This window comes from Schistosoma haematobium, chromosome 2 (genome assembly GCF_000699445.3).
Source record: "Schistosoma haematobium chromosome 2, whole genome shotgun sequence".
Taxonomy (NCBI): domain Eukaryota; kingdom Metazoa; phylum Platyhelminthes; class Trematoda; order Strigeidida; family Schistosomatidae; genus Schistosoma; species Schistosoma haematobium.
This window is the reverse complement of record NC_067197.1, coordinates 23,721,297-23,778,637: the sequence shown is the minus strand read 5'-3', so window position 1 is coordinate 23,778,637 and position 57,341 is coordinate 23,721,297. Positions and strand designations below refer to the sequence as shown.

Below are 57,341 nucleotides of genomic sequence, written 5' to 3'. Positions count from 1 at the left end.
AGGAGATCGGAAGAGTGTATTTGGTGATAACCAATATATCGGAATTCTCTGATCTAATCTAGCTAGCGATTGCGGTTGATGTTGAGCACGGCGTTACCACACGTGATCTGGTGCGGATGCATGACCGAGCGCCTTCAGCTAGATGAGTCCACTAAAACATATGGTCAGCATCCAATGTCGGAAATTTAGAGCTATTTATTTTGGGGATTTATTTACCGCTACAGATCACTCCCCCTAGTGGGGCAGTGACGACCCTAAGACGTGGCCAGCCAGAAGTTTAAACCCAACGAGTCTGTCGTTGGTAAACACTCTTCTGATAGCTTACTAAGTTTAGCAGCGTCCGGTCGTCTTTCCTTACTATATGGGACCGAGGTACAACATAGTAAAAAGAGAAAAAGTTACAACGAAAATTTCGACTCCTCGTAAACTGCATCGTTCTTTTCCAGCCGTCCTGGAAAAGAAAAAAGAAAATGTAAGTTCATACACTCGTATGTGCGTAAGAAACAATGTCGGCGAAAAAAAAAGAAAATAAACTCAAGCACACGTAATAGCGTAAAAAAAAATAATTTTTTTGTTTTTTTAAGTGAAAATATAAATATATAAGCATAATAAAATTGTTTTTTTAGATATTATATATCGTAAAAAGAAAGATCGAGATAATATAAAATGTCGAGTAGTGCCTTACGTGCAGTAGTCGTTTAAATGTTCTGGAAATCTTACTCTTCTTCCAGAACGCGTCGTTTTAGGTTTATTATCAGACACATTCGGTGTATCATCGCTAGTGTTGGTTGTCGGTTGAGGAATTATGAGTGTAGGAGTCGTGTTGTGCGATTGTACCGAAGGAAAGTCGACGTGAATAGGATTTCCTTCTAAATACGCTGCTTTGAGGCGATCGATGCTAATGCTATCGTTGGTTCCGTTCTTATCGACTATATAGTACTTAGATTCACGTTGAAGAACTTTGAAAAGTCCTTCGTATGCTGATTCGAATGGTCGTCGATGCGAGTCTCGACGAACGAAAAGGTGTGTATTATATCGTAAGTCAGTTTGAACGAAAACATCGGTTGATTGAGGTCGAGTGGGAGCAGGTTTAGCTGAACGCATTGCGTTTGTAAGCCTGTTCGTGTAGGAGGTTAGATCCATGTTCATTGAAGAGGATGAAGGATCCACGAATTCTCCTGGAAGTCGAATTGTCGTTCCATAAACGAGTTGAGCCGCAGTGTATCCAATGTCAGCTTTCACTGCATTGTGGATACCTAGTAAGACGAGTGGAAGAGCGTCGGTCCACTGTGAAACGTTTGCAGCTGATAGTGAAGCTTTTAGTTGTCGGTGAAAGCGTTTTACCAACCCGTTTGCTTGTGGGTGGTAGGCGGTCGTTCGGAAGCGAGTGATTCCTAAAAGTGTGGTCAGACGACGGAAAAGTTCAGATTCAAACTGACGTCCGCGGTCTGTGGTGATGGTTGAAGGGCAACCGAAGTTTGCTATCCATCGTTCGACGAAGGTGCGGGCCACTGTTTCAACAGTGATGTCCTTGATAGGTACTGCTTCTGGCCATCGAGTGAAACGGTCAACGCAGGTTAAGAGATAAGAGTATCCATTTGAATCTGGTAAAGGTCCTACCAAATCCAGATGAACATGGTCGAAACGAGCATCGGGAGTTTTAAACGAGCCTAAGGGACATTTATTGTGTCTGATAACCTTAGATTTTGGCAGCTTACACAGGAGCGCGCCCACTCCCTCACGTCTTTATTCATTCCAGGCCAGCAAAACCTTTCTGCTATAAGCTTGATGGTTGCACGAACACCTGGATGCGAAAGTTTGTGCAATGTGTTGAAGACATTGCGTCGATAATGTTTCGGCACGATTGGGCGATCCCTACCTGTAGATGTGTCACAAAGTAAGGTTTCCTTACCTGTTCCCATCTGTTTGATGCGTAGTTTAAGGGTTGTGGACGATAACTCGTGCTGAAGATCACTGTCTTCTTTTTGAAGCTGGGCGAGTTTAAGAAGGTCGATTCCTTGGAAACTGTTCAAGAAGTTATGCGAGATAAGGCGTCTGCAACTACATTGTTTGCTCCAGAGATGTGTTGAATGTCTGAAGTAAACTGCGAAATGTAGTCCAGTTGTCGAGACTCACGGGGAGAGTACTTGTCAGAAGGAGAGCTTAACGAGAAAGTGAGCGGTTTATGGTCAGTGAAAAGAGTGAATTCACGGCCTTCGATATAGTGTTGGAAATGCCGTACAGCACAATACATAGCTAGGAGTTCCCCACCGAATGTGCTGTACCTTGATTCGGTGTCTAGCAACCTTCTAGAGAAAAATGCCAAGGGTTGCCAGTAGTTGTTAACCCATTGTTGTAAGACTCCTCCGATTGCCGAGTCGGATGCGTCTACTGCGATACTAATGGGTGCTTCGGTGTCCTGATGTGCGAGCATTGTTGCTTTAGCAATCAGTTCCTTAATTGTGGAGAATGCTTTTCGTGCGGTGTCGTCCAAATTAATGGATTTCGCATTTCCACGAAGTTGGTCGGTCAGAGGTTTCATAAGTAAAGCGCATTTCGGTATGAAGCGTCTATAGAAACTTACAAGGCCGTTAAACGTGCGTAATTGCTTGACGGTGGTCGGTTCTGGGTAATCCAGAATTGCCGCCACTTTGGTCCTAAGGGGTCGAATGCCTTGAGCATCTATAGTGTGTCCCAGAAAGTCTAATGAGTCGGTTCCGAATTGGCATTTCTGAACGTTTACAGTAATGCCATGTTTTTGTAGTCGTTCGAAAACAAGATCCAGATGCTTGAGATGTGATTCTCTGTCCGGAATTGCGATTAGACAGTCGTCAACATACGCATGTACGAAGTTGAGACCTCGAAAGACATCGTCTATGAATCTTTGGAATGTTTGAGCAGCATTTCTTAGACCGAAAGGCATTCGCAAAAATTCATAGAGTCCAAAGGAAGTAATGATAGCTGTTTTCGGTATGTCGTCAGTAGCCATAGGGATTTGGTTATACGCTTTAACCAAGTCGATTTTCGAAAAGACAGTTGTACCTTTCAAGGTAGCTGTCAAATCGTGAATGTGAGGCAACGGGTAACGATCGGAAATGGTTTTTGCATTCAATCGCCGATAGTCACCAGTTGGACGCCAATCGTTGCTGTCCTTTTATAGGGACCATGTGCAACGGAGATGCATATGGGCTATTTGACGGTCGTATGATTCCTAAGTCCATCATGTGATCGAATTCGTTTTTCGCTAACCTTAGCTTTTCAGGAGCTAGTCGTCGTGCTTTAGAGAATACAGGTGGTCCTGTAGTCGTGATGTGATGTGTAACATTGCTGGTTACACATGGTAGTTTCGGTTGAGTTTGTTGTATCCCAGAGTACTTATCGAGTAGTGGTTGATAGAGTGGGTCTATCATATGCTTAATTGTGACTGGGGATAATCTGCAACCAGTAAAAGAAGTTACGCAAACGGACAAATTAGTGTTTCCGTCTACTAGCCTCCGTTTGCGCGTGTCGATGATCAGATTATGGTGTTGTAGAAGATCCATACCAATGATTGGCATAGAAACATCTGCAACAACGAAGATCCAGTGAATGGGTTTGCGTAAACCCACGTTAAGGTAAACGTACCTTTTGCCATACGTAGCGATCGGTTTTCCGTTTGCCGCCTGTAAGTTTAGAGCCGATTCTTGAAGCCGGCGTTGGGATTCTCTGGGAGAACGCTAACTTCTGCGCCAGTGTCGACGAGGTAACGAACTCTCGTTGTCACATCTGTGACGTATAACAGACGGCTATGTTCGCCGGCTACGGTTGCCGTTAACGCGTGCCGGCTTGGAAGTTTCCCGAGTTGTTTTTCGAGTCACTCGGTTTCGTGTTGGGAAAATTGCAGGGTTTTCTGCAATTTCTGGAAAACTTTCCATACTGGTTATGATACCAGCACCAGTCGGGGTTATCTGTCTCTCGTGGTCTAGGGACAGATCGCTTACGTGAAATGCTTCTACGTGGAGTGTGCGATCTCTTACGGTCGGCACGAAGACTAAGATAACGCGTGAGTGTATGACATAAATCGGTTATATCATTCTGAGTCGTTTGAGGCTTTTCTTTGACTGAAAATACCTCGGTGGTAGGTTTCGTAATTTCTAAAATGCGGTCGGCAGATGCAGCTAGTTCGTCTAAGGCGTTGTTCTGGAACGAGACCAGAACTGCTTGCACCTGTTGGGGAAGTTTGGACAAGAAGAGTTGTTTGAATAGACCTTCGTCGAAAGTTCTTGGGCCTATTACCTCTCTCATCCGTTGCAACATGTCTGTCGCAGAACCGTGTTACAGGTCGATATTATTGAAGAGTTGATCTAACCTTTGTCGATCGGTTAGGTCTCCTCGTTTGAGAATCGAACGTTTCAAGATTTCGTAAAGTTCGGAAACATCACTAGTAAACGTACTAGGTGTTACGTACCTGTTGAATTCCCGCGGTGGTGCCTTGACTACTGTGAGGAATTGTGCACGTGTGTCGATCACGCCGTGCTCGGAGAAGTCGGCTTCTGCGTAGCAGAACCAGGCTTCGATGTTGTCGGGCCAGAAAGGCATGAGTTGAAACGAAGGCGGGGACAAAGTCTCAAGCTTGAGTACTTTGGGTGTCTGTTCAGTCATGATGAAATATGAAGTATGCTAATGAACGAGGGGAAATATATATATATCCAAGAAAAAACACGAAAAAAAATCACAATGTTTAAAAAATAAGAAATAAGGCAATGATATATAAAAATCCCAAAAAGGAACAGACTCACAGTTGCAATTAGGTGTACCAGATCACGTCGGGCTCACCAATGTTGATGTCACAGGTATTCAGTGTTTGACAACGCTTTTACCAGTAACACCTAATATAATTCGTTCCCACCCAGAGAAATCAAAAGACAGAGTCGAGGAGATCGGAAGAGTGTATTTGGTGATATCCAATATATCGGAATTCTCTGATCTAATCTGGCTAGCGATTGCGGTTGATGTTGAGCACGGCGTTACCACACGTGATCTGGTGCGGATGCATGACCGAGCGCCTTCAGCTAGATGAGTCCACTAAAACATATGGTCAGCATCCAATGTCGGAAATTTAGAGCTATTTATTTTGGGGATTTATTTACCGCTACAGATCACTCCCCCCTAGTGGGGCAGTGACGACCCTAAGACGTGGCCAGCCAGAAGTTTAAACCCAACGAGTCTGTCGTTGGTAAACACTCTTCTGATAGCTTACTAAGTTTAGCAGCGTCCGGTCGTCTTTCCTTACTATATGGGACCGAGGTACAACATAGTAAAAAGAGAAAAAGTTACAACGAAAATTTCGACTCCTCGTAAACTGCATCGTTCTTTTCCAGCCGTCCTGGAAAAGAAAAAAGAAAATGTAAGTTCATACACTCGTATGTGCGTAAGAAACAATGTCGGCGAAAAAAAAAGAAAATAAACTCAAGCACACGTAATAGCGTAAAAAAAAATAATTTTTTTGTTTTTTTAAGTGAAAATATAAATATATAAGCATAATAAAATTGTTTTTTTAGATATTATATATCGTAAAAAGAAAGATCGAGATAATATAAAATGTCGAGTAGTGCCTTACGTGCAGTAGTCGTTTAAATGTTCTGGAAATCTTACTCTTCTTCCAGAACGCGTCGTTTTAGGTTTATTTTCAGATACATTCGGAGTATCATCGCTAGTGTTGGTTGTCGGTTGAGGAATTATGAGTGTAGGAGCCGTGTTGTGCGATTGTACCGAAGGAAAGTCGACGTGAATAGGATTTCCTTCTAAATACGCTGCTTTGAGGCGATCGATGCTAATGCTATCGTTGGTTCCGTTCTTATCGACTATATAGTACTTAGATTCACGTTGAAGAACCTTGAAAAGTCCTTCGTACGCTGATTCGAATGGTCGTCGATGCGAGTCTCGACGAACGAAAAGGTGTGTATTATATCGTAAGTCAGTTTGAACGAAAACATCGGTTGATTGAGGTCGAGTGGGAGCAGGTTTAGCCGAACGCATTGCGTTTGTAAGCCTGTTCGTGTAGGAGGTTAGATCCATGTTCATTGAAGAGGATGAAGGATCCACGAATTGTCCTGGAAGTCGAATTGTCGTTCCATAAACGAGTTGAGCCGCAGTGTATCCAATGTCAGCTTTCACTGCGTTGTGGATACCTAGTAAGACGAGTGGAAGAGCATCGGTCCACTGTGAAACGTTTGCAGCTGATAGTGAAGCTTTTAGTCGTCGGTGAAAGCGTTTTACCAACCCGTTTGCTTGTGGGTGGTAGGCGGTCGTTCGGGAGCGAGTGATTCCTAAAAGTGTGGTCAGACGACGGAAAAGTTCAGATTCAAACTGACGTCCGCGGTCTGTGGTGATGGTTGAAGGGCAACCGAAGTTTGCTATCCATCGTTCGACGAAGGTGCGGGCCACTGTTTCAGCAGTGATGTCCTTGATAGGTACTGCTTCTGGCCATCGAGTGAAACGGTCAACGCAGGTTAAGAGATAAGAGTATCCATTTGAATCTGGTAAAGGTCCTACCAAATCCAGATGAACATGGTCGAAACGGGTATCGGGAGTTTTAAACGAGCCTAAGGGACATTTATTGTGTCTGATAACCTTAGATTTTTGGCAGCTTACACAGGAGCGCGCCCACTCCCTCACGTCTTTATTCATTCCAGGCCAGCAAAACCTTTCTGCTATAAGCTTGATGGTTGCACGAACACCTGGATGCGAAAGTTTGTGCAATGTGTTGAAGACATTGCGTCGATAATGTTTCGGCACGATTGGGCGATCCCTACCTGTAGATGTGTCACAAAGTAAGGTTTCCTTACCTGTTCCCATCTGTTTGATGCATAGTTTAAGGGTTGTGGACGATAACTCGTGCTGAAGATCACTGACTTCTTTTTGAAGCTGGGCGAGTTTGAGAAGGTCGATTCCTTGGAAACTGTTCTAAGAAGTTATGCGAGATAAGGCGTCTGCGGCTACATTGTTTGCTCCAGAGATGTGTTGAATGTCTGAAGTAAACTGCGAAATGTAGTCCAGTTGTCGAGACTCACGGGGAGAGTACTTGTCAGAAGGAGAGCTTAACGAGAAAGTGAGCGGTTTATGGTCAGTGAAAAGAGTGAATTCACGGCCTTCGATATAGTGTTGGAAATGCCGTACAGCACAATACATAGCTAGGAGTTCCCCACCGAATGTGCTGTACCTTGATTCGGTGTCTAGCAACCTTCTAGAGAAAAATGCCAAGGGTTGCCAGTAGTTGTTAACCCATTGTTGTAAGACTCCTCCGATTGCCGAGTCTGATGCGTCTACTGCGATACTAACGGGTGCTTCGGTGTCCTGATGTGCGAGCATTGTTGCTTTAGCAATCAGTTCCTTAATTGTGGAGAATGCTTTTCGTGTGGTGTCGTCCAAATTAATGGATTTCGCATTTCCACGAAGTTGGTCGGTCAGAGGCTTCATAAGTAAAGCGCATTTCGGTATGAAGCGTCTATAGAAACTTACAAGGCCGTTAAACGTGCGTAATTGCTTGACGGTGGTCGGTTCTGGGAAATCCAGAATTGCCGCCACTTTGGTCCTAAGGGGTCGAATGCCTTGAGCATCTATAGTGTGTCCCAGAAAGTCTAATGAGTCGGTTCCGAATTGGCATTTCTGAACGTTTACAGTAATGCCATGTTTTTGTAGTCGTTCGAAAACAAGATCCAGATGCTTGAGATGTGATTCTCTGTCCGGAATTGCGATTAGACAGTCGTCAACATACGCATGTACGAAGTTGAGACCTCGAAAGACATCGTCTATGAATCTTTGGAATGTTTGAGCAGCATTTCTTAGACCGAAAGGCATTCGCAAAAATTCATAGAGTCCAAAGGAAGTAATGATAGCTGTTTTCGGTACGTCGTCAGTAGCCATAGGGATTTGGTTATACGCTTTAACCAAGTCGATTTTCGAAAAGACAGTTGTACCTTTCAAGGTAGCTGTCAAATCGTGAACGTGAGGCAACGGGTAACGATCGGAAATGGTTTTTGCATTCAATCGCCGATAGTCGCCAGTTGGACGCCAATCGTTGCTGTCCTTTTATGGGACCATGTGCAACGGAGATGCATATGGGCTATTTGATGGTCGTATGATCCCCAAGTTTATCATGTGATCGAATTCGTTTTTCGCTAACCTTAGTTTTTCAGGAGCTAGTCGTCGTGCTTTAGAGAATACAGGTGGTCCTGTAGTCGTGATGTGATGTGTAACATTGCTGGTTACACATGGTAGTTTCGGTTGAGTTTGTTGTATCCCAGAGTACTTATCGAGTAGTGGTTGATAGAGTGGGTCTATCATATGCTTAATTGTGACTGGGGATAATCTGCAACCAGTAAAAGAAGTTACGCAAACGGACAAATTAGTGTTTCCGTCTACTAGCCTCCGTTTGCGCGTGTCGATGATCAGATTATGGTGTTGTAGAAGATCCATACCAATGATTGGCATAGAAACATCTGCAACAACGAAGATCCAGTGAATGGGTTTGCGTAGACCCACGTTCAGGTAAACGTACCTTTTGCCATACGTAGCCATCGGTTTTCCGTTTGCCGCCTGTAAGTTTAGAGCCGATTCTGAAGCCGAGCGTTGGGATTCTCTGGGAGAACGCTAACTTCTGCGCCAGTGTCGACGAGGTAGCGAACTCTCGTTGTCACATCTGTGACGTATAACAGACGGCTATGTTCGCCGGCTACGGTTGCCGTTAACCCGTGCCGGCTTGGAAGTTTCCCGAGTTGTTTTTCGAGTCACTCGGTTTCGTGTTGGGAAAATTGCAGGGTTTTCTGCAATTTCTGGAAAACTTTCCATACTGGTTATGATACCAGCACCAGTCGGGGTTATCTGTCTCTCGTGGTCTAGGGACAGATCGCTTACGTGAAATGCTTCTACGTGGAGTGTGCGATCTCTTACGGTCGGCACGAAGACTAAGATAACGCGTGAGTGTATGACATAAATCGGTTATATCATTCTGAGTCGTTTGAGGCTTTTCTTTGACTGAAAATACCTCGGTGGTAGGTTTCGTAATTTCTAAAATGCGGTCGGCAGATGCAGCTAGTTCGTCTAAGGCGTTGTTCTGGAACGAGACCAGAACTGCTTGCACCTGTTGGGGAAGTTTGGACAAGAAGAGTTGTTTGAATAGACCTTCGTCGAAAGTTCTTGGGCCTATTACCTCTCTCATCCGTTGCAACATGTCTGTCGCAGAACCGTGTTACAGGTCGATATTATTGAAGAGTTGATCTAACCTTTGTCGATCGGTTAGGTCTCCTCGTTTGAGAATCGAACGTTTCAAGATTTCGTAAAGTTCGGAAACATCACTAGTAAACGTACTAGGTGTTACGTACCTGTTGAATTCCCGCGGTGGTGCCTTGACTACTGTGAGGAATTGTGCACGTGTGTCGATCACGCCGTGCTCGGAGAAGTCGGCTTCTGCGTAGCAGAACCAGGCTTCGATGTTGTCGGGCCAGAAAGGCATGAGTTGAAACGAAGGCGGGGACAAAGTCTCAAGCTTGAGTACTTTGGGTGTCTGTTCAGTCATGATGAAATATGAAGTATGCTAATGAACGAGGGGAAATATATATATATCCAAGAAAAAACACGAAAAAAAATCACAATGTTTAAAAAATAAGAAATAAGGCAATGATATATAAAAATCCCAAAAAGGAACAGACTCACAGTTGCAATTAGGTGTACCAGATCACGTCGGGCTCACCAATGTTGATGTCACAGGTATTCAGTGTTTGACAACGCTTTTACCAGTAACACCTAATATAATTCGTTCCCACCCAGAGAAATCAAAAGACAGAGTCGAGGAGATCGGAAGAGTGTATTTGGTGATATCCAATATATCGGAATTCTCTGATCTAATCTGGCTAGCGATTGCGGTTGATGTTGAGCACGGCGTTACCACACGTGATCTGGTGCGGATGCATGACCGAGCGCCTTCAGCTAGATGAGTCCACTAAAACATATGGTCAGCATCCAATGTCGGAAATTTAGAGCTATTTATTTTGGGGATTTATTTACCGCTACAAGCTGAAAAAACATCGGTTCCTCGAAGCATATGATATTACGTTCCATGCTGAAATTACTTTTTACTGACATTCAAAATAAATACGGCAAATAAATGAAGGTCAGTCTGAGAATGCACTTTCAAGTGCCACGACTGTGAGGATACGGTGACGACACTGTGGTATCACGACACATCTTGCGATACTTTTTTATTTCCGCTTTGTGCACAGCTAAATGCCTAAATTAACCATAAATAAATTCGCAAACTTTATTTTCTGATTTCAAAACTTAGTGAAAAAGGGTCTTTCCATTTTGTGGTATAATCTACTGCAAAGTCCTTGGAAGTTCATCATTCACTTACTGCTACAATAGTCCTTCCAAGAAAACAGAAATCATAAACTACGAGTTGGCGTATTACTCAATAGAAACAGTCATAAATATAACCGTTTACTTGACGTCAGCCGTCGTATTCAAGGATCTATAGGGACATATCCTTCTGTGCACAGATGGTTGCGCACGGTTTTAATAGAGGTGACTTTTAGCTCACCATATACTGAACGAACCGCAAATCCAGATTGAACATGGCAATATTTCGACCTGAAAGATGGATTCATTTGAAATATAGCGTATATGCGGATACGTATACGTAGGTGACCGACGTCGTTTTCCTTGTTTAGGTTATGGTGATGAGCTAGAAGTTGTATGTTCTCCGGAAGAGTACTGATCACTATTATCATCTTCATCCTGAAGACAAGCACCTGACTCTGACAAACTGTGTTTACATCCACAATTACAGACGTATCTGACGAAAAAAGGCTTTGGAGTTGGGTCATCATTGTTCTTTTTACATTCTGACATTACACGACTATTGCGTGTATAATGTAAAAATAGTTATCAACCACAAAATTCCTATTACCTTATATACTTCTTACAAACAGGTCTCAAAATTGTCCAAACTTGTAACTCCTCGTGACGACATAGTACTACTGAGGATTCGTCTTATCATACATCATTAATTTCGTTAATTGAAAGATGGACGTTATAGGATAGTGTGGCTGGAGTCAATTCAATCCTGTTGAAAGCGGCATGCAGTGCGACGAGTGCAAAGGCTGGTACCATGAAGTTTGCAAGGACTTAACGCCTGCTGCTTTCAAACGGTTCAGTAAGAAGGGTTGTGTATGGCTTTGTCAACAGTGCTGCTCTGGTGCAAACAGCTTGTTAACCGAGGCCATCTCACTGGTTGATGCTGCAAAGAAGTGTTTTAGCAAGCATAGTCGGAACGCGTCAAACAGCACTCGATCTATCGACACGCAAATCAACGTGAAGGAAACTAAGGTTAGTCCGATGATAGATGACTCACGCCCGTCAAAGAAGGTAAAACAGTCTCCAAAGGGGCCTGCCTTAAACAAAAGTTCAAGAAAAGTAGGGTCTTCTGTTCCCCGTCTTCCAGATGCGATCCAACAGGAAACACCTAGAAGCCGCAATCACAAGGCTCGATCGGTTTCAAGCGGTAAACATAACCCGACCTCTCGGGTCGTCGACAACCCCCCAAAATCCAACACTAGGTTTGACGCAACTGTTATTGCTTCTACCAGCACCGTTGACGAATGGGTACAGGTTGTAGGGAAGAAAAGTAGGGATATAAAAGGGAACCCTGCCCCCGTAAAAGTAGTTGAAAAATCGAAAGCTGATCATGGCGACAGATCAGCTATCTTTCATAGAATCAAGGAGAGCGAGAGCTCTGAACCTAAAGCTCGTTTTGAGCATGACATTGTATTGATTAGGCAGCTGCTTAATCAACTCATGCCTCAAAATATGACCGGGGTCACCTTGCTAAAGGTGTACCGACTAGGGAGTCTAGCGGACTCGAAACCAAATCATTCCAGAATGCTTAAAGTAGTATTCGGCTATTTGAACGAACGTGACCTAATTTTACAAAATGGACACAAATTAAAGGGTTCAAGAGTCTTTATCCGAAAGGACCTACCGTTGGCAAACCGTGTTAAAAGACGGGAAGCCGAGAAAGAACTACAACTTAGGTTAGACGCTGGCGAAAAGGACCTGAAAAGTGTAAATTTTTGGGTTGTAAGACTTCGACAGAGAATGATGCCGAAGCCACTCTGGGTGAAGCACAAAGGCACTTAAAGAGGCTTCGGATCTGTTACACCAATGCACGAAGCTTACTTAATAAGCGATCGGAACTAGGTGTACAGATTGACTCTTCAAAGCCAGACATAATCGCAGTAACAGAAACCTGGCTGACACAGGCTATAGATAGTATGGAACTTGATTTTGAGGGTTTTACGTTAGTAAGGGCCGACAGAACACAAAAGCGCAAAGGAGGGGGAGTAGCTCTATTCATTAGGAATGCTATCCCATTTGCCATTATCGATAGTGTATCCCATGAGAGTGGGACGTGTGAATTAGTTAGTCTTCGCTTAAAATGCAAGGGACAAGAGCTGCTGATTGGTTTGGTCTATCGCAGTCCAAGCTGTGAGGCAAATGAGATCCTGTTAAGCAGTCTCAATACTTGGTCCCAAAGTGGTCGATGTCTAATCCTAGGGGACTTCAATGCACCTATGGTAGACTGGGAAAATCTGCGAACTACATCGTCGGAGAATTCTTTCGAGCAGGAACTAGTTGATGGGGTTATCACATGTGCTCTAGTGCAACATGTGAAAGAAGCGACAAGGTACGATCCGGACACTGAATCATCCTTATTTGATCTTATACTGACTCACTATGAGGATGATGTTGCGAACCCCCATCATATGCCACCCCTAGGTAAAAGTGACCACGCAGTTTTAACTTTCGACTTCCATATAACTGCCAGTCACGAGGACGCGTCAGTCCAGTCCAGACCCAACGTCTGGAAAGCAAACATACCAGATATCATGCACTCAGCATCGTTAATAGATTGGACAGTAGACCCAGAGTCCTGCATTGAAACGGCCTGAGACGCATTTCGAAATTCATACTTAAAAGTTACCACACCTCACATCCCTTGGACTATACCAAAGGGGCCGGAAAACTCACCACCATGGTTCAGTAGGGAGGTCCGTTTCGTTCTCCGTAAGAAAAGGAAAATGTGGGATAGATTTAGTTTACTGGGGACTGACGAGTCAAAGTCTCAGTATCTGTTGTAACGGGTGACTGCAGGTTTTTGATAAGCAGCGTATTTATCGATCGATTACAGTGGACACGTAAACACGTAGTGAGCGACCTAGTGCCCTGATTGGCCCTGCTTCGCTGTCTAGCCCAGCCAGTTGAGTCAAGAACACAAGTCACAGCCTCCGAGTTATGAATCATTGTATTTCAGACATACTCTATTTATATACTAACCAAACAAACCACATCGTACCATAAAGTAGAGAACAACATTTACACAATATTTAACAAGTGAAATAAACATCGACCAATAGGAAATGTACATTTAAGGTCCAAGGCCACCATAGACTTAACACGATAATTATTGGTATATTTTTCCTCAGCATCCATAACAGTATCGAAAGGCTCGGAATACTTGTGCCTCGACCCTCCGTAAGTCTAGAAAATTGTACGAAGGAAAACTTGTTAAGGAATCCATAGAATGTCCTAAACGCTTGTATTCCTATATAAACCAAAGGACAAGGAGAAAAGGAAATATTCCTGCTCTATGGGGAGACAGTACTGCTTCATCATTAGTGGAGGACGACTTTGGTAAGGCTCAATTGTTCTCGAACTACTTTAGCAACGTATATACCATAGAAGCGCTCTTCCCGTCAGCGTATACAGATCCCCCCATACATACAATGGATAGCGTGACCATTAAAGAACTCGATGTCTTTGGTCTGCTAAATAAGCTTGACATAGGTAAATCCACGGGGCCCGATGAATTACATCCTAGGCTACTGAAGGAATTATCTAACTTCGTTGCAAGCCCTTTAAGTACATGCTTTAACCTATCCGTTACGCAGGGTCGTTTACCGAAAGACTGGAAAGACGCCATAGTAAGTCCTGTCTTCAAAACAGGTACGAAACACAAACCTGAGAACTACCGCCCCGTTAGCCTAACTAGTGTGGTTGTTAAAATCTTAGAAAAGATTATTCGGAAGGAGCTGTTTAAGTATCTCAATAAAAACCGGATCCTCTCGGAGATGCAGCACGGCTTCAGAATAGGTTATTCTTGTCTCACTAACTTATTAGTGGCTCGTAAAAGCTGGTGCGCTCTTAAGGACCAAAAGCTACCTGTAGACGTCGCCTTCATTGATTTCAGTAAAGCTTTTGACAAAGTTCCGCACAACCGGCTGTTATATAAGTTAAGAAAAGTCGGGATTGGAGGCAATTTATTGATGTGGACAAAAGACTTCTTAGTTGGGCGTCAACAAAGAGTAAGGGTGAACTCTAAGTTATCTAGCTGAGAAACTGTGCTTAGTGGAGTGCCCCAGGGTACAGTTTTGGGGCCAGTGCTATTCCTCTTGTATGTAAATGACCTTCCTTGTCTCCTATCATCATCGGTCTTGCTATATGCTGACGATGTCGAGATATGGAAAACGATACGATGTAAGAGTGATAGCTTAGAACTTCAAAATGACCTGAAGAAGTTATCTGAATGGTCTCAAACATGGAAGTTGCCGATAAATACTTCCAAGTGTGTTGTGATGCATATCGGTCATCAAGGCGCAGATACATACACGATGAATAACACTGAGCTACCTGTCGTCTAGACATATAGTGACTTAGGAGTTATCGTTAGTCAAGACTTAAAGACTACTGCACACCGCCGTGCAATGGCCGCCAAAGGTTTTAGAACCTTATGGTCAATACGTAGAGCTTTTAGTCATGTCGACGCTAAAACGTTTTTGACTTTGTATACAGTGTTCGTTCGTCCTAAACTTGAGTACTGCATACAAGCGGCTAGCCCCTGCTTAAAAAAAGACAGTGAGCTTCTGGAAAAGGTTCAGAGAACGGCGACTAAGCTGATTTCCGGAATAGCGAAGCTTCCGTATGAATCTCGACTGGCCAAGCTGAACCTTTTCCCGTTGTCATATCGCAGAACTAGAGGCGACTTGATTACAGTCTACAAATTGCTTAGTGATAAATTTGCACCTGATATGCCCTCATTTTTCTTGTCTTCCAAAACAGAGAATTTACGAGGATACTCCAAAAAAGTTCATAAGCCGAGAACAAATTACTTGTTAGCTGACTATCGACTTTCCCATCGAATCATCAACGAGTGGAATTCACTACCTCAGCACGTGGTTGAGGCTCCATCCGTCGACTCTTTCAAAAGAAAGTTGGATCAACTGAGAGACAACCATTGCCAGGACTAACATAGACCATCGAGCCTCCTGTCCTTCCCAAACTGAAACTGAAAAATGTCTTCATTTGGCCGCTTCCGCAAATTGTCTAGGTGACGCAGTAATCGTTTTGTGACGGTTCGACATTCAAGTGCTAAACAGCCTCCACCAGTGAACGATACCCCTAAAGCATTGCCTGGGGACACATCATGCAGGCATCGAGCGATTCAAACGCATGATGTTTGTCTTAGTTTTTTGCAATGAATATGGTTTACAAATCATTGGGATCATTATTACCTACTCAAAATGTTCCTCGCGATAATAAACTTCTATCAACAGAATATGTTCTTATACTCCATACTTTTCGAATTGAAATAGCTAGGCTAATGAAAGAATAATCAACTTAACTGTACACCAAAAATTACACGAGGTAACCAATGTTTATTCCCAGCAAACATCAAGTATTTGTCACATATATAACGCAACAACGCTGAGGGCTTTATTGTTCACATATAATACAACGAATCCGTCCTACTGGACGGATAGCTGCAGATAGCGGTCATACATTCCCAAACTTTAAAGTCAAATGGATTTAGCAGAAGATTTGTGAATGCTTGTCAGCTCCAGAAATTGGTTTTCCTGATATTCTAAAATTTCCTTATTACATTCCTATGTGAACTATTCCAACTTCTGGACAGACGAAGATTAGTACACATTCATGTATTCACTCGCAGCTTGAACGGTTATCATGTGCGTGCTTCAGAAACCTTTTAATATTTGGCAAATCATTTAGTGTTAACACTGATGAAATCAGTTAAGAAAAATCATTGAGGTTCTGTATTCCGTCCATCGTCGTCATGTCTCAACTGAAGTTAGCAATAGGCCACAAAAATGCATTGATTATAAGAGAATTAAACATCTTTTAACAAACCAAATTGTTAGCCTACAGTTCACAGCCTCATTCAACGGTATACAGCTGAAGTATTTTAAAATAACAAATGTTTTGTAAATCGCTCGTCCTTATAACCGTTATTAGATAAGTCTTTAGGATGTATAAACGTAAGAAGACAATATGAAGCGGCAACTAGTTTATTACTATACAGAGCAGGTCACAGAGCCGCAAGCACGCGAAGCCTATACGAACAGATATACAAATGAGAAGAAACACCAACGTGGGAATGAAGTAACAGGATTTGGGAAGTACAATTACATGGGAAAGAGAATGAGTCGTCAAACAGTTTAAGCAACCGAGATTCAAAACTGTATGGGAAATACGTGACCACGCGCCCATAGTTATAGAATCATAGAGATAATAAGGGATTTTTAGCGACAAAAATGAAACTGTTAAATAAAATACTTAAAGGGTTTGCTGAATTTTAACCTGTATAAACAGAAATGCGAGTGTGTATGTGGATCAATGAATTGATTTAAGAAGCACGTATATAAGGAAACGAATGAGTCATCCAGAGATTTCGGCTTTTACTATGGTCAGGCATATATGCTCATAAAAACATGATTATGGTTATACAAATATATAAACTAATTGTTACAGACTAAATGACACTGACGGTTAAATAAATTGGTCGAAATGCTTAATAAAAATATACCTATATAGATCAGGTTAGATGTTTAGGTGTCCGACCGTTGTTGCTACCTTGACGTGGTGGTCGGGCTTGCCTATCGTGATGAAGCAACCGAGCTATACTGGCTGGAACAACCGTTCCTCAAGGTCCTACCATGTCAGACAGGTCGGTTGAAGAGCGGTAAGACTAAAATCAACAAACCCAAGGTCCGAAGGCGAGGTCGTACTGCTGACTGTACAGAGGTGTGACAGCAGTAAGGTGTTTCCTTCAGACAACCAGCATGACAGCGATGCTGCCTTCCCACAAGGAGGGGTGGGGTTAGAAAAGGTCGACCCTAAAAATGCACACCTCACCTTACCTCACGGATTTCCGTCTCCGGCGGTAAGGCCCTTTGAAGAACGGAGCTAACACGTCAAAAACCTCCCACGAAAAGGCCGTGCGCGACCGGCCTCAAGCAGTTGTCCCTTGGGCACTGCGGTCACGCTCCCAGGTCGTCAAGACCAACATTAATCCAATTTCCTTTTCAGGTACCTCCAGAAGAACCCTTCCACGGTGTGGGCAACCGGGAAGTGATAACCGCCCTCATACCTCTAACAGCACCCAAGACCACTGTATTCATAATCAACCTTCCTCTTCAATTCCTATTATTCCTCCTACATCGACTTTCAACCCTAAACTTCCTCCTCAAGTGTCACCGTAGCCAACGATTCTAGTGCTTAAAACTCTGTCCCGGGTCTACTGAAACCTCGCTCCAAACTACACATTGGAGCTTTCAACGTACGCACTCTATGTCAAATCGGTCAGCAGGCTTCCTTAGCTAAAACCCTAGAGTCTCTTTCCATTGATGTATGCTGTGTCTCCGAAACACGCATACAGGATTCCAGTGTGGTCATTCACTTGACCTCACCTCGGCAAAACGGAGAGCCAACGTGTATCTGGTGACCCGATGGCCAGTTCTCGTGGACTGGCAGGTGTAGGCATAGCACTAAGCATGAGAGCGGAACAAGCACTGCTAGAGTGGATCCCCGTCAACAGTCGTCTATGTGCTGTTCGGCTAAACGGCTCCGTAAGAACTCGGAAGGATAGGGACACACGTCGTTGCCTTTTCATCGTTTCTGCCTACGCTCCCACTGACTGCAGCTCAGATGATGTGAAAGATGAATTTTACAGAAAGCTGTCCGAACTTCTTCAGAAAGCTAAACGCTCAGATATAGTACACGTAGCAGGTGACTTTAATGCTCAGATAGGTAGCTTAAGCCAAACAGAAAGGCATTTAGGTGGATATTTTAGCATTCCGGCTCAGCGAACAGATAATGGTGATCGTCTGCTGCAACTGTGCTCAGACAATCGCTTATTTTTAGCAAACACAAATTTTAAGCATAAGGAGAGACATCGTCTAACATGGCGACCGCCTGCACCAAGCCAACGATGGACTCAAATAGACCATATTGCCATCAGTCATCGTTGGAGAGGGTCGGTAGAAGATTGTCGCTCATTCTGGAGTACCTGCTTGGACTCCGACCACGCCCTCATACGGGCACGCATCTGCTTGCACCTCACTGGACGCAAAAAAGCCACAGTAAAAAGACCCATTCGAACTGAACTGAGTAGCGAGGAAACCAAAAGTAGGTTCCAGAAACAACTGAGGTCACACTTAGGTAGTTCTGAAAACGAGGCTGACCCAGATGTTGCTTGGAAAGATATACAAGCAGCTGTGGAAGCAGCAGTGACATCTATTAGAATACGCAGATGACATAGTCCTGTTTGGTGAAGACGCTGACAAAATGCAGAGTCTTTTGGTAGCACTGAGCAACAATCCCAGAATGTTTGGAATGCGCTTCTCTCCCTCTAAATGCAAGTTGTTGCTTCAGGACTGGTCTGCGTTAACACCTGAACTAAGGATTGGGAGTGAAGTAGTCGAACGCGTTGACAACTTCACTTATCTTGGAAGTCTGATCAGCCCTAATGGGTTGGTATCGGACGAAATCTCAGCACGGATTCGGAAAGCTCGATTGGCTTTTGCCAACTTGCGTCACCTATGGCGAAGGCGAGATATCCGTCTATCAATAAAAGGACGAGTATACTGCGCGGCAGTCCGTTCTGTTTTAATTTACGGCAGCGAAACATGGCCATTAAGAGTAGAAGACACTCGTAAGCTACTAGTATTTGACCACAGATGCCTTAGAAATATTGCTGGCATCTGCTGGGATCACCGGGTAAGTAATAGTGAGGTTAGACGCAGGGTATTAGGGAATGATGGTAAATCAGTTGATGAGGTTATGAATCTTCATCGACTGAGATGGTTGGGCCACGTGTTATGTATGCCTGAACACCGATTACCACGACGTGCAAGGCTAACCGGTGTTGGAGATGGTTGGAAGAAAGTTAGGGGCGGCCAAACCAAAACGTGGCATCAGTGCTTGAAGACACTGACTTCTAGTCTGAGCCATGTTGGTAGATGCAGACTACTTGGTTGGGATCCGCGTGACTATCGTAACCAATGGTTGGAGACTCTTGGTGACATGGCTCAGAATCGATCACAATGGCGTCGGTGTATAAACTCCCTGTCTTCCCTTAAACTAAGAGATTAAAATCGCTTCATATCTTTCTTTCTACGAACCAATTCTTTCTTCTTGTACTATATCTCTATATGCAATCTTTCTCTTATATATTACTACCTTTGACCTAACCACTGCTATGAATCCGGTGTTCATCTTGTTGTGCTGATGCGGTATGGCAACCTGGACCGATGCACATATGTGCCTGGTCCTACGTTGTAGCTGACTGACTGACTTAGGTGTCCGACTGGATAACATAAGTAAAACAGGTGGGTGTGCCACTCTGGAACCAATATATCAAAGTTAAAATCTCATGAATAATTATTTACGAGCATAAAGCACTTAGACTGAAGCTCGTATCAGTTGAGCCTATAGAGTTATGTTGACTTTCTATTGAGTAATAGAAGACCATCTTACTGTCGAGGTTTTGAGTATTGCGAACTTTTGGTTAATTAAAGAATATCTCTGACAAGTCAACGGTCTGTGAAATGGTAATCGATTGCTATCACGGAAATATGAAGTGTTTTCCAAATCTATGCCTAGCACGATAAAAATATCCATGCTACAGCCGAATATCAACCCTTTGCTTCAATTGACAGTAACAGAGACGAATAAATAAAGACATTGACCCAAGAAAACACATCACTATGCACATATATTTGATGAACCATTGTAGGTGAAAAATGCATGCTATTTCAGACCAATGTAATAAGTCTATTTAAGAAAACCTAGTATACGATAGATGTCACAAAAACTAAGAATAGGCATCCAGCACTACAGGAAACAGATACGAAATTTAAGGAAAAGTGTGACGAAACATATTTTTATTAAGGACAAATGTATTTGAGTGCTTAACTTTTAAATGGCTAGTTAACGGAAGAGCTGCACTATAGAGCCTGTTGGTACTTGATCCATTTTGCATGTTCGCCCATTCTCTTTCAGTTAGTAATGTGTCCAGTAAAACTAATGAGGTTAAAATGTAAAAAGTTTTTAAAAATTACCCCTACCAATACATTATTGCAACGTAGACTACGAAATCAAGAATGGAAGAGTATGCAGTCATCGTTAATATGCGTCTTACAGGATAATAAAAAGACACGGCAAGATATATTGTAACAGTTCAATGTTATAATAAAAGTCTAGAAAATATTTTCGGAGCAACCAGAGAAGCAGTTAAAATAACATGAATACAAAATACATATCGAAGGAGAATAGGATATTATCTGAACATCTGTGGAAACAGTAGTGATAACTACTGCTCAGCTCGCCTAGCTCTAAATACCATAAGGGTTGGAGGTAATCTGAACGTAGGCTAATAAAGTCTTTCAAATGATCATCAGTAGTGGTGGGTAGAATAGTCAAAAATGATAGAAAAGGCAACGGCGACAACTATTCAAACTTATCAAGGAAACAAGGATTAAACATCCAACTGTTAGTGAGACTATCCCACAAAAAAGGACCATTATCCACCCCCGATTCAAGAGACCCGGCCGATGGGCAGAACACTCAAGGGAACAGTCCAACTGACCCTCAGTCACACTTCAATTAATCACTATCTCCAAACCACCTGAATAACAAGTATTCCAGTTCTCAGTGAGGTTGGAAATCCTATAAGCAATCATGTATGACCTGTCACCAAACAGAGGTATGCACAACGAAAGCTTTACGAATATGGTACCACGGGTATAAAACGGATCACACACAAGTATAAACGTTCGTATATAATGTATAAAATTCTATAATATTAAACAAAAAGAAATAAGCTTTATGAAGTAAGATATAGCACGTACTTTACCGATTACAATAGGATTTAGAAAATCTCAGATTCATTTCAACACAGTACAACTAGTGATCTACAACTTACAATTTTCTATACAATAAACCATCACTTACTTCAGATATTGGATTTTTATTAACATTTTAGAAAACAGTGCATAGTAATCCAAAAGTGATTTAGTTTTGATGAAATTTTAATTAATTACAAGTCCAACAGTAAAAATCAGCAAAATTAATAATTTTTTATCTGGATACAATATACAACTATGTACAAAGAGCAAAAATCGATAAAAGGCAGCTAGTGGTTGAGATGATTGTTCAAAATATTATGATTATCGTTTGGGTTTGTGTTTTGGATTTCTAGACCCTGATTCACGTTTAGAGTGTTTAACTTTCGGGTGAGAGGTTACAGAACCACGTGAGCTGCCTTTTGTAAGATGAGAAACAGAATCTTTACTTGACAATTTTATAAGTGTATTTGGTGGTAATGGTTTTTGTGAACACTTTGGACAAAACCATTGGGGAACTTCAGGAGCCTTGGAAAGCCCTAAACATGTGCTTTAAGAGAAAAAAAAAACAGTAAATAAAAATGATGACTTTAAAGGTTCGAATGAAAATGAGGAAAACAGTTGACCAAATTTAGTACGTTAAAAATACTCTTTTTGACAAACAAAAGGCATGCCAATGAAAAAATCTAATTCTTTGTTAGTTATTTATAGGACTCAAATATTTTGGAATATTATGATACACAGCTTATATTCCAGATATTATAGGTAGAAGAATTAGTAGTGTTTTGAATGCTGGTATCATAGCAGCTCCTAGTGTTGTATAATTTTAAACAATCCAATTTGACTGGAAAGTTGCACACACGTAGTATCCTTTAGTGGGGTCCTATTACTTAAAATCTTTTCAGAAACTTATTTTGGTTGAGCTATTTGACTTTGTCCAACTAGATAGCGCAGTGGACGAGTCACGATGAGATTCAGTGTTTTGTCTAGCAACTCTATCACTTAATATGACTTACAGAGCTTTCATATGATGACTCACGGAATTAACTTAAATTATAAGGTTTTTCCACGCATTAGTGAGCTTGTCGGTTATAGAAAAATCACGAACACAGAAACGTTGCAAAATAGCCCTCATTGTTTAGCGAAGCCATGAGCAAATTTAAACTGTATTCATGGTGCCATGTAAGTGGAGAAGAGCAGATTATCGTCTGTCCTTCCCATCAAGTTGAATACTAGTTGTAAAACTAGAATTGTTTGAAGATGAAAAAATTGCTTATTAATAAAGGCCAATTCAGTTGAACATAAAGCTAGAACGTAGTCAAATGTAGGCAAGTAAATAAAAGAGCACGGGTTCAGTTTATATCGATCATGTCAGTAAATATTTTCCATGTAATCAATCAGATTATCGAGGTTAAATAGCGAGAGAGAGACAATGTAGAATATACGTAATCACCAGACCAAAGTTCATTCTAGAAAAATTGTTTACGTTCTAAGTATATCTCCATGACATGACCCACATTATCTGCAGTAATCTCAGACTAAACAAGTTAATATGAGTAAAAAGTGGATTTATACAAATTTATACATATTTCACCTCTTCTCAAGCAATCCTAAAGATTCTTACATAGAAATACTATCAGTGAGCTATTCTAACCGTTGTTCCGAAAGCTTATAATATAGAAACTGTATCACTCTGAAATTAAAGGTCGAATTTAACAAATAAACATTGGTAATCACAAAAGGAAACTGAGAAATATCTGAAAACCAACTATTGAATTTCCTGAGTTTTTAGGAACTCCTTCGACAGAAAACTGTAAACGTGTGAACGCTGTATAAATAATGGGTATGGTAGCCCTGTTACTCATTATAACCAAAAGAGTGGAAATCTTCACTATTCAATGACAGATAATCATTATGACCATATAATTTAACTTACCTATGATACCAATCTTGACAATTATCACAGCCAATCATCAAATTGCCATCATCTTCCAGTAAACAAATAGGACATAACCATATTTGCTCACCATCATTATTCTACGATTAATTACGCAAAACAATAAAAATGAATATAGATGCATAGGATAATTCACTGCAAACAAACACCACCTTTACAAAGATCCGTTTAGAAAGATATTACAAAAATTGCTGTCAAGCTTTAGAAAATGACAGAATGGTACCCAGTAGTAAATTTGTTTCAATTCCTACCACAAACTGCGGTTATTGATTTAGGAAATTCTTACTACTAAAATTCTGGGTTCATGATATCTAACTGGCACTAATTCAAAGAGCACAGCAAATGTTATTGATATAAGTCAAGTATACACAACTCAAGAATAAATTACAGGTCACTGTAACAAGTCTTGAGGAAAAATTGTTAAATAAGATTTGTAGATACTACTGAGTTACAAATCGTAGGTTTATTGGTTGCTAGGTTGGTACTCAAATAAGTGAGTAACAATTAGACAGTAACAATATAGGAAACTATGATCTATGATGAAAAAATATGTTCTCCTAACTAGCAGACACTTAATTTCAGGATCCATCAATATATATATATATATATTACATGGTTATTCAGTCAAGTTAACGAGGTGATTAGTGCACCATGGATAATTCACGGATGCTCTACTAAGAATTAAAAGCTTTTAACTTGACCACAAGCACGTAATCTACAAAGACTACAACGATTTACACAAAATTATATTGGGAAATATTCTCTTTTAGTGTTTCTCTGTTGGAAATCGCTAAGTGACCAATAAAAATGCATGAATATCAGAATAATGTTACAACATTTTAAGTAAAATGAGGGTGAAGTGTTGAATAACCATTCTCTTTACTTACAAAATAATATGAGCTGCCAGCAGATTCAACAACGATTTGTGAAGCAGATTCACGGTGAACCACTTTGGAAGAGATGTTATTACTTGATGGGGTTTTGATTGGCGAAGCAGGTATGAGTTTGGATCGGCCACGAACTTTCCCACTTTTAAGTGATGCAGAACTTTTTGTACTACTGGTATGAGATGATAACTTGGTGACAGGACGATATAAAGACTTCTTGTTATACAAACCAGTATGTTTTGTTCGTGGTTGGGTTTTCAAAGGAGATACAGTGGAATTAAGAGAGGGAGCTAAAGAATTCGCAGGAGGATTAGATATATACATATTTTCGCTGTTAGATGGACGAAGGGATTTCTGGTTATTAACTGAGTCATTTGAACATGAAGCTGTAAGTGACAACAGAGGGGATTTTTCTTCGTTTTTAGTATCACTATCATCATCTGTAAAGACGGAATCGACTGTAGCACGTGGTCTCTTAATAACTGATTCAGTTTCTGGTGAATGAACTGCATAGGACTGGATCAATGTTCTTCGCTTGCCTAGAGGTGAACGAGAATCCTGATCAGTGAGTCTTCTTTTTTTTCTGTCACCGAGACGTGAAGCTAACGAAAAAATATAAGACGAAACTAAATGGCCACTCAAAGACTAAACTTTACACTTCCAACTACATTGACGAAAAATTCGAAGCAATAAAATGTTTAGAATATTTGTATGGTTACAACAGAAAATTCCATACTTTGTTAAGCATGCCGTTAAATATAGATGGTTTATTTACACAATTATTTAGTGAAAAAGAAATGGGTCAGTGATTGATATATCTTACTTCTAAGCATCAAGATGTTATTCAAGGAGTATAATAGAGTGAAATAAATTTGGAAAGAGAAAAAAAGGGACATGAAGAATTCAGAAGATTAGAATTTGGGAGAACACAAAGAGTGGGTGCACCTGCTCCATTGCAAACGATTTTGAGCCACATCATTCAGGGTCTCTAACCATCGGTTGCTATCATCTCGCGGATCCCAACCAGGTAGTCTACACCTACCGACATGGCTCAGTCCACTTGTCAGTAACTTCATGGACTTCTGCCATGTCTTGGCCTAAACGTCTGCTTTCTTCCAACCTACTCTTACACCATAAAACATCGCTCGTCGGAGAAGCCAGTGTTTGGGTACACGTAACACGTGTCCCAGACATCTAAACTGATGAAGTTTCACTACTTCATCAATTGATTTGCCATCCTTACCTAGTACCCATTTCCTAACAACTGCGTTACTTACTCGATGGTCTCAGGATATACGAGCAATATTTCGGAGACACCTATGATCAAATACTAGTAACCTACGAATATCCTCTACTCATACCGGCCATGTTTCACTGCCATAAAGTAGGACGGAACGAACTGCTGCGCAGTAAACACGTCCTTTGGTTGATAGAAGGATATCTCTCCTACTCCATAAATGACGCAAGTTGGCAAAAGCTAGTCGAGCCTTCTGAATCCGTGCTGAGATTTCGTCATACACCAGACCACAAGGGCTGATGAGACTCCCAAGATAAGTGAAGCGGTCGACACGCTCAACTACTTCACTCTCTATCACTAGTTCGGGTGTCGATGCAACCCAATCCTGAAGCAACATTTTGCATTTCGAGGGGGAGAATCGCATCCCGAACATGCTTGCATTGTTGTTTACGGTGGTAAGAAGACTCTGCATTTTGTCAGCATCTTCACCAAATAGAACTGTCGTCGGCATATTCTAAGTCAACAAGTGAATCTCCTGGTAGAAGTTCAACCCCTGGTAATGTAGATGAGGAAAGTGTTATCTGTAAAAGCACTTCAACGATAAACAAGAATTGATTATTAAATCACTACGTAAATTTAAACCACAATATGCCCCTAGCTATGGATATACTGAATTTTTTATTTAAGGTACTATGCAGTTTATGTATAGAATCGCGTGGATTTTAGAGCCTGAATAATATAGAGTAATATAGTGCATTTAGTTGGTCTTTCAAACGTTCTGACTGGCAGTTTAGGAATGGGGTAACTCAATGTGAAATATTGAACGTTATTATACATATCAGCTGAGTTTGTGGAATTAAGCGTAGACGAATTTACAATAGAAAGTAACATAACAAACAATAACCATGAGAACAATTAATAAACCTAAGATAATTTTTGTATCACGCATCATAGTCTTCCGCTAACAAATATCACTTATCAAATAACATGAGGATTTCCATGAGTCAGTGGCAATCTCTGACTTCTTAATCTTTCTCCACTGACACTTTAAAGTGTCAAATGACAAACGATGTAATTTTTCATGTGAGTGTATCTTTAGCACAACAAAATACTTCTAGTGTATGTAAATACAAAATCAATAAGGCTTACTTGATTTTGAATTGTCACAATGTAAAGACTGTTCTGTTGAAACTGGACTTGACTTAGATGATAGTGAGATAGACTCCTTTTGTTCCGAAACCGACGAAAATAGTGGAAGAAGAGGTGGAAGGTGACAATGAGTAGCGGTAGGATTAGGACCATTTGACATAATTGTGCCTGGTGAAACTATGTGCTTCAAAGGCAAAATATTGTCTGATTTCTTTATACTGTTTGTTAGGGATGGAGGTGGTAACTGAGAATGATGAACTAAATGTCTTTGAGTGGTAGGTTTAGTCGTTAGGAAACCACCATGACCTGGTCGAGGTGGCAAGCGTTCCAGAGAAGGAGGCGGTGGCAAACTCGCAGATCCCGTAGGACTAATGTGAGGATGAACAATTACTTCTTCTTCACTACTTGAAAGACTTCCTGTAATTGTTGAACTCGTATTTGATGCATTTGAATCGCTACCTTGTGAAGCAGTGCGGCCTCTATATTTTAGTCTGTCGCGAGAGATAGTCAATTGTAAAGGAGGTGGTGGGGTTATTAAAGAACTTGAATGCTTCTTGTCAACAACTGAAGTGGGATTTTCTGAATAATTTGTCAGATTTTGACTAACCGACTGAGGATGTGTAGTTGCAATAGTCTGTGGCTGAGATGCTGCAATAGAACCATTCCCGAGGCGAATAACACTGAATAGAAGGAAAAAAACAAACAGAAAAACTACAAAATTACATTAAAAAATTTGAAAATATTTCACGAAATTCGAAGTGTATTATATGGAAAATAAGAACAGACTACAAATTTGATTGTAGATCTATGAACCGTCAAGATTTTCAGCTGATAATATGGTATATAGATTAAAAGATAATCAAAACCAATAAACAAGACTGATTGGTGTTTTTCGTAAGTTTTTAAGGTAACTTATTTGCTAAATACAAGGTCATGTACCCGGCACCAGGGCACTAGTGAAACAAGTAACAACGACAGAAGACGAAATTTAATTTTCGTTTACTTTGTATAGATATTTGATATTAACAAGGTGTACGATAATGGATCTTCATATGTATCGACTACTGAAATATCTTAACCAAGAATAATGTTCTTGGATCCACTTAGACAAAACGAGTATCAAATGACCGATATTCTTAGCATCATAGGAACAGGTAAGCTGATAAATGCACATTAAAGCGGTGAGATAAATTAACTTATACTTTAGGTCATTGATAAACATAGGTCTACTAAAGACCACTAATACTAACCTTTTAAATTTCATTCACAGTTCTCTTATCATTTTGAAGAGAGCAAAAGCAAAGATTCTAGGAAACTAGCATGAATTTATTTTATTTCGTTTGGTTCTTATCAGCTGCTTACAACCGATGATATTTAAAACCAAAATTACAAGATGAGTTTAAATTACTTACATGAAAGAGTTTAGTTGGAAGTTATGTTGAAGATATATTAGTATAGTACAGCAAAGGTGTAAATAAATTGAGCAGGCTGAATATTGTAAATACATACCTCATGTAAAAGAAGGTTCTACAACATTGATTTTGACAACAGCTCAAATGACCAGAAACAAGTGATTACATAATGAGTAAACGCTGGTAGGAATACAATGAGTAAAGCTCAGTTAATAAAATAAGATTACTAATCTGGAAGATGGTTTAAATTAAAACTCAATGATGTAATAAATGGAAGAAAGAGTTAGAAAAGTTTAAGATGCAACGAAGAAATATTTGTCACCAAGGCAAGGAAAGATTAATAACCATTTACTTTTGAACACATAAGTCAAGTTTTTGACGATTGATAGCAACGGCTTCAAAAAACTTAAGAAGACTAGAGTTTGGTTGTTTATTAACCACCTTGAAAGATTGCAAGGTATCGACCTAATATCCTGTATCTAAAAGATGTTCGGTAATCGCACTGCTTAAAGTCGTTCTTTCTCTTGTTCGAAGGCTTTTTGGAACATGCTTAGAATATTCAAGATGAGCCCTCCTTTCTGTTCGTTCAATGTAGCTGCTTTGGCAGGTGCACGTAAATTTACAAACAAATGGCGGTATTATGAAAAGAATGCTTGTAGGCCTGTGATTGGGTTATTGAACATGTTTTACACAGAATTAATAGTTTGGCTGCCGGTTAATGCAGTGTTAAGCCTTCTGCTGATTGTGTTTGCGACGTCATCACCTTTAAAGTTGAAATTTATAATTATTGGATTTTTATTGACTGTAGTCACTTCCGTCTTGTTTTCACCAGTGCTTTCTTGTAAATAATTGGACAAAAACTATTGAAATTCAGGTAAAGGTCATTCCAAGTAGTTTTCTTGATAAAGCGAACGTTGAACTGTCCCGTCTCTCCTGCGTCTTATTGCAATATCAAGAATGTGGAACATGTCAATCTGTTCTTGTTCCATAGTAAATTGTAAGTTAGGATGAACATCGTTAAAGAGTTTTAACAGGTGGACTACATATTTATTTGAACACAAACATTGGTACAAAGGGGTACCAAACACATGCGTCACACAATAACAATGAAGCTGTGAAGAGATAGAGAATGTAAAGTGTGTATAGTAAGAGAACAACGAACAGAAATTAGTGTATAAGAGTGAAATAATAATAATAACAGTGGGAGAAACAGTTCAGTTAGCAAAAATATAAACAGAAAGAAGTCTTTCAATTAAAGTTAGGTTCATTTTTTATGAAGAAAGTAAAACAGTTACAGCAGGATCGCCACTGGCTTCTATTCTGAGCCATTCCTGATAACGTCTCAATCCACTGTGTTGCATCATCTCTAGGACACCAAGCAGAGTCGTGAAGGACCAACCAAAACCAGTCCTATACAGCTTTCTTTCATACCACGACACCATATCATACACTGACCATCTCTCCGCTCTTTCCAACCGGTCCCGGTGTCGGCAAATAATGTACGGTGTGGAATCCTGTGGGACGACATTCGTAAGACATGTCCAAGCCACCGAAGCCGATGTTTCAAGATGATGACACTATTTGAATTTTCGTCGCTGTACCCGAACACGCGTTGCCGAACCTCTTTATTACTAAAACGGCCTGTCACTGGATGTCAGTAATCCTTCAGAGACAACGACAATCAAACACAGTCGTCTAACATATGCATAAAGCAAGACTGCTCACTGACACGTAGATTCGACCTTTTGCAGTTAAACTAACTTCAAGAAGGCGCCAAAGATGGACCAGATTGGCATAAACCGCAATAGCTTTCACTATACGTGAATTCATCTCATCACTCATGCCACCACCAGCACCCACGCAGCTATTCGTATACATGGACTCCTCGACTACTTCTATCCGCTCACTACCCAAGGTGAGTTCAAGATTAGGATCCTGTCAGTCTTGTAAAAGTACTTTCCAGTTCGAAGGTGTGAAGCACATACTTTACCTATGGACACTTATTACCAACTGATTAAATGCAGATTGCATGGCTTGGGCATTATCGCACAGTAACACAATATCATCCGCATACTCAAGGTCCCAAAGTCTTTCTCTATGCAACAGATCCACACCGCCATTACTTACATCCATCAGAGCTGTTTCCAGAGTGTCATCGATGGCAAAGTTGAAGAGGAATGGTGAGATTGGGCAACCCTGTCTAACCCCACTGCTCGAATGGAACAGTGGAGAGAGGTGGTTGTATGCCCTCACTCTGCCTGAGGTGTTTGTATATAAGGCTTCTAGGATGTTAATAAACTTCTCAGGCACACCCTTGCTGATTTGTGTGCTACATCTATTCCAAATGGATTTATTAATCGCGATGTAAGTTCTGATATTTCCTTTACATATAGAATATAGGATGATCCGTTTTTGGATTCCGTTTCTGTTGATGAGTTGGGTCGATACTTTTTGTGAAGTTGCGTGGGTAGACATTCTTTATAAGAATAGTCATTAGATATTTTTCTTTATTTTTTCGCGCTGCAGTGTGTTGAGAGGAAACTGTAAGCTTAAAGGATCCATATAAATTGACAAATTTGGAGTAATTTTGATACGTATTCGACAAACAAAGGGTTTTTAGGATATGTAAAAATAGGGTTTAGGACTTAAAACGCACTTATTTATATGGTTGTAAAAGTAAAGAAGCATCAGATTAGGTGGAGTGTTAGAAGACTGCACAAAAAGAAAGTTTATATTAGAAGTGGTTACTAGAACTGATATTATATAGTATCATGTCCTTAAAGCTTATGTAGATTAATTAGACAGATAGACACTATTGAAAAAATAGAAATAATGAAAAACTCCCAAATTAATATAATAAATAGATGCGATGGCATAAATTAGGCTATGAACTACGCTGCGAATAGAAGTTAGGGATATTATTTAAATATGCAAATCATTATATATGAACATCGATTTAAAGTTGATTAAGAAATTAGATATCGAATCGATTAGATGTTAAAATGGGGGGGGGTAAACGACGCCTTACAGGATCGTCTAGAAACGCATGCAAAATTATTTGAGGAACGCATGAGACAAAAATTTCAACAACGCTGTTTGAAATCAAACTCAATTTGCTACCTAAGCATCTTGAGGAACGTAACAACCCACATTTTTAAACATTGAGCAGAAACCTGTTTTGTCATAATCTGCTCAGCAATATGATTACTAAATCTTACTGCTCAAGAATGTATTTTAATAACACTTTGATATTCAGTTAGATAGTAATTGTTTTTGGATGAGACTAATGGATTTGTAAGCTGACAAGTGTGTGAATAAACTCTTTAAGCATGGAACAATGACTGAATTTTATTCATCACTGACAAAGGAGACATCTCACAATATAGACACATTTGAAGACAAAATGTTCGATCTTTTGTTTTACATCACATTTGTAAACCGCAGATTTCATGCATAAACTGAAGTAATTAAAAATGTAAAATGAATCCTGACTACAATTAGTAGATTAATAGTGGAGTAAACTACACTTTATCCGCAATAATTTCCAAGCAAATTACACACACAACAGATATTACATAGATTATTATTGATTTATGAACTTACAGCTTTGGTGTTTTTTCTGTAAATGTTGTTGACTGAGACAATGATACAGAATGGCTACTTGGTCTAATAAAATAATTATGAAAGAGAAGAATATATATATAAAAAAGTTGTTTAGGATCACATTTCAATATTGTAAATGAATAAAATGCAGAAATTCACTTTTTTTATATTAGTGAAAATTTCTAATTTAGCTCCTTATTTTGAGATAACTCAAATAATAAATTCCATTAGTCTTAAAAATGTAAAAAGATGACATATCGGTAAATCCAGTGTGCAATCTAATATTTTGTCAATAGAAAGAAATTAAATCCTGTGGTAAGGGAGTATATTTCATGTTGTGATTTTAATGTTATGCCACACAACTTTTTACGAATTTATTATTATTACGGTATAGACTTCTGAAAAATGTCGCTGTGAAGTCTTCCTACTAAGCTGATTTAATCGAGACTAACTCACTGGGTAACTCATTGATTTTATTATACAATTACTTCATTTTGGATGGAGCTTCAAAATTTAAGGACTGCTGTAAATTGGAAAGTCAGAAAAAATAATCTAAAACCATTATTGAATGAAGAAACAACATTATTGTGTTTGATTTAGATGACCAGAATTCCTAACTAAACTATCCATAAACTGTATTTTATTCAGTCCCACAGTTATAAGTTTCCAGCGATATTATTCTAGAATAAACAGACAAAACTTTCAGGTGAACTGATCTGAAAAGTGAGACCAGACACAAAAGTAAATTCTTTAGGATCTATGCCACAGTATATGCGATACGATTTAAGTATTTACTGAATACCCCCATATGAACAAATGGGAAATATCGGTAGTTTCCATATCTTCAACGCTATATAAATCTTCCGTGCAGAGCAGTAGCCATATTGGTTACTTCCTAATTCTTATTAACAACAACAACAACACTGTCCAGCCCACTGAATCTCTTCCCCCCCTGAAACCTTTAATAATAATTTAAGTGTGAGACATTACTATTAGTCTCGTGTTACCAAGCTGATGGTTGAATTTTTTAGCTACTAACATTAAATACTAATAAGAAGACTCTACGAAGTATCTCACTAGCTAGAACTCTGTTATCATGGTTGTTTTGTTTATGAAAACATATGTAAGCACTGAAGTATTTTTTCACTTAACCTGCACTGACTAATGTGATGTAGCGGCACAACTTAAAGAATCTCTGACGATTTAACGGTAGGTCCTTATACGGTTGTAAGTATGACAACAGAAAGAATTTTTGATCGCAGTTAATAGTAGTATGCATGATACTCGGGTAATTTTACACTACAGAAATAACCATAAGTTAACTTAAGAAAGATAATCGTTAGAAGTTTACTAAAAACTTGGAAAAAAACATGTACTTCACATATCGCATAAAGATAGGATACGGCATTTTGAAACGGAGTTTTATCAACAGCAGATAAGCTTTCATCTCATGCCAATCGTAACATGCAATTTTTCTTATAAAGATTCCTTTAAATATTAATATCAGTCGTAGAAACATTGTACAGAAAATAATAAAATCAATCACCTGTCCTTATCCACTAAGTTCAAAACACTATTTTCATTCGGTTCCCTTTTGAATATCTGGGTTGAATTTTGTGACTGTATGTAATGAGTTGTTGAGTTGTCTTCATCCCCTGAAGTTGACTCTGATGAAGATAAGGAAGAAGATGATGAAGGGGAAAGAGATGAAGCAAGATGTTCTTCGTTTAATGTCCCGCCACCTAGTTTAATTGTAATGCGCAATCCTCCATTTTTATCGCTGATTTGCTTAGATGACAAAGGCTGTGAATTTGTAAAGAAGCAACTGCTGGAAGTCGACACCAATTCCGACTGTCTGGACTAAAAGGAAAATAGTATTTATATCAGAACTTTACAGTTTCCGGCCCAAACTAGTATGTAAACTAGTTTATAAATGTCTAGAAACTAATTGTCATTGTACGAAGTAGTTAATTTATAATGAGCAAAAAAAGTGATAAATCATTCCAAGTTTTAAAATCAACATAAATCTATGATAGTCAAACTAATATGTAAATTAAACTAGTTGTAGCTTAGAGCTCGCTAACTTGATAATCCAACCACGATGTCAAAAACCAATAACCCTTTAAGATGCTAAAATCTGTTGTGTTATTATTAATCATCACCATTACAACAGAGACTAGAATAGTACTGATCAATAGTGTGCTTTGGATTCAAGATAACTTAATTAGAGCAAATTAATTAAAGAATAAAGTAAATATGGCATGATATTTATTCAGTTTTTCGAATACATCTTGTCTTTCAAGTAAGAATTACGATCAATCTTGAAAACTTGTAATTTGATTGATTCCACGAATGAACTCTTAAAAAAATATCATATAAATATATGAATAGCAGAATTTACTGATTACTGATAACACATAATAACAAAATAAACTTACAGGCATCAAGGTAGGAGGAAGTGCGGCAATGTGATCACTTTCAGCAGATGTTGAAAACAAAGAGGAAGAACATCGTTTTTGATCAACCGATTTACTAGATAAAGGAAGAAGAGGTGGTGGTCCAACTCCTAACGTATCCACTGGTGGAGAGGCAGTATGAGTAGTATGTATTTTATTATTGCAAGAAGTGGCTGGAGAGGTTTTTTTAGAATCTGAAAAATTCACAGGTGATAGATTTGTATTGACAGTTTTCTGAATACAGGAGCTTGAAAATGAGGACTTATTTACACCTTGAGAAATGTCATCTCCGAAATTATCACAGCCTTTTACATCATTCATTTCTGATTTTAAAAGCAGTGATTCTTCAGGTGAAGATTTTGAAGTAGAAGAAGAGGAGAGGAAGGAATCAAGGGATGATGGAGAAGAAGGTAGCGATCTTAATGTAATTGATGCATGCTGTTGCAGTTTACCAAAGCTTTCTTTGCTAAATACCGGATTCTCTGACTTCAAAAAGTGATTATTGGGAACTACATTAAAGGTGGTAGTTGAAGTGTCCTTCACAGAATTATTATCTATACAAAGAATTCTAAGAAGTTCTGCTCTTTCACCAAATGTCATCGGTTCAGTTGTATCTGATGCTGGGGAGCAGATAGTTTCCATTCTTACATCAGAAGAAAACTGTGTGGTGATAGGTTCATTTTTTATAGAATCGTGAAAAGCGTCTGCATTTAGCCCTGTACGCCTTCCGGTTTTCTGTACTGATCGAGTGGGTCGAGAACTTTGGAAAGAGTTGTCTGGAACGACTGCAACAGTTTGGTGATCATTTACGTTATTTTCAACCTTAGGTATACGTTCGAGACTTTGAACAGTCTGGAAAGAACGATTCTGTGACTTAATGTGAAGCTGAAAAAGAGAAAGAGACAAAAATAAATTAGCTAGGAAATAAGTCCATCGGTCAAATATAAACAGTTATTCAGCCATCTACAACGTAAGACCAGGCACATAAATGAATCGGTTCAAGATGCCATACTCCATTAGCACAACAACATGAACACCAAATTCACAGAAGCAGTTACTTCAATGGTAGTAATATATAAAAAATATTGCATATAAGGATATGATACAGGGAGAAAGAATTAGTTAGTAGAAAGAAAGATATAAAGCAATTTTAGTCTCATAGTTGGTTACGATAGTCATGCGGATCCCAACCAAGTAGTCTGCATCTACCAACATGGCTCAGACTAGAAGTCAGTGTCTTCAAGCACTGATGCCACGTTTTGGTTTGGCCGCCCCTAACTTTCTTCCAACCATCTCCAACACCGGTTAGCCTTGCACGTCGTGGTAATCGGTGTTCAGGCATACATAACACGTGGCCCAACCATCTCAGTCGATGAAGATTCATAACCTCATCAACTGATTTACCATCATTCCCTAATACCCTGCGTCTAACCTCACTATTACTTACCCGGTGATCCCAGCAGATGCCAGCAATATTTCTAAGGCATCTGTGGTCAAATACTAGTAGCTTACGAGTGTCTTCTACTCTTAATGGCCATGTTTCGCTGCCGTAAATTAAAACAGAACGGACTGCCGCGCAGTATACTCGTCCTTTTATTGATAGACGGATATCTCGCCTTCGCCATAGGTGACGCAAGTTGGCAAAAGCCAATCGAGCTTTCCGAATCCGTGCTGAGATTTCGTCCGATACCAACCCATTAGGGCTGATCAGACTTCCAAGATAAGTGAAGTTGTCAACGCGTTCGACTACTTCACACCCTATCCTTAGTTCAGGTGTTGACGCAGGCCAGTCCTGAAGTAACAACTTGCATTTAGAGGGAGAGAAGCGCATTCCAAACATTCTGGGATTGTTGCTCAGTGCTACCAAAAGACTCTGCATTTTATCAGCGTCTTCACCAAACAGGACTATGTCATCTGCGTATTCTAAGTCGATAAGCGGACCTCCTGGAAGGTAATCAATACCCGAGAATTCAGTTGACGGGAACGTTATTTCCATCAGTAGGTCTATAATGAAGTTGAACAAAAATAGCGATAGTGGACAGCCTTGTCGGACACAACTTGAGGTTGCACAAGCAGATGATAGTTCGCCAAAAGCTCTGGTTCGACTGGTAGTGTTCGAGTAAAGAGCCTTTATAAGGTCTAAGTATTTGTGAGGTAAACCTTTCAATGACAGATAGTGCCACAGAACCTTTCGGTTTACAGAGTCAAATACTGCTTTCAAATCAAGAAAAATTATCATTATCGGACGCCGATAAGCATGCCTGTGTTCTAAAACCTGACGAATAGTGAATATGTAGTCGATGCAGAAGCCACAGAACTGTGAACTATGTCTTCGTCTACAATTATCAATAGCATTATTATTTTTAGTTTCTCCTTAGTTTCACACTATGTTTATGAGAAGTTAAGTAGTTAATAAACAAGAATCAGTTTTATGACTTGAATGCTAGTGATCACTTACGTAAATCAATACACACTTAAGGGGTTCCAGACAAGCTGCTTAGATTTATACCGATAACCGATCCCATAAATATTGTGTTCATATACTACTATAATTTTTTGCATTACTTAAACAGTTGAAAATTGACTAAAAAGACTAAATAGTGACTTTCGGATTAGATTCATTTAATAAACTGGTGTACAACTTACTGGATCTGAACACTTCCGCAAAGGATTTTGAAATAAACTATTAAATGTCGAAACTCGACACTTATCTCTTCTTCGTCCACGAGCTCTCCGCCGAAATGGGTGTGATTTAAGTCGTACACTATTTTGAGTTCCGGATGAAGTACTTCTTTCCGGAATGTTCAAAACCTTTAATTCAGATAGTTCAACACCAACAGATTTCATGCGATTCTCCAGTCGTTTCGGTGAAGTAACTAAGCTAGATGATAAGACACCAGATGTTATCAGGCAATCACTATTTACAGGATTCCGTAATGGAGGAGTGCATGGTGAATCATGATCAGGATAATCTTTTCCATTCCATACAGTTTGTTTTTCATCTCCTGAATCTACTTTAGGTGCCATGGAACTATCATCAGCGGCTTTCTCTGGTAAGGTTACGGATGTTTCTTCCAAAGATTTAGGCGAATCTAAAAAAAAACCCAGCAATGGCAAGATCAAACAATTGTACACAACCCCAATAGTATTTGAGGTGATACTGGAAGGTTTATCGAACGGCTACTAAGCTTGTAGATGTTCTGAATGATTTTCAACATTACTGGTTGCCGTACAAAGAATGCCTGAGATATTCTATGCAATTTCCAAAAGCATAACACTAAACCATAAAAAACAATGGTTACTTGTTAAAATAAATCTCAATTATAAGGTGTATGGTGAGTATCAATGGATATATTATTTCACATGGTGAGTATGTGGTAATCTATTACGTACAAGTTTAAATACAAGGATTCCCCCGATAAATCTTCCTCGTAATGTCTAACGTTTTTAAATTTACCATCTCAGTCATCGTAGTTCATTATTCTTTTTTACCGTGATGGCAAGGAGAATCTAAATGTATCGACGGACAGTAGATATATATTCATATAAAATATTTATTTATGGAAATGATAATTCTATACGAGTGTTGCTTGATACTTCTGAATTAGTCGAGGACTGGTGAAAGAGCAAAGATTATCTTCATCATGTCCATCTATGATCAGAATTACTTTCATCTTATCTTTTACTTACTGAGAACCCATATAGTGTTCGGGAAATTTTCTGAACATTTTTTATAAACTCTAGGAGAGACTATAAGTGGAGATTGTAACTCAGTTCTGAATCACTTCAATTCTTGTTTAGTTCAAATAATGCACATAAACAAATTCCAAGTATATACCAGCTGCAGTAAAATACGCTTACAACCTAAACAAGTAAATTAAAAATCACATCAAAATATTGGTTATGTCACTGATGAACTTTCAGTTGGTGTAAATCACCGAAGCGTTAAGAACTTATAATCGGATCATAGGACGAGACGGATACTTTATATTTATGGTTGTCAAGGTGAATGAGGCTGTTGAGAGAAAGGCTAACCTGGTATGGTTCAGCATCCAAAATATTGGTGCACATCACTCCATTTTTTATCCAGAACAAAATCTTTCACGTACACTTAATCTCTGTATTCGCGTTTTATGAACATATCGTATTTATTGCTGAATAACTTTTGTTTCTACGTGACGATTCGAAGAGCTGCATTGTTTTTCTAAGTTCTGTTGTTGGCCTCATCATATGAAAAACACATTGGAATAAATTCTGCTCTGAAAAACATGTGCATCCAGAAACTCAAACCACCACTTAAAATCTTACAATCAATTTAGTTAAATGAATACTTACTGATTGTATTCGATAATGTAGAAATATCAGAATCTAGCGGAGAAAGTTCTGTGTTGATAATATCTTCTTTGAAACTGGAATGTCCACTTGTCGGATTCAGTGGTTTTTCCATTGAATTAGTATTATCTGAATGTTGCTCTATGATAGGAGAATTTGATCTACTTGATTTCGAAACACGTTGCCTTGATAATTTACTTGCTCGACCTCGACCAAACTTAGAACACCTGTTTGCTCGACGTCCAGTAGTCAGTCTTGGAATTTTTGGAGCTGAAGAATAACTAGGAAGGAGTAAAGAAAAATACATCCACGTTGAACACTAGTGAGTCAGTTTGTTGTTTTGGAAAAAATACACAGAATATGCAACTTATTGGAAATAAAAGACAATGACTTCAAACAACAGTAACATCACTTGATTTCAGTAACGATAACACTAATGGAAATGGTAACAAGCCTAATCTCATCTTACATTAGTGGATAAAATACAGTAAAATATTGTTAGAAAAGTTAGAGAAAATTAGATTAAAATCAAGATAACTTGTAAAAAGTAGTAGACTATTGCTTGGAAACTAAGTATTATTAGGATGAATGCAAACCGAATGTTTCATCCCGTAAGTAGTAATAATTTAAACTCCGAAATTACATTAGTAAAATTCAAAAACTAGACTTTAAAAAACAGGGATAAAATGTGATTCATCTAGTGGGTAGAAAATTTTTAAAAGTTAGTTCTGAAGTATGATTATATGCATACATCTAGAGATTTAATACAACAATCATAGTAGACAGCTTAGAACATTGGGGTTTTGTAAGACTTTATCATACTAACTACTTAAGTTAGGTTGGGTTTTTTTTAAAAAAGTGGAAAGAATTATCTACACGAAAAGTGTATGAAGGACTGCACAAAGTACTCTATACTTTATAATATAAATGAACATTTATCATTTTATTATTCAGTTCACCTGATTGAATTGTGAGTTGAAAAAAAGGTTATTATGAATTTTTAACAACTGGACTCACGCAAGTGAGGAAGCTTGTCGTTTATACCGTGAATCTGCCCCAATAGGCTGTTTAACAAACAACGGTGTACGTGATGAATTTGCTGCTCGTCTAATATGTGTCCAAGATGGTGTGGAACTAGGATCAAAACGACTTGGAGTATAGACGATTCGTTTCGGTTGCTGCGTCGACGGAGTAGCCTATAAACAAGTAGAAAAATGAAATAATAGTGTAACAACGGTTATTTAGGTTGATAAAGGTTTACTTTTTCTATTGGTTTTATAAGAATCCGATGAATGTTCCTGACAGATTTTTTTAAGTGACGATATATTTTTAAGCTGAATGAATGCTACGTGACGAACAAATAAGACCTAATTGCTTGATTGCCACCATGAATTAAATTAGTGTGAAATTCTTTCAAATACGTGTGACTGTCGTTCGACACTTCCTAATACTTTCTACAGAGGTTGAATACCCCCTTAACAAACAAAAACTCATGTACAATTATCACTAGCAACTGACTGCTGAACAATTTATGAATATCCAGTCAACTAAAACTTCGAATATAAAATGTCAAGTTAGATAATCAAGTTAAAATGTAATGTGCAAGCCATGTGATGAAATTCGTTATTCATGAATTGTTACAACGACTTTTGTGTGTATTACAAAGCTAACGAATATTCTCTAATACGCCTTCATCAGTGTTTATCAATGAATTGTTAATAACAACTTACTTTCTCCCTAAAGATCAAAATAAAGATATCATAGCCGAAATAATGCTGCGTATAACAAATCATTCAGAGGAAAATTTGGAATTTAGAATAGCTTCTGGTGGTCGAATAAAATGAACTGGAATAAGATTAAGTGTTTAAACACAGAAAATCATTATGATATGACGCAAACCGTTCGTTGAAAAGACAAATATTCAGTAAGTTATCGTAGATAAAATCTGGATCTTAGCAGCTTATTTGTTTTGAATCGCCAACTTACCTCTTCTTCATCAATTTTATTCGAATTCATGCAAATTCTTGAAACAAAGTTAATGAACTCTAAAATGTAAACCTAATGTATTCTTCTTTCATAGATATGATGGAAAAATAAATAAACATGAGACGTAGTCACTCGCCTCAGCACTATGATATTCATGACGTGAAGAAAATATGCAGAAAATTTCGACTAATTTTATTACAAAAAGATTATTTAACCGCCATTATTTCTTAAGCTGTGTACGTGATACTATTAAATGACATAAAATTTCGAGCGCTAATGCACTCGACTCTCAACTGTTAGATAGTTGATTCAAACCTTGCTCCACCTATTTTGGTTTGGTAAGTTGATTAACAATATCACTAGCCCTATACAATAAGTATATCTCTAAGACAATCACATAAACATGTACTTCGTAATTGAATTACACTGTATTTATTACAAAGCTTAACGTGACAACCGAATATGACAGATATTAACTAGTCGTTCAATAGGGTTAGGTTATTCAATTAAAATCCTAAAAAATTAATAACTCATAAAAGTGGAATAGTATTTGGTGAAAATGAAGTTATTTGACGTGGAAATGAACTAATTCCAAAGTGTGAGTAATTTTAGTTGCGCCACGTCGACATGCTCCCATGTATTATGAATGTGATGCCTAAAGATTAGTAATTTCAACAACAAACATGAATTCAAATGTATACGGTTAATATGTTAATAGTGAGCATGTATACAACAATATAAGTTTTAGTTGTCACATAATGTCAGTCAGTCAGTTACAACGTAGGACCAGGCACATATATGCATCGGTCCAAGTTGCCATACCGCATCAGCACAACAAGATGAACACCGGATTCATAAAAGTAGTTAACTCAGAGGTGGTAATATATAAAAGAAAGATTGCAATAAGGATATAGTACAGGAAGAAAGAATTAGTTAGTAGAAAGAAAGATATACAGTGATTTTAATCTCTTAGTTTAAGGGAAGACAGAGAGTGTATACAACTACGCCATTGTGATCGATTCTGAGCCATGTCACCAAGAGTCTCCAACCATTGGTTACGATAGTCACGCGGATCCCAACCAAGTAGTCTGCATCTACCAACATGGCTCAGACTAGAAGTCAGTGTCTTCAAGCACTGATGCCACGTTTTGGTTTGGCCGCCCCTAACTTTCTTCTAACCATCTCCAACACCGGTTAGCCTTGCACGTCGTGGTAATCGGTGTTCAGGCATACATAACACGTGGCCCAACCATCTCAGTCGATGAAGATTCATAACCTCATCAACTGATTTACCATCATTCCCTAATACCCTGCGTCTAACCTCACTATTACTCACCCGGTGATCCCAGCAGACGCCAGCAATATTTCTGAGGCATCTGTAATCAAATACTAGTAGCTTACGAGTGTCTTCTACTCTTAATGGCCATGTTTCGCTGCCGTAAATTAAAACAGAACGGACTGCCGCGCAGTATACTCGTCCTTTTATTGATAGACGGATATCTCGCCTTCGCCATAGGTGACGCAAGTTGGCAAAAGCCAATCGAGCTTTCCGAATCCGTGCTGAGATTTCGTCCGATACCAACCCATTAGGGCTGATCAGACTTCCAAGATAAGTGAAGTTGTCAACGCGTTCGACTACTTCACACCCTATCCTTAGTTCAGGTGTTGACGCAGGCCAGTCCTGAAGTAACAACTTGCATTTAGAGGGAGAGAAGCGCATTCCAAACATTCTGGGATTGTTGCTCAGTGCTACCAAAAGACTCTGCATTTTATCAGCGTCTTCACCAAACAGGACTATGTCATCTGCGTATTCTAAGTCGATAAGCGGACCTCCTGGAAGGTAATCAATACCCGAGAATTCAGTTGACGGGAACGTTATTTCCATCAGTAGGTCTATGATGAAGTTAAACAGAAATGGAGAAAGTGGACAGCCTTGACGGACACCACTTGAGGTTGCAAAAGCCGATGACAGTTCGCCATAAGCTCTGACTCGATTGGTAGTGTTCGAGTAAAGAACCTTCACAAGGCTTATGTACTTCTGAGGTACGCCTTTCAATGACAGACACTGCCACAGAATCTCGCGGTCTACCGAGTCAAATACTGCTTTTAAGTCAAAAAAGACCACCATTGTCGGACGCCGGTAAGTATGCCTATGTTCTAGAATCTGACGAATGGTGAATATGTGGTCGATGCAGGCACAACCAGGTCTGAAGCCAGCTTGATTCTCTCGTGTTTGCAGTTCACGAGTCTTAGTTAAGCGTCTGATAATTATTGAGGCTAGTATTTTAGATACTATATTAGTTAAACTAATCCCTCTATGGTTGTCACAGGATGATTTTAACCCTCTCTTATTTATTGGGACGATAAGTGATTGTGACCAGTCAGATGGGATAACATCTAACTCCCAGATCTGAGCTAAAATATTAGTCAACCTAATCGCTAAAATTGGACCACCATCCTTAAAGACTTCTGGAGCCAATCCATCTGGACCAGCTGTCCTTCCTCGTTTCAGATTAACTATAGCCTTTTGAACTTCTGCTAGAGTTGGGGGACCTACTTCAATGTCCCATTCACACTGTCTGGGAATGGAGGGTAGTTGCAGAGTAGCTGAAGGCCAGCTGAACTGTTTTCTGAAATGTTCCACCCATCGTTCTAAACGTCTAGACTGAGAGCAGATGAGGGTGTCGTCTTTTTCCGAAATAGTCTCACACTTGACTTATTAGTTCCAGTTTCTTTTATTAGTCTGTAGAGCTGTCTTGTGTTCCCTATAGCCGCCGCCTTTTCCATCTCTTTTGATTTCGCTGCCCACCACTGCTCACGGTCCTTCCTTAGACTTTTGGCTAACCTAAATCTGATTTGTTGTCGCTCTTCATCGTGTTCACAGCCTGATGGGATGAGTTTACGAGAATCCATCAGTGTGATAGACCTTGAAGAAATTCACTGGTTCTTTGTAACTCTGTGGTTTAAGTCACTAATAGACGTCACTGCTGTTTCCACAGCTGCTTGTATACCTTTCCAAGCAACATCTGGGTCAGCCTCGTTTTCAGAACTACCTAAGTGTGACCTCAGTTGTTCCTGGAACCTACTTTTGGTTTTCTCGCTACTCAATTCAGTTCTAATGGGTCTTTTTACTGAGGCTTTTTTGCGTCCAGTGAGGGGCAGGCAGATGCGTGCCCGTATGAGGGCGTGGTCGGAGTCCAAGCAGGTACTCCAGAATGAGCGACAATCTTCTACCGACCCTCTCCAACAATGGCTGATGGAAATATGGTCTATTTGAGTTCATCGTTGGTTTGGTGTAGGGGGTCGCCATGTCAGACGATGTCTCTCCTTATGCTTAAAATTTGTGTTTGCTAAAAATAAGCGATTGTCTGAGCACAGTTGCAGCAGACGATCACCATTATCTGTTCGCTGAGCCGGAATACTAAAATACCCACCTAAATGCCTTTTTGTTTGGTCTAAACTACCTATCTGGGCATTAAAGTCACCTGCTACGAGTACTATGTCTGAACGTTTAACTTTCTGTAAAATTCATCTTTCACTTCATCTGAGCTGCAGTCGGTGGGAGCGTAGGCAGAAACGACAAAAAGGCAACGACATATGTCCCTATCCTTCCGAGTTCTTACGGAGCCGTTTGGCCGAACAGCACATAAACGACTGTTAACGGGGAACCACTCTGACAGTGCTTGTTCCGCCCTCATGCTTAGTGCTATCCCTACTCCTGCCAGTCCACGAGAGCTGGCCGTCGGGTCACCAGATACACGGAGGGTGTATCTCGTCGGCTCTCCGTTTTGCCGAGATGAGGTCAAGTGAATGACCACACTGGGATCCTGTATGCGTGTTTCAGAGACACAGCATACATCAATGGTACGAGATTCTAGGGTTCTAGCGAAGGAAACCTGTTGACCGATTTGACATAGGGTGCGTATGTCACATAATGAATAGAAAACTTTCGATTCCGTACATATAGATACCCATTATGTTCCTTATTACCTTTCTACGCTGCATAAATTAAAAATTGCTAGAAACCAATGTATATTAAAATTCAAAACTCCTATCAACGAACCTGTAAGAGTATTCCTATTTTTTGGACAAAGTTCATGTCAAGCAGTTCGAAAATAAACTATGGAAAATTGCATCTCAGCGAAATAAAAAATAAATGAGTAATCAACGTATAGAACAAATTGGTATACTACCTTGTCATAAATGACGAGTCAACAACTCAATTAAAATAACGTGACAAAATTCATAGAAATAAATTATATATTGGAAGTCAACATTTCAAAATAATTGGAAGGTCGTCAATGAATGAGCAGTAACCTACTTGTAGAGCAGCTGCCCACTGTGCATCACTAGCACCACATTGTTTTGCAGGTGAGGGTGGAGACACATATGGATTTTTTGTATCCTCTGGTGTTGAGTCGTATGCAAGTTCTCTTTTTGAGATAGATGAAAAGTAATTATTTGTCGAACCCACATAATTGTCCGGAATCGGTGACTCCGACAAAACATCAGAGGCTTTCCATGGAGGACAATGCTCCACCAAGCACTTAGTTAGAGGATCAACTGAAACACACGTCATACGATATGTAGATCTGTTGGCCCATTCAGGAAGTGTACGAGCAACGGTTGTTACAGCAGTACTGGTTGCACCAGTAAGACAATTGGAACTAGTAGATACCGTATTAGGTGAGGAAGGAGATAAACAAGCATTGAAAGCAAATTCTTTGATGCTTGGTTCTGCCTGAGATGTTTGACTTCCTATGAAATATTCTGGAAGTATTTTTAATACTTACCAAAGTCCTCGCGATAATTTAGCGGCAAATGGCGAGGGATGAAGGGTGGCCGCTCTTCTAATTCAGGATGATCTTCAGGTGGGATATTTAAACACGATTTTCCGTAAACCGGCCCACATGTCATAGTAGGCGCTCGAGTAAAAAACTGACTGTTCTCTATGACAAACTTGGCAAAGCCTTGAGGCGTTTGACCCATCAAACGCAAAGCTAGAAGTCCATCTGCAACCTGTGCATAACCGTCTGGGAAAATATCAACGGAAAATATGGATACCTGAGGCCGTCAACGTATATACATTTCTAACTAAGGAGAGGAAATATGCTTCCACAACGCTAATTAACAATTCAAGTGAGGCTTCCGTGATTTGTTCGAAGCCAACTTGACCACAGAGCTGAGCAATTACCTGAATCATCGCACTTCTGAAGTCACTTGACATTGCAGAAGAAAAACTGAAATAAAAATTAAAAAATGTAGCGAGTTTTATGCACAATTAAAATTCTCGGTATAATTTTATGACTATTTAAGAAAAGGAAAAAGAATTTGAATCACCTAAAATAAATCAATTTTATCATTGCCCTAAACAGGCTGAAACAAAAGATAATATTTGACTAGATAGAGTCGAGATACAGAAGTGGATACAGTTACACATTTATTTATTTATTATGTATTTTAACACATAAATACTGGTACTGCTATGTTCTGATAAGCATAATGAGTGGTAACTTTTGGGATCAAGTCAGTCAGCTACAACGTAGGACCAGGCACATATATGCATCGGTCCAAGTTGCCATACCGCATCAGCACAACAAGATGAACACCGGATTCATAAAAGTAGTTAACTCAGAGGTGGTAATATATAAAAGAAAGATTGCAATAAGGATATAGTACAGGAAGAAAGAATTAGTTAGTAGAAAGAAAGATATACAGTGATTTTAATCTCTTAGTTTAAGGGAAGACAGAGAGTGTATACAACTACGCCATTGTGATCGATTCTGAGCCATGTCACCAAGAGTCTCCAACCATTGGTTACGATAGTCACGCGGATCCCAACCAAGTAGTCTGCATCTACCAACATGGCTCAGACTAGAAGTCAGTGTCTTCAAGCACTGATGCCACGTTTTGGTTTGGCCGCCCCTAACTTTCTTCTAACCATCTCCAACACCGGTTAGCCTTGCACGTCGTGGTAATCGGTGTTCAGGCATACATAACACGTGGCCCAACCATCTCAGTCGATGAAGATTCATAACCTCATCAACTGATTTACCATCATTCCCTAATACCCTGCGTCTAACCTCACTATTACTCACCCGGTGATCCCAGCAGATGCCAGCAATATTTCTAAGGCATCTGTGGTCAAATACTAGTAGCTTACGAGTGTCTTCTACTCTTAATGGCCATGTTTCGCTGCCGTAAATTAAAACAGAACGGACTGCCGCGCAGTATACTCGTCCTTTTATTGATAGACGGATATCTCGCCTTCGCCATAGGTAACGCAAGTTGGCAAAAGCCAATCGAGCTTTTCGAATCCGTGCTGAGATTTCGTCCATTTATAGACCAATACTAAACGTATATTTTTATCGTATAATTGTTAAGTAGCTACACTATTCATATTCATATCCCTCTTATTATGAGCCTTATTTTGACGTACGAACTATTATTATACGATTTACCATTCTTAAATTATTCCTTGTCTATTAATCACTACCTCCCACATTCACAGCCACATTTGGCCAGATGTTGTTTCCTATTTTATGGTACGATGTGGTCTGTTTGATTGGCAATATAAACTCCGTATGTTTGAAATAAATGATTCATATTGCACAGGCTGAGATTGGTGTTCTGGACACAACTGGCTGGGCTGGGCGGAAAGCAGGACCAATCAGGACTCTAGACTGCTCGCACGCGTTTTATGCATCATTGGTCCGATCGATAATTCACTGCTCTCTAATTGGCAGTATCGTGACGTTATTCGTTAGCAGGGCACAGGCTTCAAGTCATAACATGTACAAAGGGGCACTGAATACATATGTGTCACACAAGTCACTTGATTTGTGTGCGGGCCCTGATACTACCCGGATACCCAGAACAAAGCAGGTGGTTTTCTTAGGAGGCCACACCCGGAGCCTTCGACCTAAAGGTCTGACCTACAACGCAGTGGAGCAACGTCGGGAGATGTAGTCCTATGGTAGCCGGTGACCAACGATAGGTTCATACGCCATTTGTTCCCTCACAAACTCGGAGCCCATGTACACCACTGGCTTGGAATCAGGGTCTTCCAACTTCCCTAGGTTCATCCTCCGTATCCGCTGACACGGTTTAAAGCGACGGACATTCGCTTTTCGTCCTCTTGATTTTGTAAACAACAACGAACCCACGAGAAGGCAGTGAGTAGGACTTCCCTGGCAGTGGTTGTATGCATGCGGTCACTTAAGAGCATTTCGAGGAGAGTTGACTCTCCCTACTCTCGGCCTTATCAGGTCATTTGAGGGCCATGCAATTAAAGGTGTGCTACACAAATACTCGAAGCCTACAACATAAAATAGCGGAGCTCAAGACAGTGGTGGGTATAGAAAACCCGGATGTCACTGCTGTCTCAGAAAATGCTTGACGTTCAGTCAACGTAGAGCTTCGTACGTACGTACATCAGTTCGAGTTGCCACACCACATTAGCAAAGAGATACAGTTGTCGACTCAAATTCCGTAGTGGTAGAAGTAGTAAAAGTATAAGCAGTAATCGGAAACATTAGGGCCTGAAGATGTTATCCAAGGAGTATAATACAGTGAAATAAATTTGGAAAGAGAAAAAAAGGGACATGAAGAATTCAGAAGATTAGAATTTGGGAGAACACAAAGAGTGGGTGCACCTGCTCCATTGCAAACGATTTTGAGCCACATCATTCAGGGTCTCTAACCATCGGTTGCTATCATCTCGCGGATCCCAACCAGGTAGTCTACACCTACCGACATGGCTCAGTTCACTTGTCAGTGATTTCATGGATTTGTGCCATGTCTTGGCCTAAACGTCTGCTTTCTTCCAACCTACTCTTACACCATAAAACATCGCTCGTCGGAGAAGCCAGTGTTTGGGTACACGTAACACGTGTCCCAGACATCTAAACTGATGAAGTTTCACTACTTCATCAATTGATTTGCCATCCTTACCTAGTACCCGTTTCCTAACAACTGCGTTACTTACTCGATGGTCCCAGGATATACGAGCAATATTTCGGAGACACCTATGATCAAATACTAGTAACCTACGAATATCCTCTACTCATACCGGCCATGTTTCACTGCCATAAAGTAGGACGGAACGAACTGCTGCGCAGTAAACACGTCCTTTGGTTGATAGAAGGATATCTCTCCTACTCCATAAATGACGCAAGTTGGCAAAAGCTAGTCGAGCCTTCTGAATCCGTGCTGAGATTTCGTCATACACCAGACCACAAGGGCTGATGAGACTCCCAAGATAAGTGAAGCGGTCGACACGCTCAACTACTTCACTCTCTATCACTAGTTCGGGTGTCGATGCAACCCAATCCTGAAGCAACATTTTGCATTTCGAGGGGGAGAATCGCATCCCGAACATGCTTGCATTGTTGTTTACGGTGGTAAGAAGACTCTGCATTTTGTCAGCATCTTCACCAAATAGAACTGTCGTCGGCATATTCTAAGTCAACAAGTGAATCTCCTGGTAGAAGTTCAACCCCTGGTAATGTAGATGAGGAAAGTGTTATCTCTATAAGTACGTCAATGACAAAGTTAAATAAGAATGAAGAGAGTGGACAGCCTTGAGAAACACTACTTGAGGTAATCGATTCTGATGACAGTTCACAATAAGCTCTCACTCTACCAGTTGTGATCCTTTAAAAGGTTAATGTACTTCTTTGGTACTCCTTTCAGTGACAAACACTGCCATAGAACCTTACGATCAACAGAGTCGAATGATGCCTTAAGGTCGAGAAATGCTACCATTGTGGGGCGTCTGAACGTATGTCTGTGTTCTAGGACCTAACGTAGTGTGAATATCTGGTCTGTACAGCCATGCTCAGGTCGAAAACCAGCCTGGTTTTCTCTAGTCTGCTCTTCACGAGCTTTGGTTAGGCGTCGAAGTATTATTGTGGTTAATATTTTAGACACTATATTAGTCAAACTGATTCCTATGTGATTGTGGCAAGAGGACTTTTGTCCTTTCTTATAGACTGACACAATCAGTGATTGAGACCAGTCAGATGGGATTACGTCCATTTCCCGAATTCTACCTAAGACTTCAGTCAATCTCACTGGTAATACTGGACCACCATCCTTAAAAATCTCAGGAGTAAACCTGTCAGGGCCTGCTGCTCTCCCTCGTTTCAGATTTCCTATGGCTTTTTCAACTTCGTAAAGGGACGGAGGACCTACATTAACTTGCCATTCAGGTTGACTAGAGATCGTGGGAAATCGAAGTGTGGCTGAAGGCCAGTTGAACTGGTCCCTGAAGCGTTCTGCCCATCGATCCAATCTCCTGGATTGAGAATGAATAATATGTCCATCTTTCTCTGAGAGTGTTTCGCTGACAGTCGGTTTCCTTAACAAGTTTGAACAATTGTCTGCTATTACCTATTGCCGCTGCCTTTTCCATCTCTCTCGCTTTCGCTACCCACCATTGTTCACGATCATTGCGTAGGCTTCTTGTCAGCTTGCGCTTAAGCTGACTCCGCCAGATGGAATGAGTTTTCGAGCATATATATATATATATATATATATATATATATATATATATTCTTAGCTTGACTATCATTAAGTAAGGCCCTAAGAGGTTTTCTTGCAGCGTCTTCCTACGTCCAGTAAGACGCAGACAAACAAGCGCTCACACTAGAGCATGATCTGAATCTAAGCATATTTATTTATTTGAACACATATATATTGGTACAGGAGTGCGCCTAATATATATGCGCCACACAAAACTATGAGAATTTAAGAAGAAAAAGAAAAAAAGTGGGGAACGTAAAAAAATATATATAAAAAAAAAACAATAACGAAGAGATTGGTGTAAGGCAGTGTAATAATAATAGTGATAGTAGGGGAACAGAAGTGTACAATCAGAAGAAATCTTTCAGTTAAGGAAGATACAACCACGTTTTATGAAGAAAGTAAAAGGTTACAGCAGGATCGCCACTGGCTTCTATTCTGAGCCATATCTGACAACGTCTTTAGCCACTGTGTTGTACCATCTCTCGGACCCCAACCAAGGAGTTATGAAGAACCGACACAAGCCAGCCCTTTACAGCTTTCTTTCATACCACGACACCATGTCATATACTGACCACCTCTCCGCTTTCTCCAACCAGTCCCAGACCAATTGCATTGTCGTCTCTGTGCCCGAACACATGATGCCGAACCTCTGCATTACTAACATGGTGTTGCCACTGGATGTCAGCAATCCTTCGGAGACAGCGATGACCGGACACAGAGAGTCGTCTAACGTCCTCAACTCGGAGAGACCAGGTTTCATAAGCGTAGAGCAAAACTGCTCCCACCGACGCGTTGTAGATCCGACCTTTTACAGCCAGACTAACATCACGAAGGCGCCAAAGGTGGCCCAGATTGGCATAAGTCGCTCTGGCTTTCACTATACGTGCATTGATCTCATCACTCACACCCCCACCAGCACTCATGCAGCTACCCAGATACACGAACTTCTCGACTATTTCTATCTGTTCACCATCCAGGGTGAGTACAGGATTTGAATCCTGCCAGTCTTGTAGAAGTACTTTGCATTTCGAAGGTGCAAAGCACATACCATACCTACGGACACTGATTGCCAACTGATTAAGTGCGGATTGCATGACTTGGGCATTATCGCACAGTAACACAATATCATCCACATACTCAAGGTCGAGAAGTCTTTCTCCAGGCAACAGATCCACACCGCCATTACTTACATCCATCAGAGCTGTTTCCAGAATGTCATTGATGGCAAAGTTGAAGAGGAATGGTGAGATTGGGCAACCCTGCCTAACCCCACTGCTCGAATGGAACAGTGGAGAAAGGTGGTTGTATGCCCTCACTCTGCCTGAGGTGTTCGTATATAGGGCTAAGCATGTGCTCTAGAAAGAGCGACAGCCTTCTATCGAGCCCCTCCATCTGTGGCTGATAGCGATGTGATCTATTTGAGTTCAACGTTGGGACGAATTAGAGGGTCTCCATGTCAAAAGATGTTTTTGTTTATGCTTAAAGTTAGTATTTGCAAGAAGCAGGCAGTTATTTGAGCATAGCTGCAACAGACGGTCGCCATTATCTGTTCTTTGAGACAGGACACCATAAGATTCATCCAGGTGTCTTTCCCTTTCGCTTAGTTTACCTACTTGAGCATTAAAGTCACCAGCCACTATTACTACATCAGAGCGCCTAACTTTTTTGAGGAGGTCAGGAAGCTTTCTGTAAAGCTCATCTTTTACATCATCTGAGCTGCAGTCAGTGGGAGAATAGGCAGACGACGAAGAGGCAACGACGAGTGTCCCTATCTTCCCGAGTCCTTATTGTTCCGTTTAGTCGGACAGCGCACAAACGACTGTCTACTGGGATCCAGTCTAAGAGAGCTAGTTCTGTCCTGGGACTCAATGCTCTACCTACGCCAGCGAGGTCACGGGAAGCAGCACCAGGGCTTCCAGATACACGAAGTGTGAATCGAGTTGGTTCTTTAATTGGACATGGTGAGGTCAAATGAATGACGTTACTCAGATCCTGTATGCGCGTCTCGGAGACGCAGCACACATCGATGGCGCGAGATTTTAAGGTTCTAGCTAAGGAAGCCTGTTGTCCTATTTGGCATTATTTATTTATGTTAACACATAGATATTGGTACAAGGAGGTACCAAATACATATGCGCCACACAAATCTCATTTGATATGTGTGAGGGCTGTGATACTGCTCGGGTGCCCAGACCGAAACAGGTGGTTTTCTTAAGGGGCCACACCCGGAGCCTTCGATCCGAAAGTCTGATCCACAAGGCAGTGGAACAACGTATGGAGACGCAGTCCCGTGGTAGCCGATGACCAACGATTGGTTCATACGCCATTTGTCCTTCAGGATACTGAAGCCCATGTGCACCATTGGTTTAGAACCAGGGTTTTCCAACTCCCCTAGGACTCTCCATGTCCACCAACCCGGTTAAGGCGCCGGACATTCGCTTTTCGTCCTCTCGATTTCGTAAACAACACCCACGAGAAGGCAGTGAGTAGGACTTCCCTGGTAGAGGCTATATACGCGTGGCCATGTGAGAGCATTTCGAGGGGGAGCGGACTCTCCCCACCCTCGGCCGTACCAGGGTATTTGGGGCTTAGTGTTCGGACGTTAACAGCTCCTAAGTGTAGTTTAGAGCGTGATTTCAGGAGACCAGGAATAGCGTTCCGCGTACTCCAATCGTTTGCCCTAGCGATGAGAGGTGATTAAGGTACGAGAGAAGGGTTAGTCGTGGAGATAAACGAGTTATAAGGAGGTGTGGGAAGGATTTGATTTTGACCAAATTGGTCTCGTGTGCTGTTATGGGTATGAGGGCTGATATCACTTCCCGGCTGCCTACAACGTGGAAGGGTATTTCTTGAGGAACCTGAAAATGTTGGCCTTAACGACCTGGGAGCGTGACCGTAGAGCCCGAAAGAACAACTGTTTGAGGCCGGTCGCGCACGGCCTTATTGTGGGAGGTTTTTAATGTTAGCTCCGTTCTTCAAAGGCCCTTACCACCGGAGACGGAAATCCGTGAGGTAAGGTGAGATGTGACATTTTTGGGGTCGACCTTTCCTAACCCCTTCCTTCCTTGTGAGAAGGCAGCATCGCTGCAGATGCTGGTTGTCCGAGGAAAACACCTTACTGCTGTCACACCCCTCTACAGTCGGCAGTACGACTTCACCCTCAGACCCTGAGTTGCTGCTTTTAGTCTTACCATTCTCCAATCGACCTGCCTGGCATGGTAGAACATACAGGAACGTATGTTCCAGTCAATATAGCTCGGTTGGGTCATCACGATAGGCAAGCCCGACCACCGCGTCAAGGTAGCAGCTATGTTAGAAGTGTATGATAGTGAAATTCAGTTGATTGGTTTTTTATCGAATAGGGCTGATAGACTGAATCGTAGGTGAGGCGGGGCTATTTTGTACATGAAAACTACCTTAACCATACGAGCAGTTAAAACTGTGGCACATGATTCATGGACACATGAACTGGTGCGTTGCAAGCTGATATGTAGACGGCAAGATATTGAATAAATTGTAGTATATCACAGTCCAGAATGTGTAGAAGATGACTTCTTCCTAAGTAAACTTAATTCCTGGTGTAATAACAGTAAAAGCATTATAGTAGGTGACTTTAATTCACCGTATATAAACTGGGTAAACTTAGAAGTAGGGTCATCGACAACGTCATTTGATTGCAAACTGTTAGAAATCCCAATTGCACTAGCTTTATTACAGCACATTAGAGATCCCACCAATAATTTGTTAAACAGAGAGCATGGTTTTAGAAGATTTATCTTACAAAACAAACCTCCTTATGGCAAGGGATCAGTGGAAAATCAGTGGATGCTGTCTACATAGACTTCAGCAAAGCATTTGATAAGGTGTAAACAAATAGACTGTTCTTGAAGTTGGAAAATCTTGGCATTGGTGCACCTCTCCTAAAATGTCTTAAGGATTTCCTCGAAGGTCGTGGACAGAAAGTAAGAGTGAATTCCAAATGCCCCAACTGGATACCAGTACTTACAGGAGTTCCGCAAGACTCTGTCCTAGGTCATCTACTTATTATAATGTATGTAAATGAACTCCCACGCATAGTTGAGTCCGTAATGTTACTATGCGCTGATGTAAATAACTGGCGAGAAATAAAGGGAGACGCAAATGCATGCGCACTTCAGGCAGACTTAAATATTGTGATTAGCTGGACTAAAGAGTGGTTAATGCCTTTCAACGCGGCAAAGTGTGTCTATATGCGCATTGGGGATACAAATGCAAATAGATACAATATAGGGGAAGTACCTGTACTCGTGGTCCGTTCTCAAGCATTTTGGGGTGACAGCGAGTCATGATCTTAAGACCACGGTTCACTGCTGGGAGATTGTAGCTAAGGGGTTTGGAACCCTATGGGCTTTAAAACGGACATCCACCAAGTCAGATACTACTATGTTTACTACAGTATACACAACCTTAGTGAGAATTAAGCTTGGAAACGGCGTTCAAGCCGTAAGCCCCTGCCTAAAAGGTGGTCTGGATGTCCTGAAAAAATACAGAGGGCAGCTACCCGTGCAATTCAAGAACTCCGGGGTTTGCCATACAAATAACGGCCTGAAAAGCTAAAGCTGTCTTATCGCAGATTAAGAAGTGACCTGATTTTGTTGTATAGAATACTAAAAAATGATTTTGGACCTAATGTATCCTCCCTTTTTCTTCTCACTAGACCTGGACGTCTCAGAGGACATAGCATGCGAGTAGAAAAGCCAAGAACGAACAAAATACCCGTGGCATAAAGCTTTTTATACAGTCATCAATGTTTGGAACCTGTTACCCGAAGAAGTGGTATCCGCACCTTTAATTGACTCATTCAAGAGGAGACTAGACACTCACAGAACACCAAAAAAAGAATAACACGGGCTGTAGACCTGCCCTTACTATACAAATCTGAATCTGAACATTATCTTCAAAAGATTGCATACGCAAAGTTAATGTAAATTGGAAGACTGATAGAAAACAACCTGCCGTCACCAATCTGAAAGACAGACTACCGATAAATCTGGCTCGAAAATTAGTGTTCGTATAAAAAGAATTTACAACGAGTACACGCTTTAATGAAACACTTCAACATGAATGAAAAACCAGTCAGTAGGCGGACTCAAATACTTATAAAGGCTTACGAAGTGCCCTCACAGTCCGTGCAAATACAAAGCCGACGAGGGAGATGTCTGGTCGACATATACACGTCAATATCTGAAAACAATTAGGTTTTCAAAAGTCCATTGTCATTCACGACGATAAATATTCATACAGATCTCTCAGTCAGTCAGTCAGCTACAACGTAGGACCAGGCACATATATGCATCGGTCCAAGTTGCCATACCGCATCAGCACAACAAGATGAACACCGGATTCATAAAAGTAGTTAACTCAGAGGTGGTAATATATAAAAGAAAGATTGCAATAAGGATATAGTACAGGAAGAAAGAATTAGTTAGTAGAAAGAAAGATATACAGTGATTTTAATCTCTTAGTTTAAGGGAAGACAGAGAGTGTATACAACTACGCCATTGTGATCGATTCTGAGCCATGTCACCAAGAGTCTCCAACCATTGGTTACGATAGTCACGCGGATCCCAACCAAGTAGTCTGCATCTACCAACATGGCTCAGACTAGAAGTCAGTGTCTTCAAGCACTGATGCCACGTTTTGGTTTGGCCGCCCCTAACTTTCTTCTAACCATCTCCAACACCGGTTAGCCTTGCACGTCGTGGTAATCGGTGTTCAGGCATACATAACACGTGGCCCAACCATCTCAGTCGATGAAGATTCATAACCTCATCAACTGATTTACCATCATTCCCTAATACCCTGCGTCTAACCTCACTATTACTCACCCGGTGATCCCAGCAGATGCCAGCAATATTTCTAAGGCATCTGTGGTCAAATACTAGTAGCTTACGAGTGTCTTCTACTCTTAATGGCCATGTTTCGCTGCCGTAAATTAAAACAGAACGGACTGCATACTGATCACTACTAACAGAATATTAATGGCTTTTGTAAATCATCAACGCTACCAACTTCCAAACTTTGTTGACGTATCAAGATGTCGTAAAGAGCATAAGTAAGGAAAGAAACAACAAGAACTTAGTAAAATATATAGGTATACTGGTCTCTTCAAATTTCACACAGTAGGCTTGAAAGGCCGTCAGGTTTTTTTTATTAAAATATGGTGCAGTTTGGGATTATTCTTACCTTCATATTGTTATATGACGTTTAAAAAGACTATACGCCATAGGAGCGATAGCAATGAAAGGACATAAGCATTTACGTCCCAAACACTAACACCTACTCTGAACAGAGCGGGGTAGCGCATCCAACCCAGTTTAACAACACTAATGCCATTTGGACAACCCGTAAAAATATTCTTAGCAAAAGCAATAAAACCTCAAACATCCGGATTCTAACAAGTAAGAACCACGGTCACTGAACAGTGATGGCTCGAATAGATTTAGATTTGGAAGAACTACATTGTAGCTCAACTTCGTAAGCTGGAGTGATATATATGGGAGAAGACGAAGATAGGGAATTTCATACTAACTGTTAATCGACAACAAGTCAAGCGCTTCTGAAAAATTTGAGTTTCTCTATTCTGTAGTTGGGATTCCTTATCTTTAATTTTGAGTTGTGTCGAATAATTGGCTGACGGATCACTTCATCAGTCTCATAATCATGATAAAGTATTTCATTTTCTAGAGTTTCTTTAACATTTCACATGTGGTTATGCTTTTATTCATTGTTTTTTATACAGTTTCGTTTTACGGGAAATATATATTCATTCTGTCATAGTTATTTACTAACTGAATTAGCTCCTTTTGGTTAGTTTCCAGACCAGAATCCTTTCAAGTAGAATAGTGATATATTTAGATTTAGGGTTTTATCTACCATCTTGTATTTTACCCGTGTAATCCTGCCAATTTTGTCTGACTTACATTATAGTCATGCTTATAGTCCTTAGGTTTAATGGTCTACAATGAAGGAGGCTTTAACTAAACAATCTTTAGTGATTATTAACAGTGTATCATCAATACATGTGTACATGGAAAAAAGAAAAAGCTAAATAGTCATTCCTAAGTGAAAACGATACCCTATATTTGATCTTTTGGAAAACATAAAATTCTCACTTATACAATTCAGGTATATAGAATAGTGGCTTCTGAGACTTGAATACCAAAGGATAATAAAACTGCCGTTCAGGACTTTAACTCCTTTGTATTAGTTTTAGAGAGAGAATTTGAACGGTAGTATTAGGTCTTATTGCAAGATGTTTACATTCCGAAAGTAATCTTCATACTTAAGATGATCACTCAGGGTTCACTGAAACTTTTCAAGGTAAAAAATATAATAAGCTCCAATAGATGGATTAGTGTAGACAACTGGACCCTTAAATTTAATTCTGTCCGTATCGAACATTGACACCAGTCTTGTCGGTTTTCTGAAACACTACAAGCTGTAGGCGCTCGACAAAGCATCACTATAAGACCGTGGTATTACTCGACGTAAAATGCTTTACGTAATATGGTTACTACGT

At 40.2% G+C, this 57,341-nt stretch overlaps 1 protein-coding gene across 1 annotated transcript; it reads right to left on the bottom strand.

The window, feature by feature from the left end:
• Positions 1-19,203: 19,203 nt before the first annotated feature.
• Positions 19,204-56,307, bottom strand: ZCRB1_1 (Zinc finger CCHC-type and RNA-binding motif-containing protein 1). The gene is made up of 14 exons (XM_051214680.1): positions 56,006-56,307; positions 45,317-45,492; positions 45,046-45,285; positions 44,574-45,010; positions 39,284-39,462; positions 38,270-38,547; positions 36,581-37,026; positions 33,917-34,819; positions 33,025-33,338; positions 31,479-31,541; positions 26,464-27,143; positions 24,078-24,679; positions 23,170-23,270; positions 19,204-21,783 (listed from the first exon to the last, which is right to left on the bottom strand). The coding sequence occupies exons 2-14, from the start codon at positions 45,477-45,479 to the stop codon at positions 21,558-21,560; spliced, it is 4,632 nt and encodes a 1,543-aa protein (XP_051067863.1). The 5' UTR covers positions 45,480-45,492; positions 56,006-56,307; the 3' UTR covers positions 19,204-21,557.
• Between the last annotated feature and the right edge of the window lie 1,034 nt (positions 56,308-57,341).

Coding starts and splice junctions, on each gene's coding strand:
- ZCRB1_1 (XM_051214680.1), bottom strand. CDS start 45,479: ATGTCAAGTGACTTCAGAAGTGCGATGATTCAGGTAATTGCTCAGCTC. Junction 45,286..45,316: donor ATATACGTTGACGGCCTCAG/GTATCCATATTT, acceptor ATATTTTCCCAG/ACGGTTATGCACAGGTTGCA. Junction 24,680..26,463: donor TTGTGACAATTCAAAATCAA/GTAAGCCTTATT, acceptor TTTTTTCGTTAG/CTTCACGTCTCGGTGACAGA.